This window comes from Balaenoptera borealis (assembly GCF_965194805.1).
Source record: "Balaenoptera borealis genome assembly, chromosome: 17".
Classification (NCBI taxonomy): Eukaryota; Metazoa; Chordata; class Mammalia; order Artiodactyla; family Balaenopteridae; genus Balaenoptera; species Balaenoptera borealis.
Window position 1 is genome coordinate 22,463,692 of NC_138876.1, and position 72,089 is coordinate 22,535,780.

Below are 72,089 nucleotides of genomic sequence, written 5' to 3' on the forward strand. Positions count from 1 at the left end.
TTACCACTATTTCTCCATTCCAGAACCCCATAAGTATAAGTAAGTCTTCAGATGTCAACTCTAGGCTGTCCTCCTTCCTCCATTCTAAGGCCTAATCTCTTCAATTCTTAAGCTCTTACTGGACCAGACCACATTAATTACAGTAGAATGAGACAGGCACAGAAGAGGAGGAGTCTAGACCTGACCTAAATACAGAAGTGTCAGTTCTAAAAGGAAGTAAAATATGGGAGAAAGAACATGGTTCATGAGGGAAAATAGCAACATAACAACGTCTAACATAATCAAATACTTAAATACAAACAAAATTTTAGATCCATTTATAACATGATTTCTAAAGAGAAACAAACAATTACCATTTATTGAAAATATATTGAATAATGTATGTACTTCGACTACATTAATTTATTAATCACAGCAGCTTTATGAGATGGGCACAATTATTATTACCCTCATTTTTTTTTTGCTAAAGATACTGAGTCAAAGAAAGGAAACGAACTTGCCCAAGTCACCTGCCAGGTAATGGGGGAGCTACAAGCCCAGAAAGTCTGAATCCAGAACCTGCGCTATTACCCACAGACACCTGTGCAGTAAGGCAAGCAATATTTAGAGGTCGGGAGTGGTATCCAGAACTGAGTGGGTTTACAGCTCTTGTCAGGCAGGTGGGAGATGTTGATAAATGATTAGCAGACAGCAGGCCCACAGTACCCAATGGTATTTAAGAGCCTAACTCCAGTGTCAGAAAATTTAAGGGCGTTCCTAGGCTTATAGATCTTAAGGGATTGGAGAAGCTATTAAATGTGAGACTCAGGCACAGAAAATACTCAGATCTAATCACCTGAATTGGATGACAAGGTGGATGGAGATTGAGACTCAGAAACAAAGGAGAAACCTCTGTCCCAAGGTCAAGGCTGAAGTGACAGTGAGAGTGACCTGAGGTTAAGTTTGACAATGTTAGAATGATGTCTCTTAATTCCAACCTGCCCAGGGTAAGAATCGGTCCAGAGGCAGGTGGAGTGAGAGGGTCTATTTCAGCCTGCAGATGGTGGTTTTGACCACTGTCTCACTATCCAGGGTGAGCTGGGCAGGGCTTGGCAGTGCCAGCCATATCATTTCAGGATGGGCAAGTTATCACAGACGAGGCCAGAATCTAAGCTGAGATTAGAGTGAAGCCCAAACTCGATCTCAGGCTGCTCTGAGGTTCATTATCTCATTTTCCGCATCAAGCAAAATCTCCATGGGATGGCCCAGACCTGCTTGTGAATCACTGAGATAAGATGACTCAGAACACTCTATTTGACACTGACGGCCAGTTCAAACAACACACCCACTTGTGGGAACTTGGATTCCTTTTTTAAAATTTTTTAATTGGAGTATAGTTGCTTTACAGTACTGTGTTAGTTTCTACTGTACAGAAAAGTGAATCAGCCATACATATACATATATCCCCTCTCTTTTGCATTTCCTTCCCATTTAGGTCACCACAGAGCATTGAGTAGAGTTCCCTGTGCTATACAGTAGGTGCTCATTAGTTAGTAACTCTTCACTTCATCTGGAGGCTCCTGTCATGTTGGGGCTGTGCTTGATTTCCCAGATTTTGTGGGTCTTCCTGACTGATACTCTATATCTCCATTTCTACCATTTAATCCTTTGCCTTTTTAGAGCTTAGGTCACCATAGTCTTTGGTGGGTTTTAGCTTTTGGTAAACGATAAACATCTTGAAACTTTTGCTATAACTCACAATATGGCTTCCATCTTCATCAAGCTACCCAGAGTTGGAAAAATACTTCATAACTTTCTGCATTTCTTCTTACATTTGTATTTGTGGGAGCAGAGTGTATCAGTAAGAGTGTATCAGAATGAGTGTCTAAAAACATTTGATACCATAAAAAATGATTCTACTTATCTGGACATTGCAGATTCAGTGGTGAGGCGAATATAATTTTCCCATCCCTAACCAATGCCATAGTATAAGATCATGAAAGCAGTTTGTGCTAAAACCAGTTCAGCACCAAGCATATTACTGAAGCAGAAGAGATAATACTGCCTTTCAGCAGTACTGTGAAAATGGTATTTTGAACAGTAAAAGGATAATAAAAATCCATTATTATTATAACTACCACTGACTATTGGGGGAAAGTTGCTATGGTTGTTAGAGGTCTAAAGAGAGAAGTGTGTATTATTTACATTAAAGTTTCAGTGTGACCTTTCTGAAGGCGAGGGTTGGTGTGTGAAAATTTCCATGAATTATCAATGGAGGTTGTAAATTTTTTTTTTTTTACATAGTTTCATGGTTCGATTAGTTGCTCATGGGTGTGGGATTGCAGGGGTCTCCTCTGCCCTACCGGCATTACGTAATAGATAAAGGAGAACTGGCACCAGTCAGACCAGCACTGAAGTCTCCTCTCTGGTCTTTGGAACTTACCTCTTGTCTTCTCCAAACTTTATGTAGGACAAAAACCCCGGTGATTGAGGAATATCCTTTCATCTGAAAAATAAATATAATGAAAACTGATAAAAGGGATACACAAGGTTAAGAAATTACACATGAAAACTCCCAGTGGAATGTCAGATTCAATGTGTATGTTCAGTAAATGGATCTGTTTATGTTTGTGTCCTTTTGTGTGAAGGCAATTTAGTGTGTATTCAAGAGCATGGAATTTGGAATCAGGCGGGCGTCAATTCTGTTTCTTGCTCCACTCCTTACCATGTTCCTCTGAGCAAATCACACAATTTCTTTAACCCCAAATCACCACATACTCAAAATGGAAATAATAACACCTGACTGATAGAGTTGTGAGAGGATTAAGATGAGAACATTTCTGTAAAGCACTTAACATTACTACCTAGGATATGGTAAACACTCATTAAATGATACCTCCTTTATTGTTATCCTCATTTAAGAAAGATTCTTTCTCTGTAGGATTATGCAGGGAATATGTTCCAAGACCCCTAGTGGATGCCCGAAACCACAGATAGTACCAAACCCTCTACATACTATGTTTTTTCCTATACATACTTCCTATGATAAATTTATCTTGTGAATTAGGCACAGGAAGAGATTAACAACAATAAATAATAGAATAGAACAATATACTGTATTAAAAGTTATATGAATGTGGTATCTTTCTCTCTCAAAATATCTTGTTGTACTGTAGTTACCCTTCTTCTTGTGATGACATGAGATGATAAAATGCCTGCGTGCGTGATGAGATGAAGACAGGGGAATGACGTAGGCATTGTGGAATAGCATTAGGCTATTATTGACCTTCTGACAGTATAGCAGGAGGAGGATCATCTGCTTCAGGTGACCCTGAATCATCCAGCCATGACTATGTCCCTGGATGTCAGGAGAAGACGATGTCAAAGGTTGGGGATCCCAGGCTGGACAGAGCAGAGCAGCACAAAATTTCATCATGTTACTTAGAACAGCACACAATTTAAAACTTAAGAATTGTTTCTTTCTGGAATTTTCCTTCTAATATTTTCAGACCAAGGTTGAGCACAGGTAACCGAAACCACACAAAGCAAAGCTGCAGATAATGTGGGGCGACCACTGGAAGTCAGTTCTGATACGTCACTGTGAGAGCACACTTTGGGGGGATATTTTTTAGGTTAGACACCACCAAAAATTCGTAGAGGTAGTTTGCAGTTTTTGCAGTCTGTACTTTTCAAAGCCACTTAAACGATTATCCCCAAATAAGAAATATTTGTGAGAGCATAGCATAAGCCTTACAGGCACAAGTGATGAAGTCTCACTGTCTGGTTTCCAAATCTAGTTACGTAGCACTCCAGCTGTGTGAGTCTGGGCAACTTTCTCAATCTATGTGTACCTCAGATTCTTCATATGTAAAATGAGATAATACTAGTAACTCTATAGGTTAATTGAAAAGATTACATGAGATTACCTCTAAAAAGAGTTCAGCACAGTGCCTGGCACATGATTGTGTAAGCTGTTGTAATTATTGACAGACATGACTTCATTCTTGGAAGCTGCTATCTTGAAGAAGCTTTCAAAAAGTGTAATTGTTAGAGTTTAAAAAAAGATGGTTAAAAATAGAACATATTTTTCTCTCAAACTGCTACTGTCTTAAAGTATGTTGCATGTTTTTTTGGATCATCACATTTTAAACTTATATTTCTAGATCCTTTCTTCTATTGGATGTCACTTTACTTTTGACTCTCAGCAACTAAAAACTGAAACTCAGTCTCAATATGAAGTTTACCCTCTAATCAAAGTGCCAATTCTCTTTAAAAATCCTTTATGTGTGAGGTTTAAAATCACAGAAGCTTGGAACCCTTTCTGCCTTTAGATAGTAAAGGAGCATGCTACGTAAGTATTTTTTTAAGACAATATTGAGATTTTCATTATCAAAAATTCAAAGATGCTCTTTTCAAAAGCCAAAACCACCAAAGCCTCAGGCCAATCTTGACATGGGAAGATGCAACCAACCAAGCTGGCCAGTGGTATTAGTGTGGATGAGTGAGAGGAGGAATCACCCCCAAGCAATGGTAGCTCTCAGAAGGGGGCCTGCCCTTCACAATTTAAGCTCTTTGAAGCTGCATTTCCTTCAAGCAATGAGAAGCCTTTGTGGTGATGGGAAACATACATTTATAATTATAGAAGAACATAGTGTACACTAGACATGGTAGAAAAGAATGCAGGGGTTTCAAGGGCAGTCTTGATATACACACAGCTCGCTCACGCAGCGTCTTTCCTGAAACGTTGGGTATTTCAGCTTGTACCTAATTAAAAGAGCCAGGAGGCAGCATTCCTGTGTGGCTTCTTCCCTTCCCAGCACCCCGTTTGGCACTGACTCAACCATGCTAAGATGGTGAGCCATCTTAGCACAGCTACATGCTCAGTGTGCTACAGGACGCTCTTTGTAAATCCAATTGACAAAATCAGATGTATAGAAGCCATGAAATTATTTCAAAATGATGTAAATATATTCATTAATACAACAGCTGAGCAAGTGAACAATATGGAATTGAATGGTGCCTATGACATTTTAACTCCTTGAAGCAAAGCTTGAGCTGATGAGCCCATCCTACCTGAACCATTGCTCTTTACTACACGTAGAAATTAACCCCAATATTCCTAATGTACACATCCAAACATCCTAGGATACAGAGTAAGAGATAATCATATTTGATGGGAGAAAAAAAAAGGCAAAACGAGCACAGGAATCAGAAGAAATGATACTAGTGAATTTATTAAAGCATCAAATTAGCTCTATATTTCTATATTCCTTTAGTAATTATCATAAATAATTTTATATTTTGAAGTCTCAGTGGAGAATATACAAAAAGATAAACTAAATAATAAAGCATATTAGTAAAGTTTCCACAATGGACTTTAAACATAAAATAGATGGAAAAAAGAAGCCCACGCTTCATTCCACAGTGGGAAAGCCAAAGGTGAAAAAAAAGTCCCAGAAAAAATTCTCAAAGACATTTCCTTTGGATTCCATGTTGTAGATAAACTACTAGAGATAAAACGTAAGATATTTCTAAACTATTAGTTTCTAAGGCAATAGTCACCCCCCACCTATTTAACAAGTACAAAAACCAAACCCTGCAATTTTATCCTAATAGTTGATCATCATTACACAGTATGGTAGAAAAAGGAAAGCATGGGCTTTGGAGTCAGTTAGACTTGAGGTGTGCATTCCGGATAATTACTCACTAGCTGCATGAATTTTAGAAACTACCTAATAATCTTCCTGAGTTTTGTAAACACGTATGTACATAACGATTATGAGAGCTACCTCAAAATATCTGAGAGGTTAAAACATGAAGATCCATATAACAAGCCTACCTCAAGTACTGGAACAGAGTTGGCACTTCAGTGTTATTCCTTTCTTTTTTTCTCTGTCTCTCAAGCCATTGTTCTTCCAAAATGTAAATACACTCTGAAGAGAAAGGGCATTCTTTTCACCAGCAGAGCCAGTCTAGGTCCTTTGAAAGACTATTTTTTTAGCCATCTGCTGTTAACTTTTTCTCTTCTTTCATGTGCACGTATGCATTTATGCATGTATGTACGTGTGTGTGTGTGTGTGTGTGTGTGTGTGTGTGTGTGTACAGGTGGATAGCTGCCTGTCTCTGTGTTTGTTCTTGCTGGATATGGGTAAAGTAAGTTTGGGGCAAAGCGGAGTCTATTTTATGCCTAAATTGTTCTAAAGTTCAGTAGGTGACTCATTCTTTAATCCTGGTTTAATAGCCTGCGTAGGTCCTGAGAGGCAGAACTCAACAATAATGAAGCAAGTGATTCATTGAATTGACATTATTGTATTCATATATTTCAATTTCATTATGATGAAGTAAATGGCATGTTTGACTAGAAATCTTGACCAGAGTCCCTCCTTGAAAACACTACTGATTTGTCATATGACTGTAGCTGGCGTGTGTCCATTTCTTGTCTTGGAAATAGAAATCGGAATAGTTGCTCTTTTAACCACAGCAAGTTTTCACGTATAAATTCCAGTTATATCGTAAGTAAGTTGGAGATCCCTGATACCAATTCAAAATAACATTTTGAGCATTTCAAATGTACTATAAAAACCACCCATCTCTCTTTCTGTGTACTGCCTCCCTCTAATATGTTATTCTAGAAATATGGTGAACATGTCTTTTTTTAAAAAAGAAAAATAAGAATAAAAAGACAAAAAATAGTGCTGATAGATAGCCAGAAGCTTGAGGGGGGAAAAAGTACAAAAACAGTATTTTGGGAGATGATATTCTTTGATTTAATCACTCCTGAGCTTGGTGCCAAACCACTGAAAATAAGTGACAGTGTCACATGGTGTTTGGAAGAGTTGACAGCAAAAGCAGACATCCAGATCAGCATCATAAAAGCACCAGGCCATTTTCCAGGTTATTACCAAGGCTGGTGAAGAAAAACAGAGCAGAAATGGCTCACATCAGAAATGATTTCTCCATTGTAGTCAACCTGTGATGATACAAATACAGCCAGCCAGTATCCAATTACACAGTGTATTCTTTGGGGAAAAATTAATCATAAAATAGTTATAGGGTTCATGGATGGGAACCCCCTAGAAATGAGTATCAGTCCTAACAAAAGAAACAGATTTTAAAAACTGATTAAAGAAACAGACTTGACTGGAAGCTCTGTGAAGGCAGAGGATCTTAATTCTTCTTTTCATCATGGTGCCCAGGACAAGATCTGACCCATAATAGGGGATCAATGAATACTTGAATAAATAAGCAACATTAAACAGGAGGTAAATTTCAGACTCTCACTATGAAGGAGCTGGTGTTCCTACATAAAATTACAATACACATAAATTGAAGAACATTAATTTAGAAGGCTTCACTCTAACATAGTTACCCCACTCTTATAACCAGAGGAGTTGACAAATCAAAGTCTGATGAATTCATTTCAAACACCTCCCTTCCTCTCTGGCCTATGATCTCCCCAATACCACCCCACTGTGGTCTCACGTTAGGTGACTTCAGTTATAGCACTCTCCCTGAAGGACTTAGTTTAATTGACAGCTACTCCTCGCTTCAGCCAGAGGGAGACCACAGGATCTTGAACTGTATCTGTTCATCGCGTCACTGAAGAGAGTGAAACTGACCAGAGAAGCTTGCCCTTGCATAGCTCTCTCAGAAACGTTCATCAATAACAATCACTACCATTTATTTAGCATCTGCTATGTATCACATACTCTCCTGAGAGCTGTATATAAGTGGCGATTTTAACCCTAAAATAACTTTACAATTTGGGTTGTATTTTTGTCTCATTTTAAAAATCAAAACATAGAAATACAAAGGTCAAGTAATTTGCCCAAAGTTGGTCAATTTTTAAAAGACAGAATCGGAATTTGGACCAAAGTCTATCTGAACCAGATTAATTCAAGGTTTAAAAGCAGCCTGTCTTTTCTTTGAGAATCTCTGACAGGCACATCTCTTGGGACAATGAAATCCTCTTCATCTCAACAAATTGCAGCTTTTCTCTTAGACGTAGCACCCTCTTGAACTCTCTGTCCTTCAATTTTTATTTTATTCAGGATGCCTTCATTATAACAGCAACCCTACTGAACTAATCAAACTGAAAAAAGAATTAAATTTAAGTGCTCCAGACTCTGCTCAGTCACGACTTGGATTATTGCTGACTCTTCATGAATGTCCCATAAGTTTCCAGAGTCGAGCGTCGTAAGTTAGTGCTTCTACTCTCTGTCTCGGGCGCAATTCAAAGCAAGACCACTAATAGCATCAGGACCCTCTCCTCCACTTTCATCCCCCCTTTTCTGTGGATAGTTGACTTCATTCTCAGACCTGCTCCCTCCCTATTGCTAGGAACGTAGCCACTGGAAAGGGGCTGCCTCTCTTCCTTTAGGTTCATTTGAAAAACGTGACATAACTAGCCATCTCTGCCTGGGTCTACATCTGGACCTATCAGCTGTGGCCTACATAGCAATCTTATCAGAACCACATGGAGCATGGGGGAAAGAAACAGGCTCCTAATGGAAGAAGGGGACTAGGCAGGCAAACAATACATCTTCAGTTACAGTCTCATCAGGAAGGATGCTTTGGTAATAAAATTTTTTAGATACTCCAATGAAAGAAAAAGGAAAGGGATACGAAATATTTCATTCTAAAGTCAAATCAGAAAGATGCAGGATAAGTCTTTGCTTTTGTCTTCTGCAGTCCCTCCATTCAATAGCTGGTGACATACTTCCTGGGATCAAAGAAGGGGTCTTATAATACTCCCCTAGCTTTTCTAGCCGAGTACTGTGCATTCAGCCCTTCCTTCATACATAAGGAAAAAAAGAAAAAAGGAGGAGAGGGAAGTAAAGGAAAAGAAGAGAAAACAAGAAAAGGAAGTATAGAAAAAATAGGGGGAAAAAGAATAAAAAGAGGGTAAAAAGAAAATCATATTGTCTTATGAAGCCACTGAAATTTGGCAGGAAGTAGAATAACAAGAAACATATAGATAAAGATGGGGAATTTTAATCTACGCTTGCCCTTGTTGATTAGATATTATGTAATCATAGTTTTATTTTTTAAGATTAAATTCTATGTCATTTGATAGTGTTTTAGGCTCTTCCAGGGAGTCAATAATGAGTGTTAAATTGGATCACCTACATTCATCCCTTGCATTCTCTCTTCGTTCTAACTCATCAGCTGGCAAGCAATTGCAAAAGCCCAGCCAGGAACCCAAGCACTGAACAGGAGTTGTCTTCTACTCTATATTTACCCTGCTTATTCTTAGGGTACAAACTAAGAAGTGTCACTTTGAGAAAATGTTTTCTAAAAGTCCAAACTTATCTGAACCTATAAGAACCTAAAAAAAGTCTTGGGCTGGGCTTATGGTTTGAGGTTTGAATTAAAGCTTAGGTTATTCTTATTTTATCTGCACTAGTTTTCCATCAGTAATTATACTGTTTCTATATCTCTGTCTTTCAAAGGAGGACATTATCATGGGTTTGGATACAGTAAGAATAAACTAACCAAATGTTCTACCCATATGTCAAAATGAACCTGGGCTAAACATGTCTACAGGTTCAAAACCCTTTAACTACACGTACTACGTGTATATTTGGTTCACTTTGGTTGGTTTCCATTTCTTAGTTTTCACAGGCCATATTTATATACCAGTAAAATACTAGTAAGATACCAGGATCTCTCAAATCCCAATATTACATAAATAGCTAATCATAGGATAAGGTCACCGATGCATTTACTTCAAAAAGGAGTATCTTCTAGATTCTTTCTTGGTGAATGAACTCAACATATCAATTAAAATCTGTTATATTCACAGCTCTTTCCAAGTGAAGCAGTCCTGTCTGGGGCTTCTACTAAAGGGGAAAATTTATGAGACTATGTTTTGCATTAGTTATTACATCCTTACCTCTACCTCCTTTCCACAGCCATTAGGATGAGACTGGTAACTGACCTTAGACAGCCAATTTATAGGCTAGCTACATACCTATGAAGTGTTTTGCTATGAGAGATGATGGTGAAGAGATTATTTTCTTGGGAACTTAAATTGGTTAATACAGAAATAATCAAAGAGTTAGCATGGAGTAATAAAATAATGGTCAACAGTACTGACCACTTCCAATAGAGTAGTTATTTTACTAGCATTATCTGATGTCATTAAATTTAAATTAGTTACTTTTTAATTTTATCCTATAGATCATGAAACTGAAATTTTAATGAAATAAAGTCTATTACCTATCTCTGAGCTGTTGACTATTTGCAGAGCTTGCATTCAAATCCAGATCTATATCAGTACAGAACCCAGGATCCTTATTATTATGCTATATTGTGAGCTGGAATTGTAAGGAAGCAGAAAGAGTGAAGAAGCTGACGTTTAAAAACAATACACGGCAAAGGACAAAAAATATGCCAATAGGTATTAAGACAAAAATGAAGCTATAGGGTAGAAAGTTATGTTAATTTAATGATGGGTCACTATCTTAAAAGTCTAGATTTAAAGCTCCTGTGCCTCCTGAAACTAAAATCTGTATCTTAGTCTCATGAGAAAGGATCCTTATATGGCTTTCCTACGGGGTGATGGTAAGATTCTATCCCTTAGTTGTTCCTCTGAAGTATTTCTAAGGAAAGTCCCACTATCTTTTTTTTTTTATATTTTATTGAAGTATAGTTGATTTACAATGTTGTGTTAATCTCTGCTGTACAGCAAAGTGACTCAGTTATATATATATATATATATATATATATATATATATATACTTTTTCATATTCTTTTCCATTCTGGTTTATCACAGGATATTAAATATAGTTCCCTGTGCTATACCATAGGACCTTGTTCACTGTGCTATACCAAAGTCCAGTTATTCGTGGATTTTTTTCTATAAATACTATTACAATACTTCAATAATCAAGGCTGGTTGTATCTGCCCACCAATCCAGAAGCACAGATATGGAGGGCAGACTATGAAGTTGTACTCAAACTTTCAATTGCACAGAGGGTCAGTACCGCTAACTCCCACGTTGCTCAAGGGTCAGCTGTAATAGAGATTCCATTGTTGTTGTGGGAAGAAAATGAACAGTGACTTGATGGGGGAAGACCAGGAGGAAATATCAAGAATTTTGTCCCACAAATCATGTGCTCCGTCTCCCACCAGCCCAGCTGCCCAGCAGGGTCTACGCTTCCGAGCTCCATCAGTGGGCCCACGCGAATGAGTAGAGAGACGGCTATGTGTCACTATCACTGGCTGAGCCTCCTCTACCCTCTCAGCTCTGCTTCTGACCTAATGCAGGTGATCCTGATGACCTTGGGACCCTCCTGAGGAAGATGCAGGAGCCAAAAGTGGGGACGGGCTTGGAGGAGAGCCACCTGCTGATTAGAAACAGACATTTGGACTCCACATAAGCAATAAATTAACTTCAATCATACAGGTTTCTTTGGAAGAGTACCTAGCTCTACCCTAATCCATATCTGAAGCATCTTTTACTTGAAATTAGAGTTGGCTTGATTCAGGATTGAAAGCGAACATTCAAAGTAAATTGCCCCTAAAACCGGAGAACATTCTGCCACCAGAATCCCTGCGACAGTGTCATTTCTTGCCCTTTGTGGTCCCCATTCCTAATTCTCTGAAGTTAGCATTGCTATACTCTGCATTCCATGCAACAAAACAGGTAGGAGTTTTGTGTTGTTGAAATGTCAAAACACTGTTTACATTTTATATTTTTACTAATAGCAGTGTGTAATGTGCAGAGAAATCTTATGCTCCTGGGGCCTTGTTAGTGCCTTTTCTTTATCTTTGATACTTTAACATTTTTGTTTTCTGTAAGTTTACTATTTCTTTTGATTCTCCTACTCTAGTAAATTTATAATGAATTGTGAAAATCAAAAAAAATAAGTAACAATGGATTTACTACTATCTACTAATAATTCATGACATCACCTATGTCAAGCTATCAGATTAGTAATGGTATAAAATTCTAAAGTTAGGAAGACAGTTACCTAAATTGTGCTTTCTATTAACATGCTGTTTTATTTCCACAAAGACTACAATGAGGATAATGTGATTCTCAACTTGAGAAGTACTACCCTTCCATGAAATTAGTACATTGTAATAGCCTAATTTGGGAATGGAAACTTCTGGGTTAGATGATGAATATTGGCCATATTGTGCATTTGTAAGTTAAACTAATAGGTCTCACTCTTGAATGCAGTATCGAATTATCAAATCAATTTGATCTGATAATAACTCATTCCCTCATCTTTCCTTCCTTCCTGGTAATATGTCTTCGTTTTCTCAGTGCAATTACTTCCCTTATTGCTCACTTTTAATGAACCAAAACCCTTAGCACATCAACTGTCCAAGTCTACTGTCCTCTGGTCCAAGTTTAAATCACCTCACTTTTCTTCCCCCTCTTCCCAAATGGTCCTCCGTGTAAAAACTTGTATTACCTCAAAGCCAGATGTTAGGAGGACAACTATTTGATATGGGAGAGAGTTAAAATGGTGCAGTAGTTCAGAATCTGGGATTAGACCTCGATTTCCTCTTATTAGCTAGATAACATTGGGGTCAGTCTTGAGCCTCAAGGAAGGATAAGGTGTCCCAGGCAGATTGACCAGTTAACAACTACTCACACCTCAGCGTTTAGCATAAAGTAATTTCCTTCAGCAGACTTCCAGTGACCTCCCAAAACCAGATTAGGTGCTCTTCCTGTGTCCTGCCATGGCTTCCTCACCTTTTTTCAGTTCTAGCACAAATCAGACTTTATTGTAATTGTTCTCCGTCTCACACTCTGGACTATAAGGTCCTTGAGAACATGGGTTTTGTCCAACATTATATTCTTCATGCTTAGGGCAGTTCTTAAGACATAAGAGACACTTAAAATATTGTTGAATGAATGAATAAATAAATTAATATCTCCTAAGTGAGAGATTGAGAAAGACAGGCTACTGGTGGGGGGAGGGAGGGATGTTTAGGAGAACAGGTTGAAAGTAAAAATAAAAGTATGTTTAAAATATGTTGGCTCAGAGATGTGAAGACTACGGGGAACATCATCTCTGTCTTTAAAATTTGGAAGGCTGCATATCCCTTGCCTTATATTTAATCAATTATCAAATGGTAGCCAAATGCTTCTTATAGGTTCTGAGGATACAAACGAAGAGAAACAAGGTTCCTGACCACACAGAGCTCAAAACATAGTGGAGGCAATACAGATGTTAACAAATAATAGCAATAGGATGTGGTTAGTGCCACATGGTGCAGAGGATGTTCATCTAACTCAAGGTAAATAGACTCTAGAGAGTGTTCTCAGACAGCATAATGCCTGAGTTAAATCTGAAAGGTGTGCACAAAGGGAGGTAAAGAAGTAAACAGAGATGACCTCTGGTAAACATGCTCAATTTGTATCATGGGTCTCCAAGTCCAATGTAAACTGGCTGCAAAAGGAAGAGGAATGTACTGGCTCTCAGAACTGACTAGTTGAAGAGACTGGTGGAGACTTCAAGAATGGTTAAGTCAGGAGGCTCAAATATTATCTTCATCCCTCTCTCTCTCTCTCTCCCCCCTCTCCCTCTCCTGCCTCTGCTCTTCACTTGGTTGACATTCTCTTTCTCGATTTTCACTCGTGGAGATGAGACAACCCCGGGTAGCTGCAGATCCCTCCTCCTGACTACCCCCTCACACATGCTAGTAGAATGAGAAAGCTCTGCCTTCCTAAGAGCGCCGATAAAGCCCTAGAATCGAGTCACATTGGTCTGGCTCATAATATGCCCATTTCCTAACAAGTCAGTATGACCACAGAGATAAACTGCTCTGCTGAGATGTCTTGAGTCATTCGTCCACCTCTGGAATCTAGGGTGAGGTCAAACCCATCAATTCACATGGCTCAAAAATGAGAGGTTGTGTCAGTGACAAAACTGGGAGAGGAGCTGCTGATAGAACAAGGCAGGGATAAACATCAGACAGGCAAAAACCTTGTGTTCATCACACACACACACACACACACACACACACACACAGACACACACACACAGAAAAGCATACACCAGTGGGCCTTACACAAAATCTCTTCTATATGTGTCTGTCTCCTATAGCAAACTTATTATTAAATATTTTAGTAGTATTTCTATATACATATCCTCCACATGATACCACACATTCATGCACATAAACTCCAATATACATGGCAAATCACACATTTTAAAACATGATGAAAAATGAACAACAACAAAGAGAAACTTGTATACAATTCCATAAGTGTCATCATACTTTTTGGTTGAATCTGCACTAGCCAAGGTGCTTTATACTTTGATTGTTCACTAGCTATAATATTGCTGGCTCCCTCCTGCACGGCCTACAACTATCTATATCAGGTATGATGTGCAGGGCACATACTCTACATGGCTATGAGCATCCATTTGCAGGGGTCACTACTTTTTTTAAACTGAAAAAGACCTTAAAGATCATATTATTTATCTTCTTATTCTATAAATAAGAAATTAAGTCCAGAAAGGTTCAATACCATGCAAAATTTACAGATTTGATGGTGAACCGGTTTCCTTAAGTGAAACACCAAATGGTACTTCTCAAATAGAAAAATAATTCCAATCCAGACCATCTCCCTCACCACTTTCTGCACGTGAAAACCAGATAAAAGTAACAAAAAACCAGGCACCCCCTTTTCTGCCAATATGAAAATTCTCCATTATGAAACACCTAAAATGCTATAAAACACAACAAAATAATTAATTTTGTTATTTTAAAGCAAGAGGAGACTTTATTTTCTAGTTTCATCATGAGTTAGAAAAGGCTGTGGTTATTTTAGGGGTTCCATTCAATAATCATTTATGGGGAAACTTGACCATATTGGAAAACAAAGACCAGTACCTAATTTGTCCCTGCAAATTCTTGAAGAAATATAACAAGATTTTTTATATGATAGATTTCTATCTCTACTTTAAATATCAGATAAAATATTTTCTGATATTTAATGGGTGAATAATTAAAATGCAAAATTTGGTTTCTGTGTTTCAAATCCTAATCAGAACATTTCATGGGACTAACTCAAATAAGGCTCTACCCAGAACTATCGTTGCCCATGTGTCCTTAGCCATGCGAGAGAAGATGCAGCAGCATGGTAATTTACATTCATTTACATTTATTCCAACATAAAGTGGGAAAATAATGGGGAAAAAAGTAAAAATCATTGTCAGATCATGTAAATGGAAACAATAATAGAAAGAATATCAGCAAGAGAAATCAAAATAATACACCAAGTATATATTTTTTGCCCTGTCAATTTATACAGGTGAAAGTTTTGCTATTTAACATGGGTATTATACTACCAATAATATTTTACTATTAAAAATTTAATGATCTATTTTTCTTTTCTCCTGAACATATTTTTGAGCTCGAGAAACTGTCAATGAATATATCAGATAGACATCCCCTCTAACCCTAAAAATAGAATGAAATCTTAGATCTGTTTTATGCCTTGTGAATGCCTCTAATTCTTAGATCTCTGCATTATAATCTATCCTACTAATATTTCTCCCTCTTTCTGGAAGTCTTTTTAATGTTCATAATTGACACAGATGACAGGTGTAACGTGATGTAGTAAATAATCTGATATTTTTATTTGGAAGGTTACTTCATCCTTGTTCAGGAATGAACCATTACGCTTTGCACTGTGGTTTGAAGAGATTCTCGTTCTTCAGTCATTTGTCCTTGACTTTAGTTTACATGCGATATCAAAAGAAAAAAATCCCTGTAGGCATTCACAGTTATATTTTACTCCAATTACAGAATTCTTCAGCAGTATACTCTGAAACTGTAACTTTCTGAAATGGATGTTTTTGGGGTAGATTAAGGTGACAGCTATAACGCTGGGTAGGACTTTGAAGTGTTTAAAAATTCCTCCCCACGAGATAAGCCTGAAGCTGAATTTCAGCCAAGAGTCTGTAATTGCCTGAAAGTGTGATGTTTTCCATTTGTTTCTTCAAAGTTTCTTCCATTTTACCCACAGAGGCAGTGTTTTCCTGTTCCAAGCCTCATCTTTTCCGTAATGTTTTCATACCCTAAAGAGATTTTAGAGGGTCTGTCTCAGAGAAGGCTAATATGTTATGACTGGGGATCAGCTACCCAATCAGTGTCTAATTACCTGTTAGATGTCTTTATAGAGCTTTTAGAGAAATATGATTGCTACAGGTAAGCCATCTCTAGACAAGATGAACTCCCATGAACTATTAGGAAATAGTACAAGCCTAATGTGTTCTTAAAAGCCAAATTGGAAGAAGTGAAACAAAAGATAATAATTGTGTCGAGAAAGTCAGTTGAAAGTCAGCTACAGTTTATAATAAGAATTTTGTAAACGCTTTATTTGTATTCATATCATAAACACCACCCATTTCAAGTTTGTAATCTTTAGTAACTTTACTGAGTGGTACCACCATCACCAAAAATCAGTTTTAGAACATTTTCATCCCCTCAAGAAGATCCCTCAAGACCATTCACAGTTGATCCCCTTTCCCACCCCCAGGCAGCCATGAACCTACTTTCTGTATGTAGAAACTTGCTTTTTTCTGGACATGCTATATAAATGGAATCATACAGTATGTGGTCTCTTGTGTCTGGCTTCTGTCACTTAGTAATGTTTTTGAGATTCAACCATGATGCAGCATCTATCATTATTATCTTTTTAATTAATGAATAGTGTTCCATTGTATGCAATGGTTTTTAATGGCATTGATTTTAAAACTGTGTTTTTCACAGTGTCTTAAAAGCTGTAAATGTTGGTGGATGAATTAACCCATTTCCCCAACAATCACTTAACGCAAGAGGACCTATGACTAAAGAGGGCTTGAAACCATTGGGATGCTGCACATTTCATTCATGCAATAATTCAACCTATATTTACTGAGGTCCTGTTATGTACCAGATACTGTGCTGCCCACAGTAGTAGGGAATAAGGAAGATATTGTCTCTATGCTTATGCTCCCCAAGTATGGTCCTTTAGGGGAGATGGGCTTTAAACAAATATATTTTGGTTAAAATTGAGGTAAGTGGTATTATATAAAAGTAGAGGTCATTGCAAGAATGAGTAATGGAGGCATCCAGCCTAATCTGAGACTCAGAAAAGATTTCCCTGTGGGAGTTATATTTAAGCTGAGATTTGAAGGACAAAATATTTGGACAGGTTTACTAAAAATAAAAAAGAGGGTTTTTTTTTTTCCTCAAAGAACAGACTTGGGAAAGATTGATGCATTCAGGGAGCTGAAAGGATGCCAAGGTGGCAGAAGTGCAGCAATAGAAGTAATAAGGGGATGAGCGGGATGCAGGAAGGGGCTGGAGAAGTGGCAAAAGCCAGGCTATGCAGGGCTTCAGAGCCACTGTAAGGATCTGGGATTTTATTGACGTGTTTGAAGCAAGAGGGTGACATGATTGCACTTGTGTTTTCAAAATAATTACTCTGGATGTTGTATGGAGAATGGATGTTTGTACAACCACAATATTGGAACAAATTGGTAGAATGAGCTCATTATTAAGGCTTTTGCATGTCATTTGTTCCTTGATAATTAATTTATCCCCACCCTCTAGAACTGGGCCTGCCACCTAATGGAATTCTCCTAGGTATTTATCCAAAAGACCTGAAATCAGAATCTTGCAGAGATATCTGCATTCCAATGTTCACTGCAACACTATTCACATTAGCCAGTATTTGAAAATGATCTAAATATCTGTCAGTGAATGAAGGCATAAAGAAAATGTGGCATATCCATATAGCGGAATATTATTCAGACTTCGTAAAGAAGGAAATCCTGCCAAAGGTGAAATAAGCCAATCACAGAAGAACAGATATTGCATGATTCTACTTATATGAAGGATCTAAAATAGTCAAACTCACAGAAGCAGGGAATAGAATGGTGGTTGCCAGGGATGGGGGGTGGGTGGAGGGGGAAATGGGGAGATGCTATTCAAAGGCTACGAAGTTTCAGTTATACAAGATGAATTTGTTCTATTCCTTGTACATCATCTTGCCTATAGTTAACAATACCGTATGTACACTTAACAATTTGTTAGGAGGGTAGATCTCATGTTAAATTGTTCTCATACCAATAAAAAATATTTGTTGAACAAATGAATGATATAGGCAACATTCCTGAATTTAGGAATGGTCACTTTTCTTATAAATTAAAAGGGATCCTTGATGGCCTCAATAATGAGGCTATTCTTGATCATTTGATTGCCAATATGTTTTATTGTGTCAGGGAGAAATGCGAGCTAGCATGCCAAAAATAATGAATAACCCTGAGTTTGAGCAGAGAATGCCTCCCTCTTCCATCACGTGTCATGCCAAGAAAAACGGTGAGGATTCTGAGGTAGCCCATAGTAAATCTACCTCACACAGGATAATGCTATAACTTCTGTTCAATTAGAAGTTAGAACCCATTCTAACCACAAAACAAAACAAACCAACAAAACAAACCATTCATTATTTGAGGAAGAGTACAGAGAATCAACCAGTTTTTCCTCTTGTCAAAATTGTTCTGGACAAAGCTGGAGGGATAACCCTTCCAGACTTCAGACAATACTACAAAGCTACAGTAATCAAAACACCGTGGTAGTGGCACAAAAACAGATACATAGATCAATGGAACAGAATAGAGAGCCCAGAACTAAACCCACACACCTATGGTCAATTAATCTACAACAAAGGAGGCAAGAATATACAATGGAGAAAAGATAGTCTCTTCAGCAAGTGGTGTTGGGAAAACTGGACAGCTACATGTAAATCAGTGAAGTTAGAACACTCCCTCATACCATACACAAAAATAAACTCAAAATGGTTTAAAGACCTAAGTATAAGACATGACAACATAAAACTCTTAGAAGAGAACATAGACAAAACCTTCTCGGACATAAACTGTAGCAATATTTTCTCAGATCAGTCTCCCAAGGCAAAGAAATAAAAGCAAAAATAAACAAATGGGACCTAATCACACTTAAAAGCTTTTGCACAGCCAAGGAAACCATCAACAAAACCAAAAGACAACCTGTGGAATGGGAGAAAATATTTGTAAATGATGTTGCTGACAAGGGGTTAATCTCCAAAACATACAAACAGCTCATACAACACAATATCAAAAAAACAAACAACCCAAACAAAAAATGGGCAGAAGACCTAAACAGACAGTTTGGTGGAGGTCTTCTTAGACTTAAGAAGACATCCAGATGTCCAAGGGGCACATGAAAAGATGTTCAACATCGCTAATTATTAGGGAAATGCAAATCAAACCTACAGTGAGAAATCACCTCATACCAGTCAGAATGGCCATCATCAAAAAGTCTACGAACAATAAATGCTGGAGAGGGTGTGGAGAAAAGGGAACCCTCCTTCACTGTTGGTGGGAATGTAAATTGGTACAGCCACTATGGAGAACAGTATGGGAGGTTCCTTAAAAAACTAAAAATAGATCTACCATATGATCCAGCAATCCCACTCCTGGGCATATGTCTGGAAAAGTGAAAACTCCAATAATAAAAGATACAAGCACCCCAATGTTCATAGCAGCACTATTTACAAAAGCCAAGACATGGAAACAACCCAAGTGCCATCAACAGATGACTGGTTTAAGAAGATGTGGCATACACACACAATGGAATATTACTCAGCCATAGAAAAGAATGAAATATTGCCATTTGCAGCAACATGGATGGACCTAGAGAATATCATACTAAGTAATTCAGACAGAGAAAGACAAATATTATATGTTATCATTTATATGCAGAATCTAAAAAAAAATACAAATGTATCTATATTTAAAACAGAAACAGACTCACAGACATAGAAAACAAATTTATGGTTACCAAAGGGAAAAAGGAGGCAGGGAGGAATAAATTAAGGGTATGGGATTAACAGATACAAACTACTATACATAAAATAGATAGGCAACAAGGATTTACTGTACAGCACAGGGAACTATATTCAATATCTTATAATAACCTATAATGGAAAATAACCTGAAAAAATATATAAGTGAATCACTTTGCTGCACACCTGAAACTAACAATATTATAAATCAACTATACTTAAATAAAAAATTTTAAAAAGAAATTAAAAAAAGCACATACAACTTCAATATAGATATATACATTTCATATGATATCGCTTATATGTGGAATCTAAAAAAAGGGTACAAATGAACTTATCTACAAAAGAGATATAGAGTTACAGATGTAGAAAACAAACTTATGGTTACCAGGGGATTGGGGGGACAGGGATAAATTGGAAGACTGGGATTGACACATATACACACTACTATATATATTCAATAAAACAGATAACTAATAAGGACCTACTGTATAGCACAGGGAACTCTACTCAATACTCTGTAATGGCCTATATGGGAAAAGAATCTAAAAAAGAGTGGATATATATGTATATGTATAACTGATTCACTTTGCTGTGCACCTGAAACTAACACAACATTGTAAAACAACTGAACTCCAATAAAAATTAAAAAAAAAAAAATTGTTCTGGGCTTCTGACTCTTGCTACTGGTGAAACCGTTTGGAGGAATGTTATTACATCATGACTGCTCCACGCCTGCTGAGTGATGTCTTCCCTCATCAACCCTGAAATTGGTTCTTTCATCTCCAAACTCTGCAAAATGTAAAAACATTTCCCTCTGCTCTGGACTGTCTGCTTGCTGGAAACAGATTCTGAAACCCACTGCTGACATATTTACCAGGAACACTAGTTACACTGTCTTCTCAAAGCAGTGAACTAACATCTTAGGACAGCAAACCTGCGACAACCTTCATTATTCGTGCCAGTTTCTTTTTTATTTTAATTTTTTAAAAGTCTCTACTTTTGACACTTCCGTAAACTATTTTAGAATTTATTGTGTGAAAAATCTTGGCTACCTACTTGCTTCCATTCATCAAAAAGTTGGAATCAGTTCATCCCAGGCATGAAATGTTCCTTTGGATTTTGACTAATGGATTAATGATGTTAATAAACATTCGGGGCAAATCAAGGGAAAATGGTGGGCTGTTTATTAGACTCGTGTCTAAGAACCTGTTAAAAATAAATGGAATCATTTAATGACTGAATGTGCTTGTTTACATTTCAAAGCTGATTAACTTAAATTTAATCTTTGTTTCCTTTCATTAGATGCGGTGGAAGTTCTCTGTCATTACTTTAATTAGATGCGTTAATAAGGTTTTAAGACACCTATGCACAGAATTGTATGCAAATTCAGGAGGATGAACCCAGATCTGGCGAGGTATAAGTCCCATTTCTAATGTGCTAACAGAAAGCCAGTTACATTTTTTTTAGTCCTTTTTATATTCTTTTTAATGCATGTATGTAAGTGTTTACTAGAATCAGTAAGAAATCTTAATCCCTTTTAGTTCTCATTTGGATCTCTAGAATGTACCAAAGCTCCCAAGAGAAACTTGAGATTTTATCTGCATTTCATATAATGAACCTAAACACTGCGGTGCTGAAAATAAAGACAAAAAATTAAGCAAGCATGGATTTGCTCCTGCAGGAGAGAAAGAAGGCTGCATACATCTCACAAAATTTCTTTTTAAATAGACATTCATTTCTTATTTATCTCAAAGGAACATAAAAGAGAACTTGACATTCATTTTGGAATCAGCTGTCTCTTTAGAACTAGATGAATACTTAGAAGCTCTTGAGTTGGAAACCATGGTTAGCCCATATGAGATTCAGAGAGGTGGTAGATTCTTTGGCTTAAAATTTAAGATAGGTGTGAAAACTTTGCACAGCTACATTTGCTGTCTGAATTACATTATATCTGACCAATCACTAATGCAAGAATTCATGTGTTTGCACGTGGAAATGATAGAGATAAGTGAAAAGCATTTCAGTATTTGATGTCTTAAGGCTTGTCTTGAGCCTTAAAGGAGCTTCTAACTTTCCTTTTTTTGGTGACAATTGTAGATGCATTGATGTAATTTTCTTCCATTTGAGAATTACCTTTTTCTTACACACCTGCATAACAGAACTTGAGCACATAAAGTAAGATTTATAAATATGTAATTGGTAGCATACATCAGCATGAACTATAAGGTTCTTTCTTAAGAAGCATTATATAATAAATGACTCCTATTAAAATGGTCTAATTAGTTTTAAGTATTTAACCAGCATTAACAGAGAGGTTCAAAACCCAGCCTACCTAGACTGCATATTAGCTTATAATGACTTAGGAGCAATCAGCTTTCCCAGATGGCTTCACAAGAAGAGAGGAAATAAAAATAAAACAGTTTTAGAACCGGTAACTAATTATACACAGTTTATTTGTAAACAGCTTCTCTCCTTTGAACAAAAGAAATAAGCTTAGCTGAACTGCACTGAAGCTCTCACTGCCAAACCCACAACAGCACCATTTTCTTAGAAGCAAAGTCCTGTGGATGTAGTGAAGAGTAAGACACCATGCTGGGCACTGATCAAAACCAAACTGATATTTGCTCTAGCTAAGGGGCAGCTGGGATGCAGTTTGTATCTTTTTATTTTGAAGAACAGAGGCCTTTGTCTGAATTCCGAGTGTGATGCTGGATTGCAAACAACTGCATTCTTCCCCAGGTCCTTTCTAGTAGCTACAGCTTTTCAAGGAGGTCTTTGCTTCTGTCATTCTTTCCTGATTTGAAAGGTTCTCGGAATCCATAATAAATGCAGTTGGAGAAACCGTCTGAAAATTTTGTGCCGCGTTTCATGGCTTCCTTGCCAGTGATCTCCGTTTCAAAGTTATTTCTGGAGTAAAATCAGACCCGTGTTTGCTTTGAAACTAATTGTATATTCTGTGAGTTAGTTTTGTTTCTCATTATAATTATATCAATTGACGTTTTGGAGTGGTCAGTGCTGGCTATTGTCTGTCAGGTATGAGTTAGTACTTGACCCTGGCTTTTACTTATTCATCACAAAACCCCTATAGATATTATTATTGACATTTTAGAGATAAGAAGACTCAGACTTGCAGAGGTTAAGAATTTACCCAAGTTAAACAGCTAATAAGTAAGAAGGCAGGAATGGATCCCTGATTGCCTGACTCCTATGTACCCTTCTCTTAATCATTATACTACAGAAGAGAAAACATTTTCATGATCCTTACTTCTTATACGAAAAAAAAATGGCTGCATACCAAACAGTTATAGCATTCTCCCTTCACTGTGTCCGGAATCTGCCCTATAATCAACAATCATGTTTGTCTTCCTCCAAAATTTGGTTCATGAATTGCTTTGCAGTGATTATGGATTTGCTTTTCCATATCATGTTTCATAAGTGATGTCTTATTTACCCAAAATTCCTTCCAAAGGAAAACTTTTGAAATGCAGCCTTGGGAGAGGTCATCTTCCACATACAATTGATTCTGCTGGGCACTGAGACTAGCAAAGTACACTATGATGATCTAGAACAATAGAAGCCTTTCAGGCATATATGCCCGACTTTGAATCCCAGCTCTGCTACACAGAACAATGCGCTTAACTAAGATTCAGTTTACTCAGTCTGGAAAATTCTAAGTGGAAATTAGTGTGTGTACATAATTGGGCATGGGATGTTTATTTTCTTTCACCAACCCCATTTCTCTCCTTTGTTCTTCCCCCATACCATTCTTTCCTTGTTATTTTCCTTTTCTCTCGTCTCTCCATTCTCAACCTCATTTTTTTTTCCTTCTCATCTTTTATTTGATATGGGGGGAGGCAGGAAAAGTGGTTTCTGAATTCTCTGGAAGTAATTCTATTTTACTACTATCTATTTAACTACTTATGATGGTCTCATAGCATAACCTGCCTTGGAATTTTCATCTCCATAGTTTTGAAAGATAATAGATACCTGAAAAATGGCCCCTAAATGGCATCTGTTGAAAACAGATTCCACATTTCAGGGTAAATATTGAATTTTGTCATTATTTTTTCTTAACAAAATTGCATGAGAGCAATTTTCACTTCATTTGTGACTTTTGTGGAATGATCATAATGAGAATTAGAATGTCCTATGGCCTCATTAATTTTCCCAAGGCATTCCTTAATGTCTTGCTGTACTAGTTGTATTCTTCTGAATTAGCTAGCATGTGACTATCCTTTTTCCTGTTTTCTTTCTCAACTGATAACTGGTAGGGACGGATCCAAGTTTTATGGAACACTTTAAGAAAAAGAATACAATATTACAAAAATAAAATTGCTAAAACATGAATATTTATTTAGAATGAGAAAAGGAATCACAGTAATTTATAAATTATAAAAAATTGACGGGTATCTCAAACATCATAAAATACAGAAAGACAACAAAATATTTTAATTAACTGCTTGACATATATCTATAATAATTATTTTTAGAATTTTGGCTGCATACTTTTGATTGCCTCTTTATTTGACAATGATTTTATGTCTTCTGTAGTGAATATATTTGAGTCTTTCCTCTAGCATGACAGATTGTTTTCTATTATTGATAGTTTAGAAGGTTTTGTTTTGACTCCATTACTTTATATTGCTAATGTCAAATACCTTTTAGGATATATGTTAAATTTTGGAAAAACTTCTAATAACAAGTTTTTTTTTAATATATATAAGCTGATTTAATGATTTTCCATAGACTAGCTTCTGGCTCCAGTCAATTGTTTTTATTTGGGACTGTTTGCCCTGTGTTATCAAATATCTTAAGAAAACTCTGAAATGCACATTTTAAGTGAGATTTCCTGACTTTTAAATGTTTACATGGATAAACAAAATGTGTCTGTTGGTTTACACATAGGAAAATGAAGAGATCACATTTTTTTTTTAACATCTGTATTGGAGTATAATTGCTTTACAATGGTGCGTTAGTTTCTGCTTTATAACAAAGTGAATCAGCTATACACATACATATATCCCCATATCTCCTCCCTCTTGCGTCTCCCTCCCATCCTCCCTATCCCACCCCTCTAGGTGGTCACAAATCACTGAGCTGATCTCCCTGTGCTATGCGGCTGCTTCCCACTAACTATTTTACATTTGGTAGTGTATATAAGACGTCACATTTTTATTTAATTTTTACTTTATATGATACTTATTTTTTATTTCATTTATTTTAACTATTATTCTTGGCATTTGGAGTTCTCTTGTTTTTTTACCTTGACACTAACAATTTTTTTTAAATTATATTACTTTGTACCAGTATATAATTTACAATGCTCACATTGTCACTTTATACATTTATAATACTCATATTTTGATGTCAAAAAGCAAATGTAGAGGGGATCTAGAGGGGTGAAATATTATTAAGTTGGAAGATGACCAATATAATCAGCCACAGGAAAGGACACAGCTGGAGAAGAGCAGAGTGAAGCCTTACAAAGCATGGAGCAAGAGCTAGGGTCCTATTTGCCTGTGTCTGAGAACAGTACTAGAATCCCACACCCATTGATGAAAAATATTCTTAGCAAACCAAAAGAAATGTCATTAACATGATAAAGTGTATCTACCAAAAACTGAATACCGAACAGCATACTGAATGGTAAAATATTGAAAGCTTCTCCCTGATATTAAGAAGGAGGTAAGGATATTTTCTATCACCTTTTCTGGTCAGCATTGTATGATGGATTTTCAAGTGCAAGGCCCATTCAATTCCCTTTTCCTCATTCTTTTCCAGTTTCTCTTCTGTTTATTCTGAAGCTACTAAAGGGACATATTGTCTATCTCAGCGTTCCATAAAAGCTTTCAATTGAAAAAAGACTTTCTCAACACAAAACACAAAATTTTTCAAAACTACTGCTCTAACTGCCATTATTATAATGCACGCCTTTTCCACTGGGACTAATTTCTCCGGTTGTTTTTAGTTCTTTTGCCTGAATCCTCTCCTCTTTTTTTATATCCCTGTTAAGTTTTAGTAATCAGATGCTCCATTAATGCCCCAAGTAATTACATAAACCAACACAATTCAAAAACTATATATTTTGAAATTTCCTTGAAAATAATAATATTGTCTTAATATTATATGTAGTCCATCCACTACAGATTTCATCTCTCTTTGTCTTGGCTTTAGTAAAGATGAAGAATATATAAATGATAAGTGAAATATCTTCATTCCCTGCATTCTCCAGTTATCCGCTGCTGCATAACAAATTACCCAAAAATGTAGTGGCTGAAAACAACAAACACTTATTAGCTCACTGTTTCTGTGGGTTAGGAATTCGGAAGCAGCTTAGCTGGGTGGTTCTCATGAGACGGCAGTCTGGGTGTTGGCCCGGGCTGCAGTCACCGAAGGACTTGACTAAACCCAAAGGGTCTGCTTAGAGGATCACTCACGTGGCTGTTGGCTGGAAGCCTCAGTTCCTTGAGGGTCTTTTCAACACAGGGCAGCTGGTTTCCCCAAAGCCACTGATGCAAGAAAGAGAGCAAAACTGGAGAGCCAGAGAAAACCACAGAGCCCTTTATGACCTAGAAGTGATATGACATCATTGCTCCTGTTCCCTTTTGGTCACACAGCCCAACCCTGGTATGATTTAGAAGGAAACTACACGAAAGTCTGAATACAAGTTTGCCTACAGCACCTGACAAAGGGGATTCCCTTCGTATTTCATCTTAAATGCTCATTTTGTCTTGGAAACAGTCAAAACTAAAACAGATGAACCCCAAAAGTTCGTTACAATTTATATCATAGTCAGGAGCCATTTTCATAAAGTTTTAACAGTGATTTTCTAGTTAGTAAAATAGAGCAATATTACATTTAAATGTGTGTCTAGTGTATCTAGCCAATTTTTTAAATCCTTTTTTTAACATGGAAGGATTTGATATCAGATTCCAAGTAATTTATTTTTACTTTGACATTAAAAGAGAAATAGATGAAAGTTTTATATGCTTTCAGAATAAGTAAAATCCGTAGTAGATGGTATGCAAAATTTTGTCACTTTGCAATCCAAGTGAAACAAACAAAACTCCAGACTTACTTTGAGTGAGTTAACTCAACCTAAGCCTATAGCCCAGCTACTGACTTGGGCATAATTAAGTGCTAATCACATGGGTGTGCTACTTTATGAGGCAGTAAACCAGTTCCTGAGTGGATAAACAAGGAGGTTGAAAGCCAAGGAGCTTAACCTATCAAGGAACTGTAATTTTCTTGTAGAAAAAGAGCAGACCTACCTGTTTTTGCTATTAGAATAACAGTGGGAATTCCCCAAAAGTGAAAGAATGAGTCATTTTCAAAATTGGCTAAGGAGAGGGAGCATTGCTGAACGTAGAAAAGTGTTTCATATGCCCACAGTCTCTACTTTGAGTACCTTCTGTAGAATTCAACAATAAATATATTTGTCTACTTGCCAAATATTTTCTACCTGTAAATCATCTTTTTTTTTTTAACATCTTTATTGGGGTATAATTGCTTTACAATGGTGTGTTAGTTTCTGCTATATAGCAAAGTGAATCAGCTATACATGTACATATATCCCCATATCCCCTCCCTCTTGCTTCTCCCACCCACCCTCCCTATCCCACCCCTCTAGGTGGTCACAAATCACCAAGCTGATCTCCCTGTGCTATGGGGCTGCTTCCCACTAGCTAGCTATTTAACATTTGGTAGTGTATATATGTCCATGCCAGTCTCTCACTTCATCCCAGCTTCCCCTTCCCCTCCCCATGTCCTCAAGTCCATTATGTACGTCTGCGTCTTTATTCCTGTCCTGCCCCTAGGTTCTTCAGAACCATTTTTTTTTTTTTTTTTTTTTTTTAGTTTCCATATATATGTGTTAGCATACAGTATTTGTTTTTCTCTTTCTGACTTACTTCACCCTGTATGACAGACTCTAGGTCCATCCACCTCACTACAAATAACTCAATTTCATTTCTTTTTATGGCTGAGTAATATTCCATTGTATATCTGTGCCACATCTTCCTTATCCATTCAATTGTCAGTGGACACTTAGGTTGCTTCCATGTCCTGGCTATTGTAAATAGAGCTGCAATGAACATTGTGGTACAGGACTCTTTCTGAATTATGGTTTTCTCAGGGTATGTGCCCAGTAGTGGGATTGCAGGGTCGTATGGTAGTTCTATTTTTAGCTTTTTAAGGAACCTCCATAGTCCATTTTAAAGCAATTATACTCCAATAAAGATGTGAAAAATAAATAAATAGATAGAGAGAGAGAGAGACAGAGAGAGAGATAGATAGATAGATAGATTAGATAGATAGATAGATAGATAGATAGATAGATAGATAGATAAATAAATAAATATGGGGCAGGCAGTGGGGATACACTGACCTCAAAGTGTTCTTGTCTATGAAGGAGATAAAGGCAAGTGCTATGAGAATACAGACCCCAAATCCAATTTGTCACAGGTAGTCACATATGATCTCTGCATAGGAATGGGAGATAGTGGTTGAGGAGAGAGCACAGCATGCAAAGGTCTAGAGATGACATTAAGCAAGTCATGGCAAGGGATGGCAACACTGAATGAGGATGGAATATAGACGGTGAGATGGGGAGTCATGAGGACTAACAGAAAATTAATATAAAGGGTTTAGCGTGGTGTCCAGCCTGTTATAAACAATTGGTAAATGATAGTTGCTGTCACTAATTTTAATATTGTTATTACAATATTTAACATTAAAACTACACTTGGAATTCCAAATTCCCAGTTGAACTTACCTCTGATTTCCAGTGTCGTTTTTTTTTTTTTTAAATATATCAGTGATTTACCAGAGATGTTTTTCCAGTGACAAAAATCTATTGCTTGCCTGCTGTTTGCCAGGCCCTGTTCTGTTCTAAGCACTGGGAATTCAGCAAAGAAAAAAGCAGAGCCTACGTTATAATGAAGAGAAATGGATTTTTTAAAAATGGAGAAATAGATAAATAAATGAAATTTCAGTCAGAAAAGTGCCATGGAGAGAATATAAGTAGAGGGATAATGAGAATGGGGTATGACAAAGTGAGAGGGGGCTGTGGGGAGACCATGGTTCTTCAGCTGAAGGTAATCAGAAAGGGCTGTCTGAGAAGGTGGCATATGAACTGAGACCTGAAGGACGAGATGAAGTCAGCCAGACAAAAACCTAGAAGAAGAACGTTTCAGGCAGAGGCCCTGGTTGGGATCCAGCCAGACTTGAGAATAGAAGACCTGACCTGAAAGTGAGGGGGAGATTGAAGGGGATTAGGAGTCAGAGAGATAGAGTATAGAGTTTAGAGGATATGAAGGGGTAAGTGGTAAGGTGATTGGGTTTTATTTTATGTATATTGGAGAGCTTTAACCAGAGGCATACTGTCATCTGATTTATACTTTAAAATACAGTCTCTCAACTGTGGCACTATCTGCATTTGGGGCCAAATAGATAATTCTTTGTTGTGGAGTGGGGTTGGCATGTGGAATTATAGGATCTTGACAGCATCCCTGGCCTCTACCCACTGGCTATCAATAGCAGCCCCCAAGTTGTGAAAATAAAAATTATCTCCAGAGATTGCTGAATGTCCCAAGACTGGTAAAATTTCTCCCAGTTGAGAACCACTGCCTTAACATTTTACTTTATATGTGGTCTCCATGTGGAGAATTGGCTGGGGAAGTGGGTCTGGAGAAGGACAGAGGTGTATGCAGAGACTACCAGGAGACCAGTGCAGCCATCCAGGGAGAAAAAGGGGCATGATGGTGGATCAGTAGAGATTGTGAGAGGGGGTGGGATTCGGGATATATATATATATTATATATATATATATATGTAAAATATATATATAATATATATGTAATATATATATGTAAAATATATATAATATATGTAAAATATATATATTATATATGTAAAAGATATATTATTTATATAAAATATTATATATAGTATATATATATTATATATGTGTGTGTGTGTGTGTGTGTGTGTGTGTATATATATATATATATATATATTTTTTTTTTTTTTTTTGCTGCACCGTGCAACATGCAGAACTTCCCTGACCAGGGATCAAACCTGTGCCCCCTGCAGTGGAAGTGCAGAGTCTTAACCACTGGACCACTGGGGAAGTCCTGGGATATATTTTGGATATATTGTGGATAGTTAGAAAGTATTAGGAGGTCAAACCAATACAACTTGGGTGACAAGTCAGCCCTACATTTTGATTCGTCCAAGAGAGACCCAGTTTGACCTATTTTCCTGGAGTAATTATTAATAGTTCCTCCTTTCAGTTCCAAAAGTGTCCTCATTCAGACAGTAAATTACATGCTTATACTAGTAATAGTTGAGTGACAGGCCTGAGATGTCTACTGTAATTTCCATGTTATCTTGTCCATTTAAAGGCCTTTCATTTTCACAGTCTTTTCTCACCTGATGAAACAAAGAGAGTGTAACAAATAAATATTTATATAGAGCAAGGAATAGAGTAATTCAGAGGAGGATAAAGGGGAATATTGTACACACTAATCTACTCATTTTCAATGTGTTAAATATAGCTTTATAGTTTAAATTACCATTCATTTCTGGGCTTTTTATAGATAGCATGAGGGTAAAAGAAAATGAGGTACATATAATAGCAATGTATGTATTTGTTCAATCCATTTAATGTATTGGAGAGGGTTTTTTTTTTGTTTTTTTTGGTTCCACAAGTTATGTAAGATACACATAGAGTTAGAGATTTTTAATAAAATGTGGATTTGTAAAACATCTTTTAAAAATCTATCGATTAAAACCTGTGTAATCTTCTTAATCTTTCTGTCTGTGACTATTCAGTTGCTGGGGTCTCCATGCTATTTTTAATCATGTCAGGGAGGTGTTAGTCCCCTTGTGTGGAATAAGAAGGACACCTTACCAGCAGTACTTTTACAATGATGCATTTGGGGGGCCACAAAAGAAGAGAAGAGAAAGGAAAGTCAAGAGAAAGGAAATGAATGTCTAGGCACGAATCCACCTCCATTAGGGGAAACAAATGAATGAACAAACAAGACAACACACACTCCCAAGGGATCGTGTGTAGGAAATATGTCCTGTCCAGGACAGAAGGTTCCTGCCATGTTCAGAAACACTTCTGTTGATTTTTCCCCCATTGTTGTGTGTTGAAGTATTTTATGTGAGGAAAGGTCCCTAATTTAATCTATACTTTTTAGCCCTATGAATTTGCTACTATTATCATCTTCATTTTTCAGACAAAGTACCTGAGATTCAAATTCTGAAGGAATTGGTGAAAAATAACATGACTCCTGAAAAAATGTCCATCCTGGCTCCTCTAGCTTCAAAGTCCTTCTTTCTTTCATTTACCTCCTTGCATTGTGATATTAGTGAGGCAAGGTCTGTTTTGTAGTTGGGAAACTGAAGTTCAGAGTAAATGAGATGATGTGCTTAAGGTCCCAAAGCAACTGGTGAAGCAAGGGCTTAATGGAAGTCATCTGATTCTTAGTCCGGTTTATACATAGTGTTTGGATGCTGAAAATGTTCAAATCCAATGTGTTACTCTAGCATTTTCAACAGACTAGCATAAATTTATCAACGATTCATTTTTCTCAAATAGTCTCAGTAAATTAAGAAAAATATTTTTATACAAACCAAAGGAAGAGGAATCATTTCAATGCTGCAGCAGAAACACTGAAGGAGTGCTCATATGCAAATAGTGTATGTTCTGTAGCTTGAAGCACAAGTCGAAGATTTATAGAAAACTTAGCTATCTGTATGATGATTAAACATATGAACTTTAGAGCCTGAGCAGCCAGAAGTGAAATGCTGGACTGCCTTTTAGAGCTAAGCCTATGGCTGTATCTCAGTTTGCTTATCTTCAAAATAATTATAAAATAATATTTATATCAAAGGATTATATTGAGGACTAAATAAGATTTTAGACAGTAAGTACTCAAAAGATATTAGCCTATGTTATTTACTACGTGTTCCCACAAAAGGCTATTTGACTACCTGCTTTTTGGTGGCTTTTGATGACAAGAGGTGTTTTTTGGAGACATCTTGACAATGTATTCCCTGGACATTCCCTTTTAGGTGTAAGGGAAACAATTAGTATAGACCCTTTTGAAATAATTTATACACAAAATCTTCCTTTCTCTCTTTAGAATCATAGATATTTTGGGATCTCAGGGAAACTTAAAAAAATAATCTATTGTTATTCTTTTATTTACAAGTAGCCTATGAAGTTTAGAGTGTAAAGACTTGCCCGGAGTCACGTAGAGCGTGGCAGAGCTGGGACAGGAAACTGGCTCTTGCCCCCTTGTTCTATGTTCTCTCCCAACAATGCCATATTATTCCTGTATAATGTGTCCAGCTTATTTATTTCTCCAGTCTATTCATTTGGTTTCAACAAGATGCAATAGAGCAGAGACATCTCTTTTTATTGCTGTGGTAGATGGAGTTCAAAGGTAACTCAAATTTTAGAATTGTCACTTTTTTGATTTTGGTTAGCCAGCCTTTCCCAGGTTGCCTTAAATATGTCAGCAAGCTAAATACATATATCGATAGTAGGTTTGCCTAGGGGAGATTTAGTTCGTTCTAATTGGCCAAACACTTTCAATTTATTTCTACTAAACAGGCCTTTGATATGGAGAGATTTATTTTTCCTCTTTTTTCCATCTAGAAGATAAACACAGTCTGAGATCAGAAGGGGCTTCTTGTAAACCCAAGAAGGTTTCCAGATTGATGGGTTTTTATTTGTCCTATCTTGTACTGGGCTTTATCTCTGACCCATTAAGTGTGTTTCAAATATGTTTTATTTATTTTATTTTTACATCTTTCTTTGGATGACTGACCTGTGTCTCTGTTTGTTTTTTCACTAATTTGTGTGAACTGCATATTGTTTAAACCAAAGGATTAAGTGGGGAGTCTGTATTGCTTAGCAAAATTTGCCAGAAACGGGGTAGGCCAGCTTGCCTCTGTTCGCGGAAAGCATAAGTATTCTACAATTCATTCTCGGAAAACTTCTGAACCCATACCAATGAACTACTTGCTGTTTTGGACTTTGGACACCACAAAGGACTATTCAATTAGAGCTTCCATTCAGTCATAACTAAAAACAGTGTTGGGTGAGAATATGCTCATTTGCAAATGAGTAGTTGGGTAATATTCTCTTGATAATCCCTTCTTGATCAGTTCTGTATGTGCCCCATTTTTAAATTTCTTTCTTTATTATTTTGTTCTATTCAGAAAGTCTAATTATAATTCAGTCCCACACTAACAGTGATCTTTTGAAGAATCACTTTTCTCCCCAAGGGTCTTGACCAACTGGGTTTCCAGTGTCCTCTACAGCAATTTCATGTTTAATGTTGCATTTCCATAGCTGCTCTTCACATCTCTCCATCTTCCCTTGAATGATGTGGCCTAGAAAAGACTCCAAATAATGAATTATTACCTCTCCCTCCCAAATACTTCAGTTCTAACTAATGTGAACTCTGGTGAAGACAAGCACAGCCACAAATATCCACCTCTATCTCTCTAACTCCACTTCTACTCCATATAAATTGGCATATACCTACTTCAGACCATGAGAGCCTGACTAAAGGTGTTATTCACCCATTCAACAAACGAAGCATTTGCTTTGTACATAGCATGATGAATGTAAAGATGAACAAGACATTGACCATTTAATGGAGGAGACACATAGCTTACTAAGGATGGAGATAACCATAGAGGAATCTGGAAGTCCACAGATATTCGTGACACACATCATAAGTGTAGTTGATTTGCATGTATCACCTACTTCTTTGAGAAATGTTATTTCGAGTCAATTCTGAGTCCCTTCTGGGTGAAATGTGGAGAGTTATCCCTGATGTGACCTCTGACCAAAGTGCTAACCTATATTCATTGCAAAATATTTCTACATTTATTCTGGGGAAATCATATCAATAGAAATGTTTGTAAATTTGCCAAGCATTTTGCAAATGATACTTATTACTCTTTGTATGAAATGAGCTCTGATCAATATAAAAGAAGAGAAATATTTAGAGAACTATTGAAGCAACTGTGAACACTGAGACCTAAAGAATTATGTTAATGAGAATGTAATGTGCTCTCTTTTTCTCTATTTATTTTTTTATTTACTTTCTTAGCAAATATGAGTTTGTATGTTCCAGGGAAGGTAAAGTAAGGTAGGGTTTTTCAAAGTCTTCCTGGAGGATGAGTAGGGCTCAAAGGTTGACTAATAAATGAGTAAATTTAACTAAGCTTTAGTTGTTTTTGTGAAACTGATAATTGTTTTTACACATTAGGTTCTACAAGAGAATTTGAATTATTATTTCTGAATGCAATTCCTTATTCTCTTTATTTAAGGTATTATTATGTCAACGAGTAAGAATGTATTTTCCCAAGCGACATCAACCACCATGCCAGGAAATAGAGTTCAGATGTCAAACTGTTAGGCATAAATTGAATTAAATCTATCTCACAATGACCAATGTTATTTTTAAAGAGAGACAATGTTGCAACAACCCTTCAAATTTTCATTGGATGCTCTTTTTCGCCCTAGTATGTACTTTTAAAAATTACATTTACTATAATTCTTAGATCCAAAATCCCAATTATAGGATGTTTTAGCAGGTTTAGACTAATCAAAGACTAAGGTGAGCTAGTTAGAGACATATTTTCAGAAAGGAGTCTTTCTAACAAAATTTTTCTTCACATTTCATTTCCTCCAATTTAGTTGTTACCCAAAATAAGATGACCATGTTTTAGAAATATGAAGATTGGGAAATGAGGCAATAAGCTTCTTATAATTTCTTTTTTTTTTTTTGGCCGTGCCATGCAGCATGTGGGATCTTAGTTCCTGGACCAGGGATCGAACCTGCGTGCCCTACATTGGAAGCACAGAGTCTTAAGCACTGGACAGCCAGGGAAGTCCCAGGCTTCTTATAATTTCTTACAGTCCTTCCCCTTCATAGATATATGGCCCAGCTAAAGACTGCAGTTTGTCAGGGGTCCAATGACTGCAGAAAGATTTGCTATTTCACATCTTATAGCAAGAATATTTAGAGCAGAAACAAGAAGAACTACAATCCTGCAGCCTGTGGAACAAAAACCACATTCACAGAAAGATAGACAAGATGCAAAGGCAGAGGGCTATGTACCAGATGAAGGAACAAGATAAAACGCCAGAAAAACAACTAAGTGAAGTGGAGGTAGGCAACCTGCCAGAAAAAGAATTAAGAATAATAATAGTGAAGATGATCCAGGACCTCAGAAAAATAATGGAGACAAAGATCCAGAAGATGCAAGAAATGTTTAACAAAGACCTAGAAGAATTAAAGAACAAACACCTAGAAGAATTAAAGGACAAACAAACAGAGATGAACAATACAGTAACTGAAATGAAAAATACACTAGAAGGAATCAATAGCAGAATAACTGAGGCAGAAGAACAGATAAGTGACCTGGAAGACAGATGGTGGAATTTACTGCCACGGAACAGAATAAAGAAAAAAGAATTAAAAGAAATGAAGACAGCCTAAGAGACCTCTGGGACAACATTAAGCACAACAACATTTGCATTATAGGGGTCCGAGAAGGAGAAGAGAGAGAGAAAGGACCTGAGAAAATATTTGGAGAGATTATAGTTGAAAACTTCCCTAACATAGGAAAGGAAATAGCCCCCCAAGTCCAGGAAGCACAGAGAGTCCCAGGCAGGATAAACCCAAGGAGAAACACACCGAGACACATAGTAGTCAAACTGACAAAAATTAAATGCAAAGAAAAATTATTGAAAGCAACAAGGGAAAAACGACAAATAACATACGAGGGAACTCCCATAAGGTTAACAGCTGATTTCTCAGCAGAAACTCTACAAGCCAGAAGGGAGTGGCATGATATATTTAAAGTGATGAAAGGGAAGAACATACAACCAAGATTACTCTACCCGGCAAGGATCTCATTCAGATTCAACAGAGAAATCAAAAGCTTTACAGACAAGCAAAAGCTAAGAGAATTCAGCACCACCAAACCAGCTCTACAACAAATACTAAAGGAACTTCTCTAAGTGGGAAACACAAGAGAAGAAAAGGACCTACAAAAACAAACCCATAACAATTAAGAAGATGGTAATAGGAACATACATATCAATAATTACCTTAAACGTGAATGCATTAAATGCTTCAACCAAAACACACAGGCTGGCTGAATGGATACAAAAACAAGACACATATATATGCTGTCTACAAGAAACCCACTTCAGACCTAGGGACACATACAGACTGAAAGTGAGGGGATGGAAAAAGATATCCCATGCAAATGGAAATCAAAAGAAAGCTGGAGTAGCAATACTCATATCAGATAAAATAGACTTTAAAATAAAGAATGTTACAAAAGACAAGGAAGGACACTACATAATGATCAAGGGGTGAATCCAGGAAGATATAACAATTATAAATATGTATGCACCCAACATAGGAGCACCTCAGTACATAAGGCAACTGCTAACAGCTATAAAAGAGGAAATCGACAGTAACACAATACTAGTGGGGGACTTTAACACCTCACTTACACCAATGGACAGATCATCCAAAATGAAAATAAATAAGGAAACACAAGCTTTAAATGATACAGTAGACCAGATAGATTTAATTGATATTTATAGGACATTCCATCCAAAAACAGCAGATTACACTTTCTTCTCAAGTGCACATGGAACATTCTCCAGGATAGATCACATCTTGGGTCACAAATCAAGCCTCAGTAAATTTAAGAAAATTGAAATCATATCAAGCATCTTTTCTGACCACAATGCTATGAGATTAGAAATCAATTACAGGGAAAAAAAAAACGTAGAAAACACAAACACATGGAGGCTAAAAAATACGTTACTAAATAGCCAAGAGATCACTGAAGAAATCAAAGAGGAAATCAAAAAATACCTAGAGACAAATTACAACGAAAATACAATGATCCAAAACCTGTGGAATACAGCAAAAAGCAGTTCTAAGAGGGAAGTTTATAGCAATACAAGCCTACCTCAAAAAACAAGAAAAACCTCAAATAAACAATCTAACCTTACACCTAAAGGAACTAGAGAAAGAAGAACAAACAAAACCAAGTGTTAGTAGAAGGAAAGAAATCATGAAGATCAGAGCAGAAATATATGAAATAGAAACAAAGAAAACAATAGCAAAAATCAATAAAACTAAAAGGTGGTTCTTTGAGAAGATAAACAAAATTGATAAACCATTAGCCAGACTCATCAAGAAAAAGAGGGAAATGACTCAAATCAAAAAATTAGAAATGAAAAAGAAGTTACAACAGACACTGCAGAAATACAAAGCATCCTAAGAGACTCCTACAAGCAACTCTATGCCAATAAAATGGAAAAGCTGGAAGAAATGGACAAATTCTTAGAAAGGTATAACCTTCCAAGACTGAACCAGGAAGAAATAGAAAAAATGAACAGAACAATCACAAGTAATGAAATTGAAACTGTGATAAAAAATATTCCAACAAACAAAAATCCAGGACCAGATGGCTTCACAAGTGAATTCTTTGAAACATTTAGAGAAGAGCTAACACCCAGCCTTCTCAAACTCTTCCAAAAAATTGCAGGGGAAAGAGCACTCCCAAACTCGTTCTATGAGGCCACCATCACCCTGATACCAAAACTAGACAAAGATACTACAAAAAAAGAAAATTACAGACCAATATCACTGATGAATATAGATGCAAAAATCCTCAACCAAATACTAGCAAACAGAATCCAACAGCACATTAAAAGGATCATACACCATGATCAAGTGGGATTTATCCCAGGGATGCAAGGATTCTTCAATATGTGCAAATCAATCAATGTGATACACCATATTAACAAATTGAAAAATAAAAACCATTTGATCATCTCAGTAGATGCAGAAAAAGCTTTTGACAAAATTCAACACCCATTTATGATAAAAACTCTCCAGAGAAAGTGGTCATAGAGAGAATCTACCTCCACATAATAAAGGCCATATACCAAAACCCCACAGTAAGCATCATTCTCAATGGTGAAAACTGAAAACATTTCCTCTAAGATCTGGAACAAGATAAGGATGTCCACTCTCGCCACTATTATTCAACATAGTTTTGGAAGTCCTAGCCATGGCAATCAGAGAAGTAAAAGAAATAAAAGGAATCCAAATCAGAAAAAAAGAAGTAAAACTGTCCCTGTTTGCAGATGACATGATACTATACATAGAGAATCCTAAAGATGCCACCAGAAAACTACTAGAGCTAATCAATGAATTTGGTAAAATTGCAGGATACAAAATTAAAGCACAGAAATCTCTTGCATTCCTATACACTAATGATGAAACATCTGAAAGAGAAATTAAGGAAACACTCCCATTTACCATTGCAGCAAAAAGAATAAAATACCTAGGAATAAACCTACCTAGGGAGACAAAAGACCTGTATGCAGAAAACTATAAGACACTGCTGAAAGAAATTAAAGATGATACCAACAGCTGGAGAGATATACCATGTTCTTGGGTTGGAAGAATCAATATTGTGAAAATGACTATACTACCCAAAGCAATCTACAGATTCAGTGCAATCCCTATCAAATTACGAATGGCATTTTTTACAGAACTAGAACAAAAAATCTTAAAATTTGTATGGAGACACAAAAGACCCCAAATAGCCAAAGCAATCTTGAGGGGAGAAAACGGAGCTGGAAGAATCAGACACCCTGACTTCAGACTATACTACAAAGCTACAGCAATCAAGACAATATGGTACTGGCACAAAAACAGAAATATAGATCAATGGAACAGGATAGAAAGCCCAGAGATAAACCCATGCACCTATGGTCAACTAATCTATGACAAAGGAGGCAAGGATATACAATGGAGAAAAGACAGTCACTTCAGTAAGTGGTGCTGGGAAAACTGGACAGCTACATGTAAAAGAATGAAATTAGAACACTCCCTAACACCATACACAAAAATAAACTCAAAATGGATTACAGACCTAAATGTAAGACTGGACACTTTAGAACTCTTAGATAAAAACATAGGAAGAACACTCTCTGACATAAATCACAGCAAGATCTTTTTTGATCCACCTCCTACAGCAATGGAAATAAAAGCAAAAATAAACAAATGGGACCTAATGAAACTTCAGAGCTTTTGCCAAGCAAAGGAAACTACAAACAAGATGAGAAGACAACCCTCAGAACGGGAGTAAATATTTGCAAACGAATCAACGGACAAAGGATTAATCTCCAAAATATATAAACAACTCATGCAGCTCAATATTAAAAAAACAAACAACCCAATCCAAAAATGGGCAGAAGACCTAAATAGACATTTCTCCAAAGAAGACATACAGATGGCCAAGAAGCACATGCAAAGCTGCTCCACATCACTAATTATTAGAGAAATGCAAGTCAAAACTACAATGAGGTATCACCTCACACCAGTTAGAATGAACATCATCAGAAAATCTACAAACAACAAATGCTGGAGAGGGTGTGTAGAAAAGGGAACCCTCTTGCACTGTTGGTGGGAATGTAAATTGATACAGCCACTTGGAGAACAGTATGGATGTTCCTTAAAAAACTAAAAATAGAATTACCATATGACCCAGCAATCCCACTACTGGGCATATACCCAGAGAAAACCATAATTCAAAAAGACACATGCACCCCAATGTTCATTGCAGCACTGTTTACAGTAGCCAGGTCATGGAAGCAACCTAAATGCCCATCGACAGATGAATGGATAGACATGTGGTACATATATACAATGGAATATTACTCAGCCATAAAAAGGAACGAAATTGTGTTATTTGTAGAGATGTGGATGGATCTAGAGACTGTCATACAGAGTGAAGTAAGTCAGAAAGAGAAAAACAAATATCATTTATTAACGCATATATGTGGAACCTAGAAAAATGGTACAGATGAACCGGTTTTCAGGGTAGAAATAGAGACACAGATGTAGAGAACAAATGTATGGACACCAAGGGGGGAAAGTGGTTGGGGGTGGTGGTGGTGGGATGAATTGAGAGATTGGGATTGACGTATATACACTAATATGTATAAAATGGATAACTAATAAGAACCTGCTGTATAAAAAAATAAATAAAATAAAATTCAAAAATTCAAAAAACAAAGAATATTTAGACAATTTATATCTTTCAACATCTTTTAGCACAGTAGGTTTTAAAAAGATATCATAGTTTATTGACACTGATGAGGAACAGAAAAATGAAATGTGGATTAAATCTTCTAAGTAACTTTCTGAGTCCTTTTCATACTAAAAGAAAAATTTGCAAATGGTTTTTGAATTGCTTCTAATTCATCAAATATTGATGAGTACTTGTGATTAATTTTGTTGTACATTTTACTTAGCATGAATAGGAATTTGAAAATTAGTTTGAGTTTTGCTTATAAAATGACTTCAAAAAGTGTTGTGGATGCTCCAATAATCAGGACATTTATTGATGATTCTTAGTAGTAAATGATGCTAACCCCACTTGATCCAGCTTAGGTGTAAGGATTTATTGACTCATCTAATCAAAATGCAGGCTGGGCCTATATAGATCTTAGCGACAATTAGGTCCACAGGCAAAATTTTCCTCCCAATTTCAGACTTCTTTTTTGAAAAGTAGTGCAGGAAATATTTGATATAATATGATGGTAATGATTTTCCAGGTGAATACATATTTCAAAAAGGATCAAATTACACACTTTAAAAATGTGCGTTTAATGTACTGTGATTATATCTCAATACATTTGTAAAAAGAAAGGAAGCGAGGAAGGAAGGGAGGAAGGAAGGAGGGAGGGTGGGCGGGCAGAAAGTAGGAAGGAAGGAAGGGAGGAAGGAAGGAAGAGTAGGAAGAAAGGAAAGAAGGGAGGGAGGAAAGAAGGAAAAAAAGAATAATAGGGTTGGTCCAAAACATTACTTCCCAATTTTGCCCCCCAAAGGGACTGAGACCTGCATCCTTTAGCCAAAATCCCAAGAGCTCTAACTGGTCCAGCTTTGATCAAGAACCTTTGCTAGCCCATCATTGTGACCAGCCAGGTGAAGTCTTAGAGAAGACAGCCACTCCAATCCCACCCTCACGGTTAGGAAAACATTTCCCCCTCCTCCTCCCTCACCCCCCAAAATGGGAAGTGCTGTTACGACCAGAAAAAATAATATTTGTGCCCCATGTTTGAATCTATGATTTTCATGGGCAAAATATGCAAATAAATGTCAAGTCAGCAGCATTAAAGAGAAGTTTTACTTAGAGGAAGGTTAGCAAAAGTTATATCCTATACTTTTTTTTCTTTGATTTTTTTTGTTTTGTTTTTTTAAATATCTATGTAAAAAATAACAAGTGATTTACAGATCTCTTTCTCTAATCAGAACCTCAAGTGTATATATAAAGGTACTGTACAATATATAAACATTTACAACCAGTACATCCATATTTTGCTTAGCATTCCAAGGCCACACTGCGAAGTCAGTAATCCTATACTTTTTTTTTTAATATCAAATGATTAAAAACCTATGGTCAGGATTTTTTTAATTTAGGAAGGTTTTCCTGATAAAAAACTGTCATCCATTTTCTCAGGGCAAGGCAAGTTGTAGGAAGAGAAGGGGTCTGAGAGGAGGAAAAGCTAACACTGTGAAAACACATTCTTCTCAAGATTCAGATTTAAAGATTAGTTAATCGTTACTTCTTAAGGGTCTCGATAACAAATGAATATTGCTCTTTAACTAATAGAGAAGTTACCCTGGGAAATTAAGAAATGCAAAATGGCAGAACACATGCGTGTATAGTGTTTCCATCTTTTCCTGACTTGATAAATAATAGTAAAATATTGTGAACACTGTGATTTTGGGGGGTGGGTTGGGATAACCATTCAATTAGCGCAATACCTTTTGGCTTCTTTCCATTTTCTTTTCCTTGGGAGTGCTCTGAGTCATTAGCTGCTGAAGTCAAAAGGAGAAAGAAAAGAAAGATGAAAGAGGAGAACTAATTTTTTTTAATCTCTTGTGAGACAGACACTTTAAGAATTTCTGTATGTCATCTTATTTAATGCTGATAACCCTGAGTTTTATTATTTCCATTTTACAAACAGAAACTGAGGCTTGGAGAAATTAATCCAATTACCTATATTTAATCAATATAGTAAACGCTAAATCTCTCAAACTTCAAAGCCCATGTTCTTTACCTTATAACTAGCTGTTTACCATTTACAATTGGGCTGTGTAAGTAAAAGAAAGAGCAGCATTTAGGATCTTCATTTAATTTTACAATTGAGTATGGGAAAACCAACTCTTCTTCAAGAGTCCTACTCTTTTTTATAAATATTGTCATCTGTCCATTTCCTCTCCCTTTTCCGTTTTTTTGTTTTGTTTTGTTTTGTTTTTACATCTCCAGATAGCCAGAAGCTTTAGTAGGCAAACATCATCAGACTTGTATGAAGTGGAACTCTTCTAGATTCTCTTTCTCACTCGACTCTAAGATTCCTAATTGTAAAGATTTTTTTGAACAAGGAAAAATCCACCTACTAAAATGTCAGTGTTGTGAGGTGAAGAGAATTAATATTTAGTGAATTTCTACTCTCTACATTACTGTCACTGAGCAATTTATCTATATGATCACATTTCCTACAACCTCTGAGATAACTATTATTATCCCAATTTCATGTAAGAAACACGAGGCCTAGACAATTTATATGCTCATGGATTCAAATTCAGGTTTATCACCAAAGCTCAGACTTGTTCCATCTAATAAACAGAGAATAATTGCATGTGTTCCGTTCCATATATGAAGGATTTTATTGTCAGAGAGTTTGATGTGTAACCTACTTTAAAAGACTCAGTTTAACGAATATATAGCAAGGTCCTGATTTATGTCAGGCACTGGGCTAGGTCCTTGGATAAAAAGAGGCATAAGACATTCTTCACCCTTTAGGAGCTCATGATCTTTTGCATGGGGCGGGTTGAGACTAATTTGAATATATCAGATAATGACACACTCTTCATGTAAGAGAGGCAAAAACAAGTGAACACTAAAGTGTCTAATCTTGAGAAACTCTATTTTTATTGTAAAAATACATGTGTATATATCCACTTTCCGTTTCTGTTTTGATTTTTAACCTCCTATTAAATAAAATATTTTCTGAATGACGAGGTCCCTAGTTTAGCCAGTATCTTTGTACTATTCATTTCAAGAGTAAAGGGTTTTCTTATAAAATGTATAAAACATTTTGAAAACTTTTTTTTTAATTCAAATCTTTCTCTTAAATGTTTTGTCACTTCAGAGAAACTTTTGCTTCTGAAGCACTAATGTTTCTTTAGTATTATATTAACTTACATATTTTTGTATAATTTTAAACAAAAGCTGTCTTAAATGAAAACACAAAAATATACGGATTTCAAACAAACAATTTTACCAGAAATGTCTACTCTATTAGACTTGTGACAAATCTGGTTAAGACCTTCTAAGAATTGTATAATTGGTTTCAGAAGGGGAACAATTTTTTATTAATATAAACTAGCAAAAATATTTTTATGATCTCTGCTTGCCCCAACATAAAAATCAGTTGTCGGCAAAGCTCAGCTGGCTTTAGAAGGTCCCCATGTAATTTAGGAAGTTTCTTTGACACTCAGAATATCTCCTTGGCAGTTTCATTCCACAATTAGAGAATTACTTTTATGGCTTAAGATTTCTTAACTCTTATTAAAATGTGAATACAACAGAGAAAGTAATATCTTAAACTCTGCCAGTCCAATATTTACTTAAGCTAAACATATGCCTATTCTTTGATACTCAATTGCTTTCGTAGATGTACAACCAACAGAAATATTTACATATGCTCACAGAACTAAGATGTTCCAATAGCACTACTTGTAAGAGCACCAAATGAAAACTACTTAAATAGTTATCAGTAGAATTGGTTTATTCCACAATGGAAAATATAACAATGAGCATGAACTGCAACTTTTACAATATTGGTGAATCTCACAAGCATAATGTCAAGTGGGAGAAGCTAGACAAAAAAGAGAATATACTCTATGGTTTCATATATATGGAGTTTAAAAAGAAGTCAAAGTAATCACGGATGTTAGAGGTCAGAAAAGTGGTTACTCTTTGTGGAGATGGATTAATTACTGGAAGTGGATAAGTGGGAGCTTCTAGAGGCTGGTAATGTCCTATTTCTTGATCTGAATTCTCATTATTTATACGTGTTCAATTTCGGAAAAAAACATTGAGCCGTACCTTTTTGATTTGTGTACTTGTATATATAAATAAAAATACAAAAAGAAAAACAAAAATACAAAGCTTTGCCAGTCATTATAATTTAATACCAATGAGTTGAGCCTTTTTTTGGTTTTTACTAAGGTGCGTGCCAGAATCAGAATGCCTGACTACAAGGTCAGAATGCAGAACAAGAGAAAAGTGATCCAGAAAGGGAAGGTTATGGGATGCTGTATGTATACAGGCATACGGTTGAAGAAAGGAAATGGGGCTGGTGACTCACCAAAAGGGTTCATTTAACTGTGACTTAGCTTCGAGCTCTTAGAGGATGGAAATTTATTTTAAAATAGGCACTCTCCTTAAAAACACTCCAATGTTCTATTTCCTGTCTGTCTGTCCCCCCCTCTCTCTCTGTGTCTCTCTGTTGTTGACGGGTAATAATCAATAAAGCAATCTATAATAAGAATAGAAAACAGTTTTATCTGAGCCAAACTGAGGACTATACCCTGGGAGACACAGATTCAAGAAGTACTTGAATTGTGTTCCACAGGACTACAAAATAGGGGAAGCTTATAAAGGCAAAGCCCACAAAATTACATACATTGTTTGGCATGAATTAGGATTAGAGCTGGCAAGAAGTAAGGGTGCTTGTTAAGTAGGGATTGTTTGGAGTCTGAAATGGTTGCATAGTTACAGGGGGAGATCTTGGGACTGTAGCATTGCAGCTATCAGCTAGCAGATATTGTTTTGAGAACAGCTGGTGGTGTCCTTGAGTCTGATACAGTTCAGAAGATTCAAGTTCTCATTAATACAGGAACATGTCTGAAACCACATCCACAATGACCACCCAGCTCCATTTTGAATGCCTGAACCATGGTTACTCCATTTTGATTTGGATTTTTAATGGTTAAAGCAGTTGTACAATGCATGTTTAATAGACCATGAACAGGCTGTTTTGGTTAGCCCAAATTCAAGTCAAATCATGTATAAGCCAGAATGACTTCTCCATACCTTAATATGTGAAAAATTCTCCCATCACTCTTTGTGTGTGTGTGTGCGTGTGCATATATGTGTGTGTGTGTATGAAAGAGAGAGAGAAAATGACTCTCTGACTAGGTGAAAAGTTCTTTGCCTCTAGTTCATTACATGGCAATCCCGTATTCTGTAGGCACTGCTTTAAAGTTGCCATTTGACTGCTTCTTGGTGCAGGTCTGTCTATCCAAACACAACTCTTTCCAGTGTGGCAATTAATGTCAGTTTTGAACAACTTTACAACCCCAGAGTACCCTTAAATAATCCTCATGTAACTAACCTCAAAAAAAAAAAAAAAGCTCAGACTGTTCAAGCTTCATGCTTCAGTGCAGGCAGGGCGTACCTAGGCTATAGAAACAATTGGGTCTAAAGGCAAAACTTCTCTCCCTTTTTACACTATTTCTTTTGAAAATCAAGGCAGAAAATGTTTCGTATCATAATTATGGTGATAATTCTGGTTTAGTTCTAATTCTTATTTTGTTAGTTGTATATTCCCCACTGTGTGTTTATATATGCAACACATATCCTAATTGTAGCTGATCCAACTCTTCTGTGGACAGGGGACATTTGGTAGAAGCAAGATGCTATGCTTAGCCCACAGAATGATAAATTTGGCTCTTTGATCTCTTAATAATCAAAGATTTCTGTTGCTTCCACCCAAAAGATTATAGCTAAAGGGTAGCAGAAAGAGATCTAGCTGCTTGTTCACTTAATACAAATATTTTTCCATGTCACTAAATAGCCTTAGAACTATTTTTAATGAGTAAATTTTATTCCAACTCCCAGATTTGCCTTACTTCGTTTAATTGAACCTCTATTGTTGTATTCAATTTTAATATCTAAAATTATCTTCATTTTTGCTTCTATAAAAACTACACATGTATGTTTCACACACATTTATTTTTATTTCTTTAGGACAGATTTTTAGAAGTAGAATTACTGAACCAAGAGTTATATGCATCTTAAGGCACTTGATATGTACTACTAAATTGATCGGGGACATTTTTATTATTCCTCAGGTTTTCCAAAGGGATTCATTTGGCTTTAAAGAACATCATCAGTCATAATTGAATTCTCAAGTGCTTTTTTATATTGAATAGAAAAAGTTAACAAAAACTTTTTTTTAAAGATATAGACTGTGACATGGAAACATACTATAAAGTAAGAATCCTCAAAGATAAAATAGATAATAGTTCACCTAGGTGGATTCGTAAATGATTGAATCACTGCAATCGATGTGTGCAGCTTAACAACAGTCAATATCAATCTGTAAGTAGTCTATAGTGGCATGCCACAGGAGACTATATTCAGTTCTGTCTTGTCCAAGCTTTTATTAATGATTTGGCAAAGAATGTCACCTTGTGTGTTTGCATATTGTTTGCATGTTTGGTTTACATTGTTTGGAGAGGGAAACCTAAACGTTTGGAAGATCAAATTCTAGAGAGACTCAGCAGACTAGAACAGTGGATAAAACTTAATATGAAAGTCAACTATGATAAATTTGCAAACTATGATGAATAGGAATATATTAGCATATGTGAAAATTAATAAGGATCATCATTTTACCAAAGCTGAATAAGAGGTCATTATGAGATAGATAATAAAGGTTTTATGATTTGAGATTTTATTACTAGATGTATATTCTCTAGAATGCGGGAGGTGATATAGCAAATCTATTCTATGTACCTCACACCAAGGACATTAGCAGTCTAGAATTTATTCAGAGATGAGCAACTGTCTTAGCATAAGTCCCTAGAAAACATGTTAATGTTTTATTGACTGATGCAATCTCTGGGCAACAAGAGTTATGGAGAATGAGAAGAGAGGCAGGGAAAGAGGGAAAGCTTACCAAGCCATCCAGAGCCTCACAAAAAACCCAGCCAGTTGCTCAGTCATATGGGATGTCTTTAGAGAGATACATAGAACAATCAGTAGGGGAGAGAAAGACGAACTTACCTGTGACTCCTTCCCATCTCTTGTCTGTATTGGATTAAAACTTGTTCACAGATTCGCAGACATAGAGATCAGACTTGTGGTTGCTAAGCGAGGGGGGAGGTAGAGAGGTGGACTGGGAGTTTGGGATTAGTAGATGAAAACTATTATATATATAATGGATAAACAACAGGGTCGTACTGTATAGCACAGGGAACTATATTCAATATCCTGTGATAAACCATAATGGAAAAGAATATGAAAAAAAGAATGTCTATATGTGTATAACTGAGTCACTTTGCTGTACAGCAGAGACTGGCACAACATAGTAAATCAACTATACTTCAATTAAAAAAAAAATTGTTCTACAAAACCATTAAGTGTCCTGCATTTCCAAATTGAATTTACCAAGCCCTCCGGGCAGCCACTAAGGAACCCAGAGACTCCATAGACCTGGTTGCTTTGACCTTGGGCTCTGGAGCTGCTGGAACTCTTTTAGCAGTAGATGATACAATGAAATCCTGCTGAAGCCCAGACCCAGTGGCAAGAGGATAGAGTTGGAAATCTTAGGAGATAAGACAATGGTGACAGTGATGGGGGCTCTCCATTGAGCAAGTACCCAAGGCCCAGGGAACAGGCTTTTCAAAGTAAAAATATGGAGGCACTGGATCCAACATAATCCACTACTTGATATAATTTACTACTTGAGCCACCCAGATGCATTTTCACCCTTTATTATATCCATATTCCGTATAAGAACTAGATGTTCTTACTTCTTCCTAAAATGAGAGGTGCAAGAACATTCTAGGAAGATAGTGGCTAGTGTCAACCTCTTAAAATCTAGAGACTGTCATACAGAGTGAAGTAAGTTAGAAAGAGAAAAAAAATATCGTATGTTAACGCATATATGTGGAACCTAGAAAATGGTAGAGATGAACCGGTTTGCAGAGCAGAAATTGAGACACAGATGTAGAGAACAAACATATGGACACCAAGGGGGGAACACAGCAGGGGGTGGGGGTGGGGGTGGGGGTGGGATGAATTGGGAGATTGGGATTGACATGTATACACTGATGTGTATAAAATGGATGACTAATAAGAAAAAAAGTAAATTAAATTTAAAAAAAGACTTAAAGATTAGCCCACCAAGCCCTAGCCCTTCACTGCTATAACTGTACCTGGGACCCTAATAATTATTGTCATCCTCCTTTATTATTCTTCCTGTAATTTCTCACCTTCAGCCAATATTTTGGCTGGTCTTGATTTCTTGCCAGGTAGAGTGGCACAAACCTTCCTTTTCAGGGGCCTTCAATGACCCATTCACGGTTATCATTGGGCATGGAAGCAAGAGTTCCCCTAGTGAATATTCTGGGTTCCAGACACAATTTGTTCTGCTCCTGCTGTGTAGTAGCAACCTGTTTCTTCATGTTAATCAGAATTTATTATCCCAGCCAATACAGAATTTCCTGCCTTTTTCTACCGATTCATTGGTATGATGTGTAAAAAATGGCCAGGTGGTAGTCTCAACTCATGCATCAATACAGCCATTGCTGTGTCCTCTTGTGGAAGTATCCTTCCTGGGAACCGGACTCCTAACTACAGGAATGGGATGCACCAGTTGTACAAGTGGGTCTCTGAGAATGATGGTGACAGGCACTAATTATCTCCTATTTCCACCACTTGGTTCCTAGACCCATATACTTTGTTTATTTGGGACATAGCACTACAAAAAACATGGTCGGTTGCTAGTCATACATGACATCTTGAGGCTAAGATAGACGGGCTCAGCTTTTTCCCCTCGCCCACCTATTAGTGGTCAGATTGCCCCATAGGATGTTCATTCTTAGCACTTCTGAGGTTTATTACCAAGCCCCTCTAGGCATGTTGAGGGAGTCAGAGTCTCTAAGGATCTAGTAAGATAGGACCTGGGCCTTGGAACTAATGAAGATAATAAGGAGAATTAGTGTGTGCCATATGAGGAGCTTTGGGAAGTACTAAGGTTATCAAACTCAAAGGATGGAATACTTAATTACTTTCACTAACTTAATATGTCCAATCATAAACTGGACAACTATTGGCTGAAGAATCTTAGAGTAGAATTTCAATAGTACCGTGAAGCAAGTAAATAGACATTAACAGGACAGTAAAGCTCTATTTATTAGGTAATTTTTCAACAGTTTCAAACAACCTAGAAAACCTAAACATACATAGAATATCTTTGGAATATATCAACAGCCAGTTAAATCCATTCCTGTTTAATGAGATTGGATATCTGATTTTTTTCTTTCTGGGACATGGAAGTAACCAGATTACAAGTGGAAACCTGACTAGGGCCACAGGTTGAACAGTGGTAAGTGAGTCTAGGCTACCTCACCATTAGGACCAGCAGTCTTGGGTCACTCATTATGGAAGTAACCGGTTCCTATAACCTTCACAATATGACTTAAAGGCACCATGATAAAATTAAATTTATGTTTGATTGACTCTGTTTCCATGTGATAATGAATACTACAATATATTAAAGTCTTTTTACCATATGTAGTTAAAATAAAATTATTTCGTGGAAAATATTAATTCAACTTATTTATAGAGCAGTTATTTATAGAGCACTTACTTTGGATGCATTCCTATTGGTTGTCATATGCAGAACAGGAGACAGAAAGATGCCTCGGCTGTACCATAAGTATTTGTTTATTGATTATGGATCCACTTATGGCAAGGTCTACTCAATGATAATATTGTTTTTTAAATAATGACTAACTTACAAAGCAAAAAAGACATTTTTCTGCCTGTATATGATGTTAAAAGTGCTCTAAAATTGTAAGACCTAATTCTAAAAGTTATCTACCACTGTTCTGTTTATCTAATTCTGTATAACTCATCACACAAGAACTTAGTGGCTTAACAGAACAACAATCATTCTAGTATCTCTCATGGTTTCTGTGGCTCAGAGATTCTGGCAGGACTCTCAGCTGGGCAGTTCTTACTCAAAGTTTCTCATGTGGTTACAGTCAGACCATGGCTGGAACTAGAATAGCAGAGGTGGAAGGGAGCAGAATATCTGGGAATTGTCTTGGCATCTCTCTCTCTTCTTGTAAGTTCAGGCCTTTTCATGCGGTCCCTTTGCATGTGGTAGTTTGGGCTTCCGTACAGCATGGATGTCTGAGGATAGCTGGGTTGCCTACATTGCAGTTGAAGACTTCTGTGATGACTTAGCCTTAGAAGTCACAGAGGGTGGCTTCTGCCATAATCTACTGGTCGAAATAGTCACAAAAACCCACCCAGTTTCAAGAGCAGCAGGTTGAGTCTACCTCCTGATGGGAGGAGTATCAAAGTCACACCGTAAGAAGGGGCTGTGAATATTGTTGCAGCCATCTTTGGAAAATGCAATCTACTACAACCATGTTTAAATTATGAAAACTAAAAATTATCTGCTGAATCATCAGGATAATAATATATCTATGAAAGTTGCTTTACATTGTTGCATTCTGTAGAAAAACACTAATACTCCTTTAAAAATTAAAATAGTGCCTTTAAGAATGTGACAATACTACCCAACTTAACCTGCATATTCATTATGCTCATATAATTCCAGATGTTGGGGATTAAAAAGGCAAGGAATAATTAAGACCTGATACCCTTTTACTCCCTTTATGTTCCCAAGTAGAGAATCAGAGCTCCTTTTACAGAAAATGGAACTTAATCACATATTTTGTTCATGACAAGTGAATCTGAAAAGCAGCAAAGAACTCTTGGCAACCTTTCACATTATGTAGTCAGAGTGATGACAAGTACCTCCAAAACGGGTGTCCTATGAAATAAATTGTTCATGAACGAAGAATCTGCACAACGCTGTCTCAGAAGGCTCTATGGGTTCCTCATAGCTGCTGGGTTACAAATGCACCGAAGCAATCTCAGAGATTCCTCTGGGGGTCCTTATAGCTAAAAAAAGAAAAAAGAAAAAAAACTACGAAGAGTTACATACACTGTAGGTTATTTGGGAATAAAAACACCAGTAAGCATCCTTGGGTCTAACCATCTCAGTGGATTTAGTTAACAACTCAGATCAGTATCTTGGTTTTAACATCTCATCTTTCATTGTAACGTGCCCAGCCCTTAAGACGTGTTTTCTTTGTTTCCCAAATTTGACTAGCATTTCAACTTTTTAGCTATTATGGATTTTTATGGATTCAAAAGTAATATGAAAAAAGAATTTTCACTTCATTACGTTCCATTATTTTTGTGTTCACACAATAACAGATTTTTAGTAATCGAAAGAGGGTTTCATTTTCTTTTTCATCTGTGAATAAGGCTGTAGTCTCTAGTTTGAGATCTTGTCAGTTTCCCCTTAGGATCAAAATATATAAACGAACATATTGCTTCATTTAAGGGGAAAAAGATGTAAATAAAGCACACAAAGAATTGGATGACTTGGCGGACTCATTCTAGACTGCTTACTTCTGTGAGGAAGGTAATGTTGACTATGTGCAAATATTTTTTGAAGGATATTTTTAAAAGCCTATGTTGTTATTTGGGGCCATCTCTACCTGGTGAGAATCTTTAGAACATAGTTATTTTGAAAATTTTATTTTTTGTTCCATTTCAGTGAAGGGAATCTCAGCCTTGGTATGAACCAGTAAGTAAAAAATTAATTCCTAATGTAGATTCCTAAAGTAAGCCACTGGAAATCCCAAATGTCAAAGTGGGAGAATTATGACTTTGTAATGTAGCCATAGCATTAAGGAATGATTCCTAAGGCATTTTTCAATCTGCAACACCTTTTTTAAAAATTAGTAAGAAAAATGACCTCTCTTCTTATTCGTTTTCCCAACACTGATGTATTTGACTTAGCAGTGTCTGGATCTAAATTAAGATTAGTCTCTAAAGTACCTTTTGGCGAAGGAAAACTATAATGATTTTATTACTCTTTTACATGAACTAAGAAAGGGAATTTTACAAGCATGAAGAGGTTCTTAAATAGAGTGGGTAATGCAGGAAAAAAGAAAGAATGAAAAGAAAAGCTAAAATCAAGATCCTTTTCCATTGCATTGTTTAGCTTCCCACATCACAGAAAGAAGGAAGGCTGTTTGCTCACTTGGTTAATCTCATTTTTCCATTATCAATGCACAGGGTGTGTTTTCCACCAGTTTGAAGCTGGAGTTGTAAAATGGACTCTAGAGTAATGTGAGTGAGAACAAACAAAAGGGGCTATTCTCTCCTCCCTGCTTGTGTGTCACTCCCATTAATGTCAGCAGGGATTATGTACTCACATGTAGGAAAATGTCTGTTTACAACTGGAGTGGATGCATTACTCTCCCCGTTACCACCATTTCAATTCATTGAAAATGGAATGGATTCACACGGGGTGTGTTTGTGTTTGCTTCAAAAAGGCATTCTTTAAGAATAGGCCACTGATGTTGTAAACCTAATTATGTTCTTTTTTTCCCCTGACATACTAAAGTAATACAGCTGGCTTTCACTATTCATTCTTGCTTTTCTGTGCCCTACCACCTAAACTTAAAAAAAAAAAAAGAAACAACAACAACAACAAAAAAAAACAGGCAAAGCAACTTTTCAACTTCCAGCTCATTTACATTATTTTTTTAAGGCAAACAATATAGTTGAGTGATGTTAAGTTCAACAGATTGTAAATGGAACCCAAAGTACCTTGTTAAGACAAGATGTGTTTGCTGTCCACTTAAGCACTTCTTGTTGCTGGTAGTTTTCCCAAAATGATCTGGGTGTAAGTGATGTAGCTAGTGGTACTTGTGCCATGGAAATAGCCGTGACCTATATTTTCATGCTTCAAAGTAACCCTTATTCTGCTTAGGGTGCTGATATTCTCCCCCTCACTCTTGCCTCATTCTTTCAGAATAAGTCCTCTTGGCATAAAACAAAGCAAGCTCTCTGCTAACGTAGAAGCTGCAGATTTGTAAGCCTGCTGCAAAGATCTCTAACTTATCTTTGAGCCAGAAAAGTTGGTGTGATTAGCATGATGCCAAATCTGTTGGACCTCTTGCATGCTTCAGTTTCTATCAGTGCCCCAGTCAATAAGGCTAAAATTATACAGTCAGGGGTTTATTTACTTTAAAGCTGCTTGCAAAATATCAGGAGACTTTTCAAAGCATTAGCAACCAATTTAAGAGAAAATGAGTGGTAGAGGGGTCAGGGGAAAATATTTACTCTGGAAGGTCAATTGAATATTTGAAGAGAGTAACGGGTTTGGCTTCTAGGGTCATGTTAATGTACCTAGCTGTCTATTTGATCCTAAATAATTAAGCTGTAGAAGCAGGAGGTCGCAAAGTTGTTGTAGATTAGGTCCCCAGCAGGGACCATGCCTTGACATGGTTTGAACAAAAGGAGGGCTGTGTCTTGCATGTAAAGTATGGTTTGTTGCTAGGGCTGATCGATCCTGCTGTCCCCAATCCTTAGTCTGGGCAACTATACAAGAGATCAGAGCAATCACATTCTGTTCTGTAAAGCCATATGGGCAGCGTTTGTCCTGTGATCTGTATTTTATGTTACTGCCACAAATGATACTGATTCTATAGATGTGGCTGCTTCAGGGAGATGTACAAGCCCTCCCTGAAGCTGAGTATCACCAATCTTTGAGTCACACACACATTTCAACGCGGTTGGCTTTCTTGAAATTGAAGTACAACCCTTAATTATTTTAGTTAATTGCAATTACTGCACTTGAATTATATCCATGATAAATGAGCACTGGCATCTATCAAATTAACTTTTTTTTTTGTAGAAGAATTTGTGTTTTTTAAAGTGATTGTGGTATCTGCAAGAACATTTATGTTATAAAAATAAGGGGGTGGGAAGTGGAGAAGTGTTACACTTTTCCAGTGGTAATCTTACTAAGTTTATGGCAGGTAAAATCCTCACAGATAGACGGCTGAGTTTTTCCTTTTACACATCACACTCTACGAATTTAGTGGTCACAAAGTTAATAATGATGAAAATAAGCAAAATGCTGTACTTTCTATTTTGATATTAATTTAATTAAGTTTTAAAATGTGGCAGAGCCAAAATCTTCTTTTCTTGCATTATCCAATTTAAAAGTCAACTGTTCAGTTGGGAGTTAAATAATTTTTCAGTCTCTATCCTTTGATTAAAGTAAACTGAAACTAAAGGTTTGTTTAGTTCACAGATTTGACTTTTAAAATTAAAATCATATTTTCCGGGAGGGATTTTTCCTTGCTGTTTCTATGCTCTGTACCTTAGTGGTTCTTTCAGGAAAGTGCAGGAAGAAATTTAAGAGTGTTTTCAGATACAAATCGTTCATGAACTCACCATGAATCTTGAAGGAAAAAAAAGTACGTTTCTTTGCAAACTGATATTTCTGCTCAAACTTTATGTATTATAGAGTTTCAAGTAAGAACTGGATTGACTCACCAGATTTTGAGTACTTTTTGGTTAGTAAAATCTAACCATGCGAAGTTCAAATTTGTGTAAATGGGTATAAATCGTGGTTGGATTGGGGTATTTGGTTTTAGGTAAAATAGAAAACAAAAGCTCTACTGACCTCAATCGAATTCAGGTGAGCAAAAGGAATTATATGAGGTTGAATGTAACAATCTTAAAATGTTTCATTTTATACCTCCTAGGATTACGCTCAAAGGTGTTTCTGAGATGTTTGTATTTGAGGTATCATCCTCACCAAAAATATGTTAAGTTTTGTAATAGCAATTATTGTCATCACATAATGCAGAAAAAGAGAATCATCAGCTAGCCTGACTCTGGTATAATCATAATATAAAATATATTTTACATTTAATAAAGGTAAATTATGTGTGGAAAAGTAAAGCAACCTATAATTAATAGGAACTTGGCTTGCAATAGCCAAAACACATCAAAGCTCTCTGTTCCTTATTGACTAATGTATGTGCTCTGGGCAATCCCCACCCCCCGTCGGTTGAGATCTTTTAAGTTTAATAGTATAAGATGTACATGGAAAGATTTTTTTTAAATAAAATGTCTGCTTGTGGCTAAATTTTGTAGGTGCCCGATGATTATTCTAATAGGATTTTGACATACGAGAGAAGAGAGAAGTGTGTGTGTGTGTGTGTGTGTGTGTGTGTGTGTGTGTGTGTGCGCGCGTGTCGTAATTTCTCACTCTTTAATTGCAAGATGAAACGGGCACAGATGCCTTTTATTATCAGTGATTAAGAAAACACACACTTCTTGACAGAAAATTTTGTGTTTGTAAATGAAAATTAGCCCCTTGCTCTCTGCATTTAGCACTCCTTACGCCAAATGGAGGGAGAAGAAAAAGATATATTTAAGATATTAAAAAGAACTATGTGTTTATTACTCCTGAACATTCTCTCCTGTTAAATTATCAGGATAGAGTGCTTGTTTAGCCTGAATTATTCCTGTTTGTTTTTAAAGCACTTTTGAATGGTTTTCATTAAGACAAGGTATTGAAAGCTTCAAAACTGGAAGAAAATTGTGTCCCTCTTATAGGAAGCCATAAGATTAAAAAAAAACAAAAAAAAACAAAAAAACCTTTGCCTGCTCTGAAATATGTTCTAACGGAGATTGGAGAACCAGACCAGAAGTTATTACAACCGTCTTTTTAAAAATGGAAATCAAGCTGAAACTGTTCATTTTATTGTTATTCTGGTGGTAGTTGCTGCTGTTGTTTTGACAGAGTGGAATCTTCCTTTAACTTAGCCCAGTGGAGACCTGGGTTTGCTGAGTGTCCTTGTCACCTTTCAAAAACAGGAATTTGATGAGTTATGCTGCAAGCAGGGGGTTTGGAGGAGTCTCTCAGCTGGCATATATTCCCTTTTTTAGAAACCGTGTGACTAAAGGTTTGCATAATTAAAGTTGCCCTGAAAGTGCTCACAGACCCCGGCTTCTTCCTTGCTTCCCTAACAGACTTTTGCTTCAATTCTGCCCAAGTAATCCATCTATTACAATTATTCTTACTAGAACCCCAAAACACTTTCCCCTATTTTCACTCTTATCGATCTATTCTAGACAGACCTGCTCCATCTTTTACTGTTAATTTTTTATTTTGTGTAATGTCGTTCTTAAGCTTTGCTTTATTTTTAATATCACTTGAAGTTGACAGAACTAATACAATGTAATATGATGTGTAATACGATGTGTATGTGAAATCATCTACATAATCTCTAACGGAGTCACCACATTTGGTCACAGAGCTATTTGATTTTTTTTTTCTCAATGCTATTTTCTTCCAGATGATAATCTCTACACATGTCTGAATAATGCCTTACTGCTTACTGAAGAACTTCAAAAAGCACTGAGAGAAAGCCTTCAATTTCTGTGAATCATCACAGGGCAAGAGATTATTGTAATCCCCATTTTATAGATGAACCCTCTGAGGTTTAAGTAATTTGGCCATTGCCTGGGTGTAAGACACGAAGCCAGAGTAAAACTCCCAGTGTATGATTTTGATCTCTGATGAACTTCTCTGTCTCTGAGAAGCGAGCTTGTTTTTCAGTTTTCTAACATGAAAGAACGAGGTTATTTGGTATGACTTCTATCTGTAAAAGGCGGAACTGACCTCATAATGTTAGATCATTTCCTAACCCAGTTTTAATTCACCTATAGCTGCTGATACAATTGAAAGCTTCTCTTCCAGTTTGCACTTGAGTTTTCTTATTAATCAAAAAACAGCTTAAGTTAGACTTTTGCAAGGGCCAAATATACCATTGCCAAAAATTCTATCAGTGGAAGAAGTGCTGACTGTATAGCTTTTTTTTTCCTTGTTGTTTAATTAAATGTTTGGATAATAATATCTGCATTACCATTCTCCCTAAATGGTAATATGTATAGTGTAGACTGCACTTAGGAGTTTTCTTAAGTGATGGCTTCAGGGTTTCTAGACTAATAATACAAGCACATCGTCCAGACCTCAGTATCTCTATGCTGAAATCTGACTCTACTATTCTAGAAATATTCATTTTTAAAAACTAACTTTGTTTGCTATATTGCAGTAATAGCAGAATGTATAAGCCTGTGACATAAAAGGTGATTTTCATAACAAGAAAAAAAAATGTAATTGAAAGGGTTGAACAGTTAGTTCAAGCTTGTAATTAAAAAAACAATAGTTTTGAAACTTTATAGGAAAATAGTCTGGGATTTCTGTCAGTTACAAGTTCCAAATCATAAAATAGTTTTTTAAACAGAAGAAAAATTAATCAAAATAGTAAAATTAAGCCAGTTCTGGAAAAAATAAAACACCTTCATTTTAATCCACCTTGAAAGTGAAGATTAAGATTAATAAACTAAATAAAAGCTTTCTCTTCTATGTGGGACTTAGGATGTTACATCGTTGACCTAAAGATTCTCATTTATAACTCTAACTGCTTTCAGTGCTCTGAATAATTTTCCTTTCAGTCTAAAACTTTCCATCGTTAATCTCAGGCCAATAGTAACTTTTTGTAATTTAAAAAATATTTAAGGAAGAAATTAATAACACTATTTTGGTGATTCTTAAAGGGGACTTGACATATCCTCTTACATTTAAAATACTATCCAAATAATTCAAAATACACCCTCACATGTCAAACTTTCCCAAGGTCTTTAATTCAACAAAGAATTATTGCTCTTTGGAACTTTAAACATATAACAAATACATTTAGGTGCTAGAAATGTTTTTAATACATAAAGTATACAGTATTTCTAAAAATCTCTAATCTGTTGATTTTAGAAACATATACTTAAACACTGTACATTCCATAATTCCATAGTACCAGAACAGAGGATGTTACAAATCTAAAAGACAGTATTGCCTAAAGGTAACGTAATTGGAGAAAATCGTAATTGTATTTTGCCAACTTAATTTTCTCTGATTAAAAAGAAAAACTTTAAAGTTGAAACAGTAAACATTAAAGGCAATTTTACATTACTAGCTTTAAGTGAATAATATGTAAATCAGAGTTGGGAAAAAATCTTTAGTAATTCAGTCACATGTAATATTCTTTTAATATTATTGCAAGACAGCTAAATGAAAGACAGAAGGTAATAGATGCTAATGTATTTGAGATTCAAATAAATAGCTTAGCTGCTATATTCATATTCACATTTTATGCAAAACTACTTTGAAACAATGCATATGTCCTATTTAAATAAAGCTCAATCAAGTACCTTGATCTCTACATAGAAGTAAAGCAGAGAAAATAATCAGTAATTAAAATGCAAGTTCCAAGGGGAAATAACTTTCAGAAGAAAGTCACAGAATCACCTGATTCTAAAAATGCCAGGCAGTTTTCATAACCACGAGTGCCATTTCTTAGCAGGTGGAAGTACAGTTTTTCTCACAGCATGTGTCTGTCAATAGCTTCATTATAAAGCTGGTAATATAATGAAAAATTTTTAAAAATGATTAGAATAATCTCTCACTCATTCTGGTAGCCACCATTTTAATCACTGCAAATTATATCCTTCTTCAGTGATACAACTTTCTCAGTTCTTCAGCTTTCTTCAAAAATTAGCGATTTTCATAATATGTTTCTGTGAAATCCTGAAGCTAGTAATCAGACAGACATCCTACATACTTCTTAAAATATAAAAAGACACTTCACATGAATGTATGTGTTACAGAGGGATCTAATAGGATTCATAACAATAGGAATAGAACAAAATAGTTCAGTTTTCATAAAAGTGGCCCTTTTAGTCTATCTAGTAAATATGAAAACAATTTAAGATTTGCATTTGAAGGCAGTAAAATGGCAGACAATAACATTCCCTTCATTATTATTGTAAAGCGATTAAAAAGATGAAATAAAACATCTACCTCTTGATTTATTTAGCCAGCATTTTATCTAAAATATTTTTTAAGCAGGTGAGTTTAAAATGGACTCTACCTACAATTTCCTTTTATGTTTAATCTTGCTTCCCTCGACTAATGACTTTATTATTGGAAAACTGCAGTTCATTGTTAGTTTCTCGTAACCCAAAAATAAACCTTGAGAGCTTTGCCCATTTGCGTTAACACTCCCCTGGTTTGTTCTAGGGGACTTTGCCTTGCACTTATCTCAGTCACTTCCCCAAAGCCTTAACCCTTCTGGTGTATGAACGTATTTTTATGTTCTCCCTTCCTAATGCTTCTAGTTCTCCTCATTTTAGCATTTTGGGAACTTCTATAAAGGCTCTGTAAATACCAAGTACAGTTAGTTGTTACCCATTGTTCATGGGGGCCAAGTGTAAACTTCTTCCCCCAAATCCTTGTTAAACATCTATTGTAAGGACTTAAGTGTATAAACCACTTTGCAGTTTACATTTGTGCTTCTGACTGTAAACCTGTTATACAGATAGAACCAAGGCCATGTATTGGATGAAGAAATAACAATGTCCATGTTGAAATTTACATAAGAATTATCAGTCCTGGATCCCGCCCTCTGTACTAAGCACTGCACTCTGTGCTTTATGTGCTGGTTCTCATATGTATGTCTTGCAATAAGCAAAGTCTTTGCAGTTTTCCTCGTGCCCTCTTTTTCTTCCCCATCTCACAGCTGATCCCTCAGCAAATGCTGTCTGTTCTACTTTCAAAATATATCCAGAATATGACTGTTTCTTACCGCCTCCATGGCTACCATCCTGATTCAAGCCACCATAGTCTCTTACCTGGAATATCACAACAGTCTCTAAGGGGTCTCCCTGCCTGTATTTTCTCCACCACAGTCCCTTCTAAACACGGCAGCCAGAGTGATCTTGTCAAAACACAGGTCGGATTATATCATTCATTTGCTCACTGCCCTCCGTTGGCTGTTCATTTTACTCCCGAATAAAAACCACAATTATGACTCTGCCTTAGTAGATCCTACAACACAGTCCATTCCCCTGACCTTCTACAATACACCAAGCTCTCTCTCAGCTCAGTCTCTGCCTCTGGTCATCTCTTTTCCTTAAAGATCTTTCCTCAGGTGTCATCTTGTCTGTGATTCCTCAGTTGGGTTCCCCACCTAAAAGGCAGTCATTTTCCCCATCTTGATTCTGCTTGTTGTTCTTAATGCTTTAGTTTCTTCTCCATAGCACTTAATACTATCTAACATACCATACATTTGCTACACATTTTACCATATATTAATCATGGCTGAGCTCTGCCTGTCCCAATAGAATGTAAACTACATAAAGCAGTGGACGACACTCAATAAATATTTGTTGAATGAATGAATAAACACCTGCATGAGGTAGGCAATATTATTATTATCTGTATTTTAGCAATAGATAAATTCGATGTTTAGAGTGGTCAAATAATTTGTCTGAGGCCACAAAATCAGGTGCTCTTAACCACTACTCTATTCAGCCTGTCAAACCAGAATGGTAATGCTTGAGTCTATTGCTTTTCCCATTTTACCATGTAATCTACATGGCCTGTCCCTGTAAGACATGAGTCCAGACAAATATAAAAGTGTGAGATAGCACTCTAGCTGTGCTGAATATAATGGCTTGCAGAGAGTGGGTATGTAATGCATATTTGGTGGCCTGAGCTAAAAGGAAGGATAAGAATTATCATCTGGGTGTTTGCAACTTCTGTGAAATTTAAGGGGTAGAGTATTTATCATTAAATGACTCCATTTCTTCCTAGCTGGGTGACTGGGGGAAGGTCCTTCATTCCCCTGTGCTTCACTTTCCCATTTATGAAGTAGGGATGGTGAGAAGGAGTAGATGAGGTTATGGGTGGTACTTAACGCAGTGCCCAGCACATAGCAACACTCAATGAGTTACCTCTTGCTATTAGCATCATTACGGTTATTGCTGTTATTTTAGGTTAAATAAAATACAGACTCCCTACTGTGGGCTATGTATGATCTCACTTCTACCCAACGCTCAACTTCATTTCTTCTCCTCCCTCTCCATGTACTTGGCTGCAGCCAAGGCTTTCTTGCTCTTTCTTGAACCACTCATTTCCAGCTCAAGGTCCATCCACCGGCTGTTCCCCCAAGATTAAAAAACACCATTGCTGCCTTTTCACTCTTGAAGTCTCAACAAAATGTCACCTAGCTGCTGAGCGTGGCTTCTTTGAACGACCCAAACTAAAGAAACTCATGTCTCCCACCAATCACTCTCTCCTGATTTTTCTTTCCATAGTTGGTGTTACTTAATTTTCTTTTCTTCTTTTTTTATTGTCCATCTGACCACCGGAATAGAAAATACAAGAGGAAAATGACCTTATTTCTCTTCTTTACTACATTTCCTTTGTACCTAAAGCAGTGCCTAGAACATATAGGTGTCCAGTAAACATTAGTGGAATAAATAAATGAGTGAGTAAATAAATAAATAGCATGCCTGGTTCAGTTTAGGACATTCAGACGTAGTAGAGCATGAAAACACATCTGACATAAAATAGTCTAGGAGATAGAAATGAGGGCTCTAAGGGTAGGACTACCCTTGAACAAAGATGTACATTTTGTTTAACCTCAGGTACAAATATTGTATGAAGCTCTTCAGATACAGCCCTTATATTTTCTCACAGCATTAAAGCATGGTATTCAGAAATGGTACAATTGCAGAACATTTTGAGGCTTGGTTCCCATCTGTCTTGAAGGGTATGATTTTGGTCCATGGCCCACTTTCACAGGGCTCTTTTCCCTAATATAGCCAGCATATCATTTGACCCCCTAATTACTGAAGATAATCTTAATCCCAATGCTTTTGAAGTACCTACAGGTAATGTGAATCATTAGAAGCATATGTCATAAAAACTGAAGACATTTTTCAAATCGCTTAAATTATAATAATTAATTTAATATGCTTCATATGTTTAAACTATATTTAGTTTCAAGCCATATGCTGTCTTACATGAAATGGAGTTCCAGATTTTTCGATTGCCTTTAAAGTACAGTACCCAAACTGGAATTTGCCCAGCACATCAAGAGTTAACATGCCCACACTAGAGAAATGTCTAATATCTGTAATAAGTATTAAGAATTAAAAAACAAAACAAAACAAACTTGTCTTAAAAAAAAAGACCCACTTCTAGAGATACCACATCCCAAGTCGGTTACTGCTACACTGGTGAATGCTTGCTGCCTTCAGCAGCCTCAGCTTTCTGTTCAGAGTCCTGGGCAGCCGACTCTGCTAAGAATATTGATGTCAAAGCCTAAGATATGTTGCTGTCACAGGTTCTTAGCTCTATTCTTCAGACATCTTTTTTTTTTTTTTTCCCGAAGAATCTGTTTTACAAAATAGCTTCTGATTTGTTTTGTCTTTTTGTCGTTAGATCTTTCTAGTTCTCCCCCATCCTTTCGGAGATGAGTTAGTTGTTTTAAAGTTTATCATTGCCTTTGTTTTTTATTTTGCTCAGTTTACTTTTCCACTGTTACCATGCCAAGGCCATGTAACAGTTAAATCGTGCCATTTGTGGCTTTCAAGATGAACCAGATAAAAGGCAAAGATTGCTGACAATTTTCACAGCGGCAAATGAAAGATTTTATGACATACATGTAACTTGAAGTGGAAATATTCATCATCCAGCACTGACTTCTCTTCTTAGACTTGAAATGCTTTCTTTCGTTTAGGAGAGTATTTAATTTGTGGCTTATCTGGCAAATGCTAAGTAGATTCATTTTAATTTGCTCTCCCTACTGCTTTCAACAATTGTTGGGTAACTGGGCTGATGATGGGATGAAATGAAGAAAGACTCCTACTTTGTGAAATGACAAATCATGATTACAGGTATGATTAATTATTTAAATTCTACTGTATCAGTTCTTTGACTTTCATGGACTTATATGTAGAGAAACAATGACATCACTTTAGAAAACAATTTTGATAGAGATGGAATTTGTTTTCATCCTGATTCAGGACTTCCAGGGATTCTCTATTTTATTTAAGAGAAAAAGCCCCCTTGTTTCAATTTGCATACTTGGGGTTACCTCACTGATGTAATAACCTGTTCCACTGTCTACTGTCAAACAGTTGTACATAAAATCACCCTGATATTAATCTAGGGAGACACTGGCAACCAGAACTTACCACCACCTACATACCTATATTTTGAAAGGTTCTTATTCCAAATACATGTGAATACTTGTGTGTTTTTTTTTGGGGGGGAGGGGTTGTTTTTTTGTTTTTTTATACAGACAAGTAGTTTTGCCACATGTGTAAATCCCAGGGAATCTAGCTGACAACATATGATATTCCCTATTCGATGTTTGTAAACTCAAATTAGCTGCAGAAAGAGTGATTTCCAGGCCAGTGTGTAACTCTGCTAACCAGCTGCATGGACAGGGCTGGCTATCTACTTCTGGACTTGCTTTAGCTAATGTCCACTGGAACATGAGAAGAAACATAAATAAGTTTTCTTTTTGTAAGACTACTTCATTACAGGCCAGCTGTAACCGTAATGATCAACAGCTGTAAGTACACAGCAGCCAAAAGCAGAGAATTAAAGCATAATGGAGATTTAGGAAATAGAAGAATTGACAGGTGTTGGGAGGATGAATTATTGCTTAAAGTAATGTATGATTTAAAGTAGAATATTCTGGTAAAATGTTTATAGGAAGAACATTCCTGGTAGTAAAAAAATACTAGTAACCAGTACTTCAGCATTAAGAATTGGTCCTTAGTCTTTAATTATTTATTCACACTTTTAACTCTCATGCCCTATTTTTTACAAATGCTATGCCAACTAGGTTGGTGACCGACAATGGGTGAGCGTAGATTTTTATTTTGGTCTATGTGCATTTGGGGGAAAATGTGTCCTGCTCTTACCTTTGAATTATTGAGTACTTTTTGAAAAAAATGTTTCTGATCCACTTTATTTTCAAAGTTTTATTGTCTAATTAATTACATATTTTTCTGCTTAGAACATTAATATTAGAGCTATAGCTTTAAAAGCTCTGATTTTTCTCAGATAAAAGCCAAATTAATAATTTTATGATATCCCTCAGGATATTTCAAATATTACTAAACACTTTTATGACACATTTAAAATTTTGTCGGGCATTTCTACTGTACTATTTATTGAATTAAAGGAATTGGGTCCAGGATATCAAGTAATAAAAGCATTGTTTCCAAGAATTAATTTCAGCTCTACAAATGATTCTCTTTCTGATTTTAAAAATGTGATCTACCCACATTTGGTTCTCCAATTCATTAGATTTTTTAAAAGATGATTGTCTCTATGAACTTTCAACATGCAATTTTGTGCACTCTTTAAATTGTTGCTAGTCAATAAATATTACTGGGGAGTTATTTTATGTATAGTCTATTCAGGTTCATGCAATAAATTCTGCCGTTTGTAAATAATTAAAGAGCCGTTTGTAAATAATTTTTAGATGATCGCTTTAGGTATAAAGTATTAACATTTGGGGATAGTTAAGAAGTAGGACAGAGGATGGTAGGGAAACAGTCTTTGCTAATCAACTCACTGTTCATTTTTATTTTTGGAACTGCCAGGTGATGATTTATATGTATATTTTCTTGTAAAACCACAATTCATTAACTTCCCTGAGACCTGTAGCTATGGAAATTTAAGTTACATTAAATCTGCAGCACCTGCTTGAACTTCAATAGGTTTGTGGCTAGACTCTCGGTCTCTTTCTGCAAACCTTCCACCGGTAGAAATGCCAGCGCTGCCTTCTGGCACCCTAGTAATGCCATGCTACCATTTTACAGCATATTGAGAACATGGTAAACACTTGAACCTCCAAAGCAGCAATGAGATCAGACTGCAGACTACTCTCTTATGGTGATGGTGCCAATGATAGCATTCTACAGAGCTACCCCCTCCAAAAAATAGCCTTCTCCTTCTCCTCACTGATACTATGTTCTTCTTTTTTTTTTTTTTTTTTTATGTTCTTCTTTTATTGAAAACCTTTTTCTCTTCTTTTTGCTATCCAATTTTACAATAAAAGAAATGAAAGGAGGCACACTTTACATAAATTAACATAAGTTAAAAGCATATCCTTTTATCTCTCCTAACTCTTGTCTCTATAACAATGAGGCTTATAGTGTCCTCCTTGTTCTTGCTGTTAAAAGAAAGTTTACAATTCATGCCGCAAAGTGTTCTGGTAAAGCCTCTGGCAAATGCATACAGTACATCAGCCCCGCCCTGGCCGAACTTTTAATTTGCATGCCTGTGTCTCTGGGAACATTCCGGAGCCTTCTAAGACAGCATTCCAGTGTTTGCCTCGGTAAGAGTCCATATGGCAAATGCCTCTGAGATCACAGAACTTTTCTTATTTGAGGCCAAACATACCCCCCTTTACATTTGGAGTTCTCAGTAGGAGCCTAACAAAGATTCTGGAAATTATGAGAGAATAAAGGCAAAGTGGAGTCAAGATAATGAAGGAAGTATATTGGAAGACAAAAACCTATATGTGCTGATTAAGCGACCCTCACGTAATGCACATCTTGGAACAAGACATACTTCTTGCTCTTGGCTTCAGGAAATGAGAATGGAGAGGGCATATATCAGATGATGGAGTTGATTAGGTTAGCAGTTCAATTAAAATGTTTAAATGTACCCTCCGATACATACTGATTTTGCATTTATTTTACTCAGGGGGGAACCTCCCGTGAATGTCCTTTAAAATGAAAGAGCTAGAGATTTTCCGAGCATGTGATTTTTTGAATGTGGCACTTTTAGATGTCCTGAGTGTGCAAACAAAACTTTCAAGTGTGTGCTTCCTCAGCTCAGCCCTAGATGTAAAAGGCAATCATGCTTCTGGAAAAAATAAATCACAACATCAATTTGGTCTCTGAAATGCAAAATTACAACTTGGAAATCACATTTAGGACCTTGTCCTAATGATGAAGGAACTTAAAAGGAATAATAAAAGGAAAGCTATTTCTAAGCGAGTCTTTCCCCCTGAAGACATTGGTGGTTTCCATTCATTGCACAAGCATTCATCCAGTGCTTGCTCTGTGCTCTGCACTCCACGACGTGCTGGGGGGAAAGGGAAAATTACACCATAGTTCATCCCTTTAAACAGTCTAGTGGGGAGACAGACATATAATAGATGACTGTGAAACCACGAAGGGAGAGCATGACAGAGATGGCTACAGAGTTAAATTCCTATTCCCACCATCACTGCTAACCTGATGGGGTCAAGGGTCTTATGAAAAATAATCACTGACTGAGTCTTAAGGCTAGGAGTTAGCCAAATAAATTGGTCTGGGATTGGGATGGCAAAGAAGAGGGAGTGCGAGCACGGGTCAAAGAGGGGTAAGAAAGAGCCTGGAATGTTCTCTTAACCACTCAGAGTTCTGCACAGCTAAGGTGTTAAAGGTCAGGAATGGAGTGATGAAGGGTGATGTTTAAGAGGTGAGCAGGCATGAACCAGGTGATGTAGGCTCTTGAATGCTTATTAAAGAGCTTGGATTTTTTTTTTTTATTCTAAGTCTGGGTGTCCCAGAGTTCACGGTTTTTGTCATAGCTCTGCATCTCCTGAAATATATTCTTTCCATTTATCCTTCTTTTTACATCAGTAAATTTATTTTAAAGAAACTTTAAGTATGTTGGTCTCAGGATCATGATTTTAAAGGGGAGTCACTGGAAGTGCGTTGGGTGACAGCCATGAGGAGGTTTGGGGTGAGATGGAGCTGGAGATGTAAACATGGAGGGAAGTGAACAAGTTCTCCGTTAGTGATGGGGACCCAGGACAGTGCTAACCACGCAGCTGGCCCTGAAGTCTGGCAGAAAGAGGAGCCTCAACTGTACAAGCCACAGAGACAAAATTTTCAGGGAAAACTAGGTTCCAGTTGAGGGCAAAGGCAAAAGAGTCCTCTGCCAACATTGGGAGGCTATAATAGAAGCTGTTAAATGAAACTTGTGTTCCAGAGGCAAGAAGCAAGGGAGGATGGTCTACAGTCAGGAGTTCCAGGGGAGGACATTTATGACAAGAACAACAGGTGGGGACCAGAGACGATGACAGTCTTTGTGGGGAGTAGAAGGTGTCAATGAGAGCCTTGGAGAGTGAGTGAACTCGAATTGTCAAGTTTTTACCCAGTTGTGTCTATTGCAGAACTGATTGAGCCACTGGAGGTCCAGGATGGTATCAGAGTAGATTTGCGATGGTGGTTTGTTTTTTTAAATTTTTATCGGCGTATAGTTGATTTTAAATGTTGTCTTAGTTCCTGCTGTACAGCAAAGTGAACCAGTTATACATATCCACATATCCACTCTTTTTTAGATTCTTTTCCCATATAGGTCATTACAGAGTGCTGAGAAGAGTTCCCTGTGCTCTACAGTAGGTCCTTATTAGTTATCTATTTTATATATAGTAGTGTATATATGTCAACCCCAATCTCCCAATTTATCCCTCCCCCCACTTTCCCCCTGGTAACCGTAAGTTTGTTTTTTACATCTGTAACTCTATTTCTGTTTTTTAAATAAGTTAATTTATATCCCTTTTTTTAAAGTCCGCATACAAGTGATATCATATGATATTTGCCATAGTGGTTTTTGATTGCCCTTTATTGACCCTCTCCCGGAGTCCAAGCTACAAGGGAACCGAATTCTATTACAGTAAGTCCCCTACATACGAATCTTCAAGTTGTGAACTTTCAAAGATGCGAACATGCTACGACCCAGACATCACTGGATCATTTTTTCAAGAGGGTAGATAGAATTGAATCCAGCAAGGAACCAGAACCTGTGCCATCAACATCAGGCATGAGTGACATTGCAGCTTGCCCTCCATCTCCTATTGCTGACGATCCTTCAGCTCTACCATCTCCCACCTCCTCTCTCTCCTCCAGTCAGTAACTCTTCTTGCCTGTTCACTGGGTGCCAGCCCCTGTATGCCAGCTGTCGTATTGTACCACTGCACTTTTCAAGGTACTGTACTGTAAGACTTATGTTTTCTTTATTTTTTGTGTTTGTTTGTTTTCATGTATTATTTGTGTGAAAAGTATTATAAACCTATTACAGTACAGTACTATATAGCCAATTGTGTTAGTTGGGTACCTAGGCTAACTTTGTTGGACTTAGGAACAAATTGGACTTATGAAAGGGCTCTCAGAATGGAACTCGTTCATATGTAGGGGACTTACTGTATTAGGATTGCAATGTTGACTTGGCTTCTTACTTGTGTGATCCCGTAGTTCAGTTTCCTTAGCAAAAAAATGGATATAATCACACATACTTCATAGAGTTGAGGCACTTGTTAAATGAAATAATGCATATAAAGTGCTAATCAGAGTAAGTGTCCCCAAATTTTAGCTAGTGTTAGATGGAACTTGAATCACTTGGAATAGAATGCTTTGCTCCATTTTCACTATTGCTTAATGAAGTTTTAGTGGAGTATCTTTATAGAGAAATACTTAGGGCATATATTACTCTTGGGTCGTATACAGAATACTTAAAACATTCCAGCATTCCAGGAACATTCTGTTGTTTTTTTTTTGTTTTGTTTTGTTTTGTTTTCTATTCCAGGCACTTAAAATTGTCTTTGAAAAATCAAAATCAATGGGACAACCTACCTTCATGACAAATAATTTAGTCTAAGACACAAGATACGGTATTTTATAGCCAAAATGTACACCCATGCCTGCTTGGTGAGAGCTCCTTTTGGTATGTCAAATACCCTTTTGCTACCACTGCAATATGACTACCATTTCACCTCTGGGGAAATACTCATTTTTTCACTGTTTGCACGGCTTCCTATACAAAGTCCCTCCCAAGACATGTTCTTGTATTACTTATATATATTAAAGGAATGCTTTCCATCACTCAGAAATACAGTAAAGCCCTCAATATTTTTCCAGGAGCCAGCTCCTAAAGACTTCTTAATGGGAACAAACTATTGGAAAGGGAATGGTTATTACAGACAGGGAGGATAAAAGTTAGTGATGGCTGAATCCAAAGGGTAATATTAGGGGTGTTATGGGACCAAAAAATAGAAGGATGGGTTCTCCAGGTTTCCTTATCCTCATACCCTACATTTCCTTGCCTCTCCCAAGTTTCTCTGCCATCCTTATTCCCATTATAAACTTATTTGGCCAAATGTGGAGGGGTGAATAAAATAGAAAGCATTTTCCCAGAAGCTCAGGAAGCAATACCATTGGCTCCCGGAGAGATTGCCAGGCTCTTAGCTACCTCCCTATGGATCAAGTCCAAAGAAAGATACAGGAATTGATGGAATGGTGCAGTCAACTCATCCATGTTTCAGAACATGCCACGAAACAACCTGGATTTCCAGAAATTTTATCTATGCAGATTCTTACTATTCTCTGAATTGGCTCCTAAAAAATAGTAAGATTTATTGTCTTTGTTTCCATCCTTTTCTTTTCAAACTTCTGACATCAAATAATTAAAGCCTTCCCAGGATTTTCTGCCAGGAGGAAAAGTGATCTGATCAATTAATTTACATTGAAATGACTGTGACTACATGAGTTTATTCTCCCTGGGGTATATTTAAGGTCTGTTTAAAACGAAAGAAAAAAATCATTAATAATAAACCTTTAGAGAAATTGTATTGAAAGGGAAATTTCAGCCATCCTTAATTTTCATCTTCTCTGCCTATCCATAATATTTATTTACTTTCCAATAGTCTGTTCCTACGTGGTCCTTCACCTATCTGTAGATAATCCTAAAGGCAATATTAAGTTTATTTTTTTCTTTTCGTTTGCTACTTGATTTATGTGAAAATTATACTTAAAAGCATTTTTTCCTCATAGTTACATCATGAGAGCAGTTATGCCAGATTGTAAGCAAAAATGTAACTATTCATTTCAGCCTGATTCATCTTCACCTCTTCTTTCTCTTAAATGCATTTCCTGCAATTTCCTCCTTGAAGTCTAATCTCATCTTACCTTCCAAGGTAATGAAGGGAAAACAAAAAACAGAAAAAGGGAAAAAAAATTCTCACCTGCAGTTATTTGTGTCTGAAAAATGAAACAGCAAAATACGTTTAATGTAATCTCAATATAAAACTGAATATTTGTTCCACATATATATAATTTTACCTGGTAGAGGCTCTGTGTGTGCTGGTCCTTCATTAGCTCTCTGACCAAGTTTCCTATTTCCCTCCCCGACTTTTACTCAGCTACAACCACTCTGACCTCCTCGTTGCTCCCTCTGTTGCTCTCCAATTCAGAGCCTTTGTGTTGGCTTTTCCTTTTGCTGGGAGCAGCACTGTCCACTAGAATCTTCTACAATGATGGACCTGTCCTACGTCTGTGCTGTCCAGTATGCTATCCACGTGAGCCTAGGAGCCACTGTATTTGTACAGTATGTGTTTAGAGCCATTTTTTCCCTTAGCTACGTTACTCATTCTTTTCCTCTTTGGGGTCTTTAATGTCACTTTACCTAAAATTTTTGCACCCCCTTTCTCAGCATTTTCTATCCCCTTCTTTGATTTATTTTTTTCTTCTTAGCATTTATCACTATCTACTATACTTTACGTGTATTAGTTATCTCTTTAGTGCTTGTTTGCCTCACTACTATGTAAGCACCACGAAAGCAGGGAATTCTTTTTCTCTGTTTGTATTGGTTTTTGTTTGTTTTCATTCACTGTTGCATTCCCAAGAACCTAGAACAGTGTCTGGCACAGAGCAGGTTGCCCCAAATATTTGCTAATTGAATGAGTAAATGACTATAAATTAATTCTTTATAAAACAGACATCATGACTTTTGTGTTGGTCGTGACACTTGCTGAGGGTATTGGGGGGAAATAATAGAATAATTCAATTCCTCTAAAATTCCCTGTGCTTCTGAGTTTTGCACTACCCAAGCTCAAGGAGGAACTGCTATAATTCCAGGCACTAGATGTTCCTGATGCTGTAAGTTACTGCACAGGCCTGTGTAATACTCCTGTGTAAATTTTGCTCGAGCTGGGAATCTGGGAATACCCTTTTTCTTTCTTTGTCCAACTATTTATTTGTCAATAAAAAAAAACTTTCAGGTTGGGTCAAAAAAAAATTCCCATTACTAAAAACAAAAAATTCTTTAAATGTATTTTATTGAAGTATAGTTGATTTACAACTTTGTGTTAATAATAAAAAAAGAAACATTTAAACACAAAGAAAATGACTCCATGATCACTTACTATTTTAAAAAATCAAACCTACTCCTTCAGCTGCAGCCACCTGGAAGTCTGTTATCTAACAGTATTATGTTCCCTTATGCTGCGCTACATAGGAGGATAGAAATCTAATTGACAAAAGCATACTTCCCTCACAAAAGTGCACAGAATTTTACTATATCCAATTAAAGCTCCGAATAACTTCCAAAAAAACCTGAAATAATACATAAATAAAAATTGCAAAATAATTCCTTTGGCCTTAACCATCTTAGCCCTCAGATGGCGGCTTTAAGAGGAATGGAAGAACACCAGTAACACACTGTAGATTTCATCTGATGCTAGAAATTATCTTGCTAAGGAAATATTAGGGAACAGAGCTTAAGTTTGATTTTATTTAACTGAGTATTGAACACAGTACCTTTATTTTTCTGGTTGATTTTGGGAGAAGGTGCTTTAAAATGTATTGAATGTGCCCATGATTCTAATAGAATGGGAGGGCAGCTGTCTGTCTGCACTTTTAACCACTCCCATCCCACCCTGCCCCCACCCAAGAAAAAATAAAGTCTGACACACATCATCAAGCTATTTCCCCATGATTACCTGCAGGTTAAACACTACCTTCTGAAGCAGATGGTCAATTGCCAGTCTAATAGAAGGAATTGTTATCCTTCCTCTCATCCATTTGAATATGCTTTTGATACTCTCAGTGCCAGCAAATTGCTACAGGTTCAAATAGTGCCCTGTGTATCATCGAGAAACTGAATAATTGAGACTGTCAGATAGCCTCTCTTTTCCCATCCTTTTCCTTTGTACAGGAAAATTGTTCTACTTTTATATAATTAACGTTCAAGAACACAGCACAAGGGAATACCCTGATGGGATCTTACAACTCCATCAAAATTAAAATCATAACAGTATGTAAGAAAAAGGATTAGCAACAAATGCGGAGTTCCCAGAGCAAAAAAAAAAGTCTGTTTTCACAAGTGGGCATACCCTAGCATGAACCCAAATCCTTTTTGTTAGCCCAAAAAACAGAAAACAAAAAGTTAACTTGGAGTTTTAGTTGAAGCTGTCACAAAGGTGAATTGTCCACCA